General features: G+C 49.8%; 1 protein-coding gene and 1 long non-coding RNA gene across 2 annotated transcripts; both read left to right on the forward strand.

Moving 5' to 3' along the window:
* Positions 1-307: 307 nt before the first annotated feature.
* SNX17 (sorting nexin 17) lies at positions 308-34,383 on the forward strand. The gene is made up of 15 exons (XM_040347978.1): positions 308-1,678; positions 11,001-11,075; positions 11,186-11,303; positions 11,687-11,751; positions 14,314-14,424; positions 17,584-17,674; positions 18,649-18,736; positions 25,468-25,537; positions 27,109-27,201; positions 28,208-28,411; positions 29,577-29,693; positions 29,855-29,932; positions 30,176-30,250; positions 30,370-30,411; positions 33,232-34,383. Exons 1-15 carry the CDS (start codon positions 1,619-1,621, stop codon positions 33,349-33,351), a joined length of 1,407 nt encoding a protein of 468 aa, XP_040203912.1. The 5' UTR covers positions 308-1,618; the 3' UTR covers positions 33,352-34,383.
* A 765-nt stretch (positions 34,384-35,148) lies between these two features.
* Positions 35,149-35,882, forward strand: LOC120935950. The gene is made up of 2 exons (XR_005748567.1): positions 35,149-35,344; positions 35,389-35,882. It is a non-coding gene; the product is annotated as an uncharacterized LOC120935950 (long non-coding RNA).
* Positions 35,883-52,626: the final 16,744 nt, after the last annotated feature.

The following is a 52,626-nucleotide window of genomic DNA, read 5'->3' on the forward strand; positions in this document are numbered from 1 at the left end:
TCCAGAAAAGAGATCATGTTTAGGGGGGAAGGGGGGTAACTAATCTTCAGGCCTTAAATGTGCATTGAAACATGTGTGCAAAACCAGGAACACAGCTGTGTCAGGGAAAGGGTTAATCCATGGAATGTGGGGGATAATGAAGGAGTAGTGGACACCGGGAACGGACCCCCAGCAGAGGACAGACGTGGAAAGAAATGGGCGGGGCCGGGGATCTCACGCTAGAAGAGGATACATTTGGATCCGCCTCTTCTTCCGTTCTAGATGACCGCTGAGCTCCGCGCACGCGCAGTCTCCTTCTATGAGCTGGGGCGATAGTACGCGAGGAATGCGGAGTGATTCCCGCGCATGCGCAGCAGCTAGAGGTGGTTCTGATGTCTTCTCCCCCCTACGGAACGGAGAGACGGGGATGTGTTTTGAGCCCGGACGGTGCGAAGTGCTGCACACTACATCCGACTGGAGGCTGGACGGGGGAGCGGATCGGGGGGCACTGGAGGGCCCGGGGCTGATATTCTGGGGTGTCATGGCTTTAGGGTGTTAGGTTCCCTCTGTCTCTGCTACTGGGAATTGGGGAGTTAGGTGTGCTGGGATCTTGTATTGGGGAGTTAGGTCCCCCCTGTGTCTGGTATTGGGAGGTTAGGTTCCCCAGATATCTAATATTGGGGAGTTAGGTCCCCCCTGTCTGGTATTGGGGGGTTAGGTGCATCTGATATATAATATTGGGGGGTTAGGTTCCCCAGATCCCTCATACCGGGACGTTAGGTTCCCCAGATCCCTCATACCGGGACGTTAGGTTCCCCAGATCCCTAGTACCGGGGCGTTAGGTTCCCCAGATCCCTAGTACCGGGGCATTAGGTTCCCCAGATCCCTAGTACCGGGGCGTTAGGTTCCCCAGATCCCTCGCACCGGGGCGTTAGGTTCCCCAGATCCCTCGTACCGGGGCGTTGGGTTCCCCAGATCCCTAGTACCGGGGCATTAGGTTCCCCAGATCCCTAGTACCGGGACGTTAGGTTCCCCAGATCCCTAGTACCGGGGCGTTAGGTTCCCCAGATCCCTAGTACCGGGGCGTTGGGTTCCCCAGATCCCTAGTACCGGGGCGTTAGGTTCCCCAGATCCCTCGCACCGGGGCGTTAGGTTCCCCAGATCCCTCGTACCGGGGGCGTTAGGTTCCCCAGATCCCTCGTACCGGGGCGTTGGGTTCCCCAGATCCCTAGTACCGGGGCATTAGGTTCCCCAGATCCCTAGTACCGGGACGTTAGGTTCCCCAGATCCCTAGTACCGGGGCGTTAGGTTCCCCAGATCCCTAGTACCGGGGCGTTGGGTTCCCCAGATCCCTAGTACCGGGGCGTTAGGTTCCCCAGATCCCTCGCACCGGGGCGTTAGGTTCCCCAGATCCCTCGTACCGGGGCGTTAGGTTCCCCAGATCCCTCGTACCGGGGCGTTGGGTTCCCCAGATCCCTAGTACCGGGGCATTAGGTTCCCCAGATCCCTAGTACCGGGACGTTAGGTTCCCCAGATCCCTAGTACCGGGGCGTTAGGTTCCCCAGATCCCTAATACTGGGGAGGTAGGGTTCCCCCCAGGGAGTATTAGGGGGTTAGGTGTGTCTGTGTTGCTCTCACCATGCATTTCTCTATTCCTGAGACGGAGACGTGTAACACGGACAACGGTGGACAGTATGTGGTGAGTGTCGCCTGAGGAGGGGATGTGAGAGTTTCCACCATCTGTGTACAGAGGCCAGATCTAACCATGTTGGCTCTCTAGTTGTATGAGAATCATCTTCTCTGTGTGTGAGATGGCCTGCAGCACGCTGTGCGCGGGAGGGCCTGCAGCACGCTGTGCGCGGGAGGGTCTGCAGCACGCTGTGCGCGGGAGGGTCTGCAGCACGCTGTGCGCGGGAGGGTCTGCAGCACGCTGTGCGCGGGAGGGTCTGCAGCACGCTGTGCGCGGGAGGGTCTGCAGCACGCTGTGCGCGGGAGGGCCTGCAGCACGCTGTGCGCGGGAGGGCCTGCAGCACGCTGTGTGTGGGAGGGCCTGCAGCACGCTGTGTGTGGGAGGGCCTGCAGCACGCTGTGTGTGGGAGGGCCTGCAGCACGCTGTGTGTGGGAGGGCCTGCAGAGCCCTGTGTGTGGGAGGGCCTGCAGAGCCCTGTGTGTGGGAGGGCCTGTGCGCGGGAGGGCCTGCAGAGCCCTGTGCGTGAGAGGGCCTGCAGCACGCTGTGTGTGGGAGGGCCTGCAGCACGCTGTGTGTGGGAGGGCCTGCAGCGCCCTGTGTGTGGGAGGGCTTGCAGAGCCCTGTGTGTGGGAGGGCCTGTGCGCGGGAGGGCCTGCAGAGCCCTGTGCGTGAGAGGGCCTGCAGCACGCTGTGTGTGGGAGGGCCTGCAGCGCCCTGTGTGTGGGAGGGCTTGCAGAGCCCTGTGTGTGGGAGGGCTTGCAGAGCCCTGTGTGTGGGAGGGCTTGCAGAGCCCTGTGTGTGGGAGGGCCTGCAGAGTTCTGTGCGCGGGAGGGCCTGCAGAGTTCTGTGCGTGTGGGGGGGGGGGGGCTGCAGAGTACTCCCTAGGGCAGTGATGGCGAACCTTGGCACCCCAGATGTTTTGGAACTACATTTCCCATGATGCTCATGCACTCTTCAGAGTAGCTGAGCATTATGGGAAATGTAGTTCCAAAACATCTGGGGTGCCAAGGTTCGCCATCACTGCCCTAGGGTCTCTACTAAAAAAAATATATATGTTTGGGGGTTCTAAGTAATTTTCTAGCAAAAATTATAATTTAACTTAAAAAAAAAACAACTGTCAGAAAAAGGTTTGGTGTTTAAAGCGGGGGTTCACCCTAAAAAAAATTCTAACATTACATTGAGCCTAGTTGTGAGAATGACATGACCTTTTTTATTTTCTTGCCGTACATACCGTTTTATCTATATTTTCACCGTGGCTTCCGGGTATGTAATCCTGCGGAACTGGGCATTCCTATTCACATGCTAATTGATTGACATGCTTCCCACCGGCGCATACAGCGCGTCACGAGTTGCCGAAAGAAGCCGAACGGCGGTTCGCAGGCGCCGTATAGCGCCGACTCGCCGTTCGGCTTCTTTTCGGCAACTCGTGACGCTCCTTATGCGACGGGGGGAGGTAGTTTTTGTCATCACGTCAATCACCTGCTGGATAGGAACGCCCACTCCCGCGGGATTCACTACCCGGAAGCCAGGGAAGAAAATAGCTGTACGAGGTATGTACAGCAAAAAATAAAAACATACTGTCATTGTCGAGAGTCATGTCAATGTAATGTTAGAAAATGGTTTTTAGGGTGAACCCCCGCTTTAAGTGGTTGACTGTTCCTAAGTTACACACAGAAGTCTATTCCTTTGATGTTAAAGTCACATTGATACAATGCTCAGACTTAACATTCCACCGATAAAGAATGTTCTAAAACTGGGCAGACTTTGACTTTCGAAGGCGGAGAGAAAATTCTCTGCATACCAAAGATCGGGAAACCCTTTGTCAAGATCGTAACGGGGAAAAATATTGCGATACCGATTCTTGACGATTTCATCGTGCAGCTCTACTGTGCGTGGGAGGGCCTTCAGAGCGCTGTGTGTGGGAGGGTCTGCAGCGCGCTGTGCGTGGGAGGGCCTTCAGAGCCCTGTGCGTGAGAGGGCCTGCAGCACGCTGTGTGTGGGAGGGCCTGCAGCACGCTGTGTGTGGGAGGGCCTGCAGCGCCCTGTGTGTGGGAGGGCTTGCAGAGCCCTGTGTGTGGGAGGGCCTGTGCGCGGGAGGGCCTGCAGAGCCCTGTGCGTGAGAGGGCCTGCAGCACGCTGTGTGTGGGAGGGCCTGCAGCGCCCTGTGTGTGGGAGGGCTTGCAGAGCCCTGTGTGTGGGAGGGCTTGCAGAGCCCTGTGTGTGGGAGGGCTTGCAGAGCCCTGTGTGTGGGAGGGCCTGCAGAGTTCTGTGCGCGGGAGGGCCTGCAGAGTTCTGTGCGTGTGGGGGGGGGGGGGGCTGCAGAGTACTCCCTAGGGCAGTGATGGCGAACCTTGGCACCCCAGATGTTTTGGAACTACATTTCCCATGATGCTCATGCACTCTTCAGAGTAGCTGAGCATTATGGGAAATGTAGTTCCAAAACATCTGGGGTGCCAAGGTTCGCCATCACTGCCCTAGGGTCTCTACTAAAAAAAATATATATGTTTGGGGGTTCTAAGTAATTTTCTAGCAAAAATTATAATTTAACTTAAAAAAAAAACAACTGTCAGAAAAAGGTTTGGTGTTTAAAGCGGGGGTTCACCCTAAAAAAAATTCTAACATTACATTGAGCCTAGTTGTGAGAATGACATGACCTTTTTTATTTTCTTGCCGTACATACCGTTTTATCTATATTTTCACCGTGGCTTCCGGGTATGTAATCCTGCGGAACTGGGCATTCCTATTCACATGCTAATTGATTGACATGCTTCCCACCGGCGCATACAGCGCGTCACGAGTTGCCGAAAGAAGCCGAACGGCGGTTCGCAGGCGCCGTATAGCGCCGACTCGCCGTTCGGCTTCTTTTCGGCAACTCGTGACGCTCCTTATGCGACGGGGGGAGGTAGTTTTTGTCATCACGTCAATCACCTGCTGGATAGGAACGCCCACTCCCGCGGGATTCACTACCCGGAAGCCAGGGAAGAAAATAGCTGTACGAGGTATGTACAGCAAAAAATAAAAACATACTGTCATTGTCGAGAGTCATGTCAATGTAATGTTAGAAAATGGTTTTTAGGGTGAACCCCCGCTTTAAGTGGTTGACTGTTCCTAAGTTACACACAGAAGTCTATTCCTTTGATGTTAAAGTCACATTGATACAATGCTCAGACTTAACATTCCACCGATAAAGAATGTTCTAAAACTGGGCAGACTTTGACTTTCGAAGGCGGAGAGAAAATTCTCTGCATACCAAAGATCGGGAAACCCTTTGTCAAGATCGTAACGGGGAAAAATATTGCGATACCGATTCTTGACGATTTCATCGTGCAGCTCTACTGTGCGTGGGAGGGCCTTCAGAGCGCTGTGTGTGGGAGGGTCTGCAGCGCGCTGTGCGTGGGAGGGCCTTCAGAGCGCTGTGCGTGGGAGGGCCTTCAGAGCGCTGTGCGTGGGAGGGTCTGCAGCGCCCTGTGCGTGGGACGGTCTGCAGCGCCCTGTGCATGGAATGGCCGGCAGAGCATGATACGTGAAGGGTCTATAATTTTTTATCATAGGTGTATATTAAATGATAGAGAGTGAGACAGAAAATCAACCCAAAATCCAGAGAAAACATGATACAAATATTATAAATTGAGTTGCAGTTCAGTGAGTAAAATTAAGTACCGTATTTATCGCGGTATAACGCGCTCCCGCGTATACCGCGCACCCCCAAAGTGGCCCGAATTCCTGTGGAAAAAAAGTTTTTTAGTTTTTTTGTACTTACAGTTTTGGTGTCTTGCGCGGCGTTCATCGGCGGCCTCGTCGGGTCCGGCGTTCGTCTGCGGCTTCGGGCGTCCGTCTTCGGCGGGTCCGGCGTCCTCTTCGGCGAGTCCGGCGTCCTCCCCGCTCGTTTCCCGTCACAAGTTTTGTATACTGCGCCGGCATATACCGAGCGCAGTACACTCGTGAATCTTCGGGCAGGCTCGGCAACTGTCACGCTGACGTCCTGTACGTACAGGACGTCGGTGCGAGAGGCGCCGAGACTGCCCGAAGATTCACGAGCGTACTGCGCTCGGTATATGCTGGCGCAGTATTCAAAACTCGTGGCGGGAAAGCGGGTATCGGCGTATATCGCGCACCCACGATTTTGCCCTGATTTTCAGGGCAAAATAGTGCGCGGTATACGCCGATAAATACGGTATTTGATCCCCACCAACCAACAATAATTGTGTCCCCCACAGACTGGCTACAGTAGGGTCTCATGTGGTACACAGATTAGTCCTGTCAATGTAAGAAGGGGCTCCTAATGACGACTCGTAATGTGTATAAAAGACTCCTGTCCACAGAATCTTTCTTCCATTCAATCCTCACCATCATGGGGAAGACCAAAGAGCTGTCATAGGACGTCAGGGAGAAGATTGTAGACCTGCACAAGGCTGGAATGGGCTACAAGACCATCAGCAAGAAGATTGGTGAGAAGGAAATAACTGTTGGAGAGATTATTTGCAAATGGAAAATAATACAAACTAACCATCAATCACCTTACTTCTGGAGCTCCATGCAGGATTTCCCCTCATGGGGTGAGGATGGTCATGAGAAAAGTGAGGGATCGGCCCAGAACTTCACGGGAGGAACTTGTGAAGGATCTCAAGGCAGTTGGGACCAAAGTCACCGAACAAACCATTGGTAACACAATACACCCCGTGGATTGAAATCCTGCAGAGCCCAGAAGGTCCCCCTCACATGTACAGGACCGTCTGAAGTTTGCCAATCAACATCTAAATGATTCAGAGAAGTATTGGGAGAAAGTTCTGTGTTCAGATGAGACCATAATGTAGCTCTTTGGCATTGACTTGCCGTGTTTAGAGGAAGAAAAATGCTGACTATGACCCTCAGAACACCATCCCTACAGTCACACATGGAGGTGGAAACATGATGCTTTGGGGCTGTTTCTCTTCTAAAGGGTACAGGTCCACTTTGCCGCATTGAGGGGCCAATAGACGAGGCCATGTATTGAAAGAAGAGAATCTTCTATGATAAGAACCTTCTTCACTCAACCAGAACACTGAAGATGGGTCATGGATGGGTCTTCCTGTATGACAATGACCCAAAACATTCCGCCAAGGCAACAAAGGAGTGGCCCAAGAAGAAGCACATTAGGGTCATGGAGTGGCCTAGCCGGTCTCCAGATCTTAATCCTATAGAACATTTATGGAGGGAGCTGAAACTTTTTGAGTTGCCAAGCGACAGCCAAGAAACCTTAAAGCGGAGTTCCGGCCACAATTTCACTTTTTAAATATAAATACCCCTGTAATACACAAGCTTAATGTATTCTAGTAAAGTTAGTCTGTAAACTAAGGTCCGTTTTGTTAGGTTGTTACAGCATTTAGACACTTTATAAAATAGAAATTGACTGGGGCCATCTTAAGTGTGGGCATCATGAAGCCAGACTGTATGACTTCCTGGATTTCAGCCTTGCAGATCTCGCACATGCTCAGTGCTGCACAAGCTGTCAGATCAGGTTTCAGCACCTGTGCTGTCCAAGTCACATGATTCTTTGAGACTGGGGAGTGCACAGACTCCTGGAAAGTTACACCCACTACATTCCCAGGAGTCTGTGCGGTGTAGGTTGGGAAGCATTAAGCACCTAGGTGCAGGAAGTGGGAAGATTAACTATTCTGCCTAGCAACAACACTTTGAAGGCATTTAAAAAAAAAAAAAAATTCGTAAAGGACTAATGACATTTTTTTAAAACTACTGATGTAATGTTATATTTATGGGTGGAACCCCACTTTAAGGATTTAGAGAAGATCTGTAAGAGCGGACCAAAGATGTGTGCAAACCTGGTAACCAACTACAAGAAATGTCTGACCTCTGTGATTGCCAAGAAGGGTTTCTCCTCCAAGTACCGTCATGTTTTGCAAAAGGGGATCAAATACTTATTTTACTCGCTGAACTGCAACTCAATTTATAACATTTGTATCGTGTTTTTTTTTGGTTGATATTCTGTCTCTATCATTTAAAATATATGGCCCAGATTCTTAAAGGACTTACGACGGCGCAGCGCCATGTGCGCCGTCGTAAGTCCTAATCTGACCCGTCGTATCTATGCGTCTGATTCTTAGAATCAGTTACGCATAGATATCCATTAGATCCGACAGGCGTAAGTCTCTTACACCGTCGGATCTAAACTGCATTTTTTTTTTTGACCGCTAGGTGGCGCTTCTGTCGAATTCCGCGTCGAGTATGCAAATTGGCTAGATACGCGAATTCCCGAACGTACGCGCGGCCGACGCAGTAAAGTTACGACGTTTACGTTAGGCTTTTCCCGGCGTAAAGTTGCCCCTGCTATATGAGGCTCAGCCAATGTTAAGTATGGCCGTCGTTCCCGCGTCAAAATTTGAAAAAGTTACGTTGTTTGCGTAAGTCGTCTGTGAATGGGGCTGGACGTAATTTACGTTCACGTCGAAACCAATGACGTCCTTGCGGCGTAGTGTGGAGCAATGCACACTGGGAAATTCCACGGACGGCGCATGCGCCATTCCGCAAAAACGTCAATCACGTCGGGTCACAGTAGTTTAACATAAAACACGCCCCCCTGATCCAAATTAGAATTAGGCGGGCTTACGCCGGCCGATTTACGCTACGCCGCCGCAACTTACGGAGCAAGTGCTTTGAGAATACACCACTTGCCCGTGTAAGTTGTGGCGGCGTAACGTAAATCGGATACGTTACGCCGCCGCAGAGATATGCCCATTGTACAAGAATCTGGGCCTATATATATGATAAAACTATAGACCCTTTGTTTCTTTGTAAGTGGCAAACTTTCAAAATCTGCAGGGGATCAAATAATTATTTTTCCCCTCACTGCACAGATTGTGTAAGACGGTCTGCAGATCGCCGAGCGATGTGTACAGAGTGTGTGAGACGGTCTGCAGATCGCCGAGCGATGTGTACAGAGCGTGCGAGACGGTCTGCAGGTCGCCGAACGATGTGTACAGAGCGTGCGAGACGGTCTGCAGATCGCCGAGTGATGTGTACAGAGCGTGCGAGACGGTCTGCAGGTCGCCGAGTGATGTGTACAGAGCGTGCGAGACGGTCTGCAGGTCGCCGAGTGATGTGTACAGAGCGTGCGAGACGGTCTGCAGATCGCCGAGTGATGTGTACAGAGCGTGCGAGACGGTCTGCAGATCGCCGAGTGATGTGTACAGAGCGTGCGAGACGGTCTGCAGGTCGCCGAGTGATGTGTACAGAGCGTGCGAGACGGTCTGCAGATCGCCGAGCGATGTGTACAGAGCGTGCGAGACGGTCTGCAGATCGCCGAGTGATGTGTACAGAGCGTGCGAGACGGTCTGCAGATCGCCGAGCGATGTGTACAGAGCGTGCGAGACGGTCTGCAGATCGCCGAGCGATGTGTACAGAGCGTGCGAGACGGTCTGCAGATCGCCGAGCGATGTGTACAGAGCGCGTGAGACGGTCTGCAGATCGCCGAGCGATGTGTACAGAGCGCGTGAGACGGTCTGCAGATCGCCGAGCGATGTGTACAGAGTGTGTGAGACGGTCTGCAGGTCGCCGAGCGATGTGTACAGAGCGCGTGAGACGGTCTGCAGATCGCCGAGCGATGTGTACAGAGTGTGTGAGACGGTCTGCAGGTCGCCGAGCGATGTGTACAGAGCGCGTGAGACGGTCTGCAGATCGCCGAGCGATGTGTACAGAGTGTGTGAGACAGTCTGCAGAGGTATAGAGAGGATCTGACTGCCATAGAAAACCACAGGAAGTTGGCAGGAAGTGCATCGTGGTGTGAGCGGGGTCAGCGCTCAGGATTTCCCCTCCTGTACTTTGTATCTTCATCCTGTTTATGTGGGATGTATTAGGGGTGTGGGGTATAATGTCAGAGTGCACACCATGGGGGGAGGTTTACCTAAACTGGTGCACAGTAATCAATCGGCTTCTAACTTCATGTTGTTCAATGAAGCTTTGACAATAAAACCTGGAAGCTGATTGGTTACTGTACAGAGCTGCACCAGATTCTGTGTGCTGCAGTTTTAGTGAATCTTCCCCTATGTGTTAGATGATGACACACTGTATCATAAGGGGGTGCGGGGTATAATGTCAGAGTGAGCGTGATGTATTATATGCAGGATGTATGGGGGAGCGAGGTGTAATGTCAGAGTGAGCATGATGTATTGTATGCAGGATGTATCGGGGTGTAATGTCAGAGTGAACATGATGTATTATATGCAGGATGTATGGGGGAACGGGGTATAATGTCAGAGTGAACATGGTGTATTATATGCAGGATGTATCGGGGTGTAATGTCAGAGTGAACATGATGTATTATATGCAGGATGTATGGGGGAACGGGGTATAATGTCAGAGTGAACATGGTGTATTATATGCAGGATGTATCGGGGTGTAATGTCAGAGTGAACATGATGTATTATATGCAGGGTATATAGGGGGTGTGTGTCTTAGGGGTTGACCGATTTTCCGGGGGGCCGATATTCACATTTTATTTTTCTTTAAGTCACAAACCTACTGATATTGGCCTCCCCCTGCCACAAGGGCCATCTTTTTGGGGCCCACTATGTCATCGGCCCAGGTAGAAGAAGCCAGTCAGCCAGCCGCAGCAGGGTGCGAGCCAGTCAGCCAGCCGCAGCAGGGTGCCAGTCAGCCAGCCGCAGCAGGGTGCCAGTCAGCCAGCCGCAGCAGGGTGCCAGTCAGCCAGCCGCAGCAGGGTGCCAGTCAGCCAGCCGCAGCAGGGTGCCAGTCAGCCAGCCGCATCAGGGTGCGAGCCAGTCAGCCAGCCGCATCAGGGTGCGAGCCAGTCAGCCAGCCAGCCGGGTGCGAGCCAATCAGCCAGCAGGGTGCGAGCCAGCCAGTCAGCCAGCAGGGTGCGAGCCAGCCAGTCAGCCAGCAGGGTGCGAGCCAGTCAGCCAGCCGCATCAGGGTGCGAGCCAGTCAGCCAGCCGCATCAGGGTGCGAGCCAGTCAGCCAGCCGCATCAGGGTGCGAGCCAGTCAGCCAGCCGCAGCAGGGTGCGAGCCAGCCAGCCGAAGCAGGGTGCCAGAAAGCCATCCACAGCAGGGTGCGAGCCTGCCAGCCAGCCGTAGCAGGGTGCGAGCCAGTGAGCCAGCCTTAGCAGGGTGCGAGCCAGTCAGCCAGCCGCAGCAGGGTGCCAGTCAGCCAGCCGCAGCAGGGTGCCAGAAAGCCATCCACAGCAGGGTGCGAGCCACCCACCCATCCACAAAAAACTTTAAATGTATAGAATAACTATACATGTATAGAGGGTATTGGGTATAATGTCAGAGTGCACACGATGTATTTATATAACAGGTCTCCTGTTTCTCTTGCAGGCATATAACATTCATGTGAACGGTGTCCTGCACTGCAGAGTGCGCTATAGCCAGCTGTTCGGCCTCCATGAGCAGGTGAGGTGTGGCCAGGTAACAGCAGACGGTGGGAACTTCTACTGGAGTTCTCTGCCCAATTTGCATACTAGACCCCGTCCCTTCTGACCCTCCCCCATGTCTTCTTGCAGTTGCGGAGGGAGTATGGAAACAATGTGGTGCCCATGTTCCCCCCAAAGAAGCTCTTCACCCTGACGCCGGCCGAGGTGGAGCAGAGACGGGAGCAGCTGGAGAAATACATGCAGGCTGGTGAGTGGAGGAGGGGGCAGATTCCAGAGAACGTCCCATCAGAGAAATGTATGTCTTCCCGCGGGAGGTCCCTAGGTCTGCCTGTCACCCTATACCAGTGATGGTGAACCTTGGCACCCCAGATGTTTTGGAACTACATTTCCCATGATGCTCCACTACACTGCAGTGTATTTGAGCATCATGGGAAATGTAGTTCCAAAACATCTGGGGTGCCAAGGTTCACCATCACTACCCTATACCCACCCCCAGATTTGCCCCTCCCACTGTAGCGAATTCTGGATTCGTGGACACTTCTTGGTGTTGAGAGCTGGGCCTGCATTGCTGGGTGGGGCCTGTTTTGCTCAGGGAGGTCTCTGCAGTAACACTTTTTTCTTGTTCTACAGTGCGGCAGGATCCAGTGTTGGGATCCAGCGAGATATTTAACAGCTTCTTACGGCGCTCCCAACAGGTGGGTGATAGAATTGCAGTCTTCGGGGCATGGAATGGGTCCACTGGTTGTGGGATTGGGGTTGTACTGCCTCAGGTTGGTGTGAGGGGCGGGTTGTAAGGTTCGGAGGAGGAGCCCAGCATCAGGCAGGGGAGGAGCAGATAATGTTTGGTTCAAGTGTGGGGAAGGAGTTTACAGGATCGGGTGGAGGATGAGGATCGGGTAGAGGAGGGGTGGAGGATGAGGATCGAGTAGAGGATGAAGATCAGGTACTGAAGGGGTAGAAGTTGAGGATGGAGTTATACAGGACAGCTGGTTTCAGGTGTGGAGGATGAGGATCGGGGAGGGGGTAGGGTGGTGGTAGAGGATGAGGATCGGGTATAGGAGATCAGGTACTGAAGGGGTAGAAGTTGAAAATGGAATTATACATGACAGCTGGTTTCAGGTGGGGAGGATGAGGGTCGTCTGGTGGAGGATGAGGGTCGTCTGGTGGAGGATGAGGGTCGTCTGGTGGAGGATGAGGGTCGTCTGGTGGAGGATGAGGGTCGTCTGGTGGAGGATGAGGGTCGTCTGGTGGAGGATGAGGGTCTTCTGGTGGAGGATGAGGGTCTATTGGTGGAGGATGAGGGTCTATTGGTGGAGGATGAGGGTCTATTGGTGGAGGATGAGGGTCTATTGGTGGAGGATGAGGGTCTATTGGTGGAGGATGAGGGTCTATTGGTGGAGGATGAGGGTCTATTGGTGGAGGATGAGGGTCTATTGGTGGAGGATGAGGGTCTATTGGTGGAGGATGAGGGTCGTCTGGTGGAGGATGAGGGTCGGGTATAGGAGGGACAGAGCCATGAGGATTAGGTAGAGGAGGTGTAAAGGATGAACATCGGGTACAGGAGGGGTACAAGATGAGGATGGAACTATACAGGACAGCTAGTTTCAGGTGTGGGGGAGGAGGCTGAGGATTAAGTAGATGATGGAATGATACAGGACAGTTGGTCCCTTGTGTGGGGAAGGAGGCTGAGGATTGGGTAGGCATGGTGTAGCGAACGGAGATGGTGTTACACCGGACATTTGGTCTCAGGCATGGGGGAGGTGGCTGAGGATTGGGTAGAGGAAGTGTGGGGATAAAGGATGAGGATCCAGAATGTTGAGAGTCTAGAGCATGGGGATCAGATGGGAGGCTAGAGCATGGGGATCAGATGGGAGGCTAGAGCACGGGGATCAGATGGGAGGCTAGAGCACGAGGATCAGATGGGAGGCTAGAGCACGAGGATCAGATGGGAGGCTAGAGCACGAGGATCAGATGGGAGGCTAGAGCACGAGGATCAGATGGGAGGCTAGAGCACGAGGATCAGATGGGAGGCTAGAGCACGAGGATCAGATGGGAGGCTAGAGCACGAGGATCAGATGGGAGGCTAGAGCACGAGGATCAGATGGGAGGCTAGAGCACGAGGATCAGATGGGAGGCTAGAGCACGAGGATCAGATGGGAGGCTAGAGCACGAGGATCAGATGGGAGGCTAGAGCACGAGGATCAGATGGGAGGCTAGAGCACGAGGATCAGATGGGAGGCTAGAGCACGAGGATCAGATGGGAGGCTAGAGCACGAGGATCAGATGGGAGGCTAGAGCACGAGGATCAGATGAAGATCGGGTCGGGGAGACGTAGAGGGTGAAGGTCGGGTCGGGGAGACGTAGAGGGTGAAGGTCGGGGAGACGTAGAGGGTGAAGGTCGGGTCGGGGAGACGTAGAGGGTGTAGGTCGGGTCGAGGAGACGTAGAGGGTGTAGGTCGGGTCGAGGAGACGTAGAGGGTGTAGGTCGGGTCGAGGAGACGTAGAGGGTGTAGGTCGGGTCGAGGAGACGTAGAGGGTGAAGGTCGGGTTGGGTCGACGTAGAGGGTGAAGGTCGGGTCGACGTAGAGGGTGAAGGTCGGGTCGACGTAGAGGGTGAAGGTCGGGTCGACGTAGAGGGTGAAGGTCGGGTCGACGTAGAGGGTGAAGGTCGGGTCGAGGAGACGTAGAGGGTGAAGGTCGGGTCGAGGAGACGTAGAGGGTGAAGGTCGGGTCGAGGAGACGTAGAGGGTGAAGGTCGGGTCGGGGAGACGTAGAGGGTGAAGGCCGGGTCGGGGAGACGTAGAGGGTGAAGGTCGGGGAGACGTAGAGGGTGAAGGTCGAGGAGACGTAGAGGCTGACGAAGGGATAATACAGGAAAGCTGGTTTCAGGTTTTGCAGAGGAGGCTGAGGATCAGGTAGGTGTGGTGTAGAGAACGGAGATGGTGTTGTAGAGCAGTGTTTCTCAACTCCAGTCCTCAAGGCGCACCAACAGGTCTTGTTTTCAGGCTTTCCATTATTTTGCACAGGTGATTTTATCAGTTTCACTGCCTTAGTAATTACCACAGCAGTTTCATCTGAGGGAAATCCTGAAAACATGACCTGTTGGTGCGCCCTGAGGACTGGAGTTGAGAAACACTGTTGTAGAGGATGAGGATTTGTAGAGGACGGCTATTCCCTAGGTAGATAGGTTGGGATATTGGGGAAGAGGGTCCGGGAAAGGTTTAGTAGCTGACTGCAGTCTTGTTTCCCCCACTCAGGAAACTCAGCAGATCCCTACAGAGGAGGTGCAGCTGGAGGTCTTCCTCTCTAACGGGCAGAAGGTGAAAGTGACCATCCTGACCTCCGACCAAACAGAGGATGTGCTGGAGGTGAGGACACAGATAGGGCACTTCATCTGGATAAGGGGGAGGGGGGGTTCTTTCTCGCTCATTAAGAGACACAAGAAGTCATATACTCGTCTTTCATTATGGAGGCCGGAAACCTCCTGACAAGATGCATGGGCCCCCTAAGCACCCAGCAGTCCAGTATTGCTTTGAGGAGAACCTTATTAAAAAGTGATCTGCCCCCCCTCTGTGGATCTGGCTCTGTCCCATCTTAACAAAGTGTCTACCATTCCACTGGAGGATGAACCTGTCTACAAGTATTCCACGCTTAAGCGGCTGGAGGCTCTTTAAAGCCTTGTCTGCTCTGGCAGTTTTTGCTCTACAACCTGTTTCAGCTGTGATCTTCATCAGTCAGACCCGGACCTGATGGCTCTAAGGCATCTGATCACTATAGCAGTTGACCCCGTGGTCATAGAGGCTTTGGGACCTATGTTTCAAAGCCTCCATGGAAATCCTACGACAAAGCTTTTAACAGCACCTGCCGCTTTTGAGAGGCTTTTTTTCCGGCTTTAGGTTCGCTTTGTTTTGGGGGTATTGCAGGTATGAGATATCCCAGGATGCACTGGGAAACCAACAAGCCAAACCCAAAAGACGTCATCGGCGGGCCATTCCGATTCATGTGTATATATTTTGGGAGTGTCTGGTGTGGAGCAGCAGTAAGGTGAGCATGGTCCAGACTGGAGCGGAGCAACAAGCAGACGGCCCACGTGTTGTGCAACATAGTAACTCTAAAGCGGAAGGTGAGCAGTGGTCCCGAGTGAGAGGGACTGAGCAGCAGAGCTGGAGGACTGGCACAGGAGATACTAGCAATGTCACATGAGGTGCGCAGCATAGCGGGAGGTGAGCAGGGACCAGAGGAAGATCCGCAAACCAGACTTACTACTTAGCAGGAGAACAGAAGAGCTGGGGGGTTAATGTTGAATCGGGGATCAGCAGAGCTGGGGGGGTTACTGCTGAGCAGGGGGCTCAGTGGAGCTGGGGGGGTTACTACTGAGCAGGGGGCTCAGCAGAGCTGGGGGGTTACTACTGAGCAGGGGGCTCAGCAGAGCTGGGGGGTTACTACTGAGCAGGGGGCTCAGCAGAGCTGGGGGGTTACTACTAAACAGGGGGCTCAGCAGAACTGGGGGGGTTACTACTGAGTGTGGGCTCAGCAGAGCTGGGGGGGGATACTACTGAGTGTGGGCTCGGCAAAGCTGGGGGGGGGGATACTACTGAGTGTGGGCTCGGCAAAGCTGGGGGGGGGATACTACTGAGTGTGGGCTCAGCAGAGCTGGGGGGGGATACTACTGAGTGTGGGCTCAGCAGAGCTGGGGGGGGATACTACTGAGTGTAGGCTCAGCAGAGCTGGGGGGGGATACTACTGAGTGTGGGCTCAGCAGAGCTGGGGGGGGGGGATACTACTGAGTGTGGGCTCAGCAGAGCTGGGGGGGGGATACTACTGAGTGTGGGCTCAGCAGAGCTGGGGGGGGATACTACTGAGTGTGGGCTCAGCAGAGCTGGGGGGGGGATACTACTGAGTGTGGGCTCAGCAGAGCTGGGGGGGGGGATACTACTGAGTGTGGGCTCAGCAGAGCTGGGGGGGGATACTACTGAGTGTGGGCTCAGCAGAGCTGGGGGGGGATACTACTGAGTGTGGGCTCAGCAGAGCTGGGGGGGGGATACTACTGAGTGTGGGCTCAGCAGAGCTGGGGGGGGGATACTACTGAGTGTGGGCTCAGCAGAGCTGGGGGGGGGATACTACTGAGTGTGGGCTCAGCAGAGCTGGGGGGGGATACTACTGAGGGTGGGCGCAGGAGAGCTGGGGGGGGGATACTACTGAGTGTGGGCTCAGCAGAGCTGGGGGGGGGATACTACTGAGTGTGGGCTCAGCAGAGCTGGGGGGGGGGATACTACTGAGTGTGGGCTCAGCAGAGCTTGGGGGGGTTACTACTGAGTGTGGGCTCAGCAGAGCTGGGGGGGGTTACTACTGAATGGGAATTGGCAGAGCTGGCGGTTACTACTGAGTAGGGGATCAGCAGAGCTGGAGGTTACTGCTGAGTAGGGGATCGGCAGAGCTGGGGGTTAGTACCGAGTGGGAGGATCAGCAGAGCTGGGGATTACTATTGTGTGGGGTTCAAAAAACTGGGATTTATAATTTGAGCGGGGGATTAGAAGAACTGGGGTTTACAACTGGGCGGGGGATCAGCAGAGCTGGGGGCCCGGAGCATTTGATACCAACAAATAACTTTTATTATGATATTAAATATAATTATTATTATTAGAATAAATGTATATAATACTAAATAACATCAGGTGAACAGGCACAGAGAGAGGAGGATTAGCAGAGTTGGGGGTTACTACTGAGCGGTGATCAGAGCAGCTGGAGGTACTAATAAGCATGGGATCTGTTGAACGAGGGTACCAATGACCCAGGGATCTGCTTGGTAAGGGTACTACTGAGCTGGGGTTCTACTGGGCCCCTTTGAAACAAAATAGAAAATTAACACGCACAAAGGGCATTTGCCAAACTTTATTAGAGCTTCAAAAAACAATCACTGAAGCACCAAAAACGCATCAAAAAATCATGTTGAAGCGGTAGACGATTTAATGTCGAAGCGAGTGTAAATAAGCCTTTACTATAGTCTCAGGGCATCCCGATTGTGGAATATCTAGATCAGGGATATGTAATTAGCGGACCTCCAGCTGTTGCAAAACTACAAGTCCCATCATGCCTCTGCCACTGGGTATCATGCATGCAGCTGTCAGAGTCTTGCTATGCCTCATGGGACTTGTAGTTCTGCAACAGCTGGAGGTCCAATAATTGCATATCCCTGATCTAGATGACCTTCTGCTAAAGGAACAGTCGGCACAGGCTTTGGTGGACAATGTAGCCCTGACCACCCAGACCTTGACCAGGTCCTAAACCTTCAGATGTCTGCTCTGGAACTGATTCATCACTTGGAATCCAAGGCGCATCTCAAGACAACATTTTCCTACCCTTCGCCTACATTTTTTATTTTTTTTTGCCAGTGTCCAATTCTTCTGTAGGTGGCAGTATAACCAGACAGTATATGACTTCTCGTGTCCCTCAGTGAACTCCAAAGAAATGGTTTTCATAGAAAGTAGAAAGATCCCATTTTATACTATTTCACCTCCTAATCACAGGCAGTCACCACCAAATTGGATCTTCCGGAGGAGCTGATTGGATACTTCAGCCTGTACCTCATTAAGGATGGAGCAGATGGCTCATTCTCCTGTAAGTCTGTCTATATGTGCATACCGTATGGGAACAATTGTCTGTATCACATGAAAGGGGAGGAGCATGTATTGTGGAGGTCTGTCGGTGGGTGGTTGGGGAGGCCTGCTGGTGGGTGGTTGGAGAGGCCTGCCCCCTGCTGGTAGGTGGTTGAGGAGTCCTGCTGGTGGGTGGTTGGGGAGCCCCCCTCCTTGCTGGTAGGTGGTTGGGGAGCCCCCCTCCTTGCTGGTAGGTGGTTGGGGAGCCCCCCTCCTTGCTGGTAGGTGGTTGGGGAGCCCCCCTCCTTGCTGGTAGGTGGTTGGGGAGCCCCCCTCTGTGCTGGTGGGTGGTTGGGGAGCCCCCCTCTGTGCTGGTGGGTGGTTGGGGAGCCCCCCTCTGTGCTGGTGGGTGGTTGGGGAGCCCCCCCTCTGTGCTGGTGGGTGGTTGGGGAGGCCCGCTCCGTGCTGGTGGGTGGTTGGGGAGGCCCGCTCCGTGCTGGTGGGTGGTTGGGGAGGCCCCGCTCCGTGCTGGTGGGTGGTTTGAGGAGGCCCCCCTCCGTGCTGGTGGGTGGTTTGAGGAGGCCCCCCTCCGTGCTGGTGGGTGGTTCGGGGAGGTCCCCCTCCGTGCTGGTGGGTGGTTCGAGGAGGCCCCCCTCCCTGCTGGTGGGTGGTTCGAGGAGGCCCCCCTCCCTGCTGGTGGGTGGTTCGAGGAGGCCCTCCGTGCCGGTGGGTGGTTCGGGGAGGCCCCCCTCCGTGCCGGTGGGTGGTTCGGGGAGGCCCCCCTCCGTGCCGGTGGGTGGTTCGGGGAGGCCCCCCTCCTTGCTGGTGAGTGGTTCAGGAAAGCCCCCCCCCCCTCCGTGCCCGTGGGTGGTAGGGAAGGCCTGCGCCCTGCCAGTGAAATTCCTGTGTCCTGCTAGTGAGATGTGGGGAAGCCCAAGGTGGGGGAGGCCTTCTCTTTGTCACTCTGATTTTCACAGAATTGTCCTCCCTCTGCAGTTGTCCGGAAGCTTCAGGAGTTTGAACTACCATACGTTTCAGTTACCAGTCTCCACAGCAGAGAATACAAGATTATTCTTCGGAAAAGGTAAATTCCTCTGATCACTTCTTAGAATTCATGTCATCTGCTAACACATAATAACCATAGATGGAAAGATGATCGACCAACCCTCTGCTGTACATCTATAGACTGATCTAAACCTGCCACCACAGGGACAAATGAAATCTGTTTTCCCTGTTCGGTATGTTCGCAGTGACCTCTCAACACAATGTTTTGGATTTGTGTTGGTGTTGAAAAGTTTTCCTGTGTAATGATTGAGATTTATGGTGTCAATGATGTTTATTTCAGTCTCTGAATATTCTGCTCGTGGAGATGTTAGGGCTGGAACTCTGTTCCTTCTTATCAAGTGATACAGCTTTCAGTTTCCTTGTAGTTGATTGTGATGTTAGTATTGGTCTCTGGATCTTCCTGTCTGGTGGTGATGTTGGGGGTGGATCTCCAAACCTCATGAGATGTTAAAGCTGTCAGGTTTCTTGTATTTGAAAGTGATGTAGGTCTCTGGATCTTTTGGTCTGGTGATGTTAGGGGTGGATCTCTAAACCTTCTCCTGAGATGATACAGCTCTCAGGTTTCTTGTAGTTGGTAGTGATGTTAGGGGTGGATCTCTGAACCTTCTCCTGAGATGATACAGCTCTTAGTTTTTTTGTAGTTGGTAGTTATGTAGGTGTTTGGATCTTCTGCTTTGGTGATGTTAGGGATGGATCTCTAAACCTTCTCCTGAGATGATACAGCTCTCAGGTTTCTTGTAGTTGATAGTGATGTAGGTCTCTGGATCTTCCTGTCTGGTGGTGATGTTAGGGATGGATCTCCGAACCTTCTCCTGAGATGATACAGCTTAGTCTCTAATTTCTTGTAGTTGGTAGTGATGTTAGGGGTGGATCTCTGAACCTTCTCCTGAGATGATACAGCTCTTAGGTTTTTTGTAGTTGGTCGTAAATGTAGGTCTTTGGATCTTCTGCTTTGGTGATGTTAGGGATGGATCTCTAAACCTTCTCCTGAGATGATACAGCTTAGTCTCTAATTTCTTGTAGTTGGTACACTACCAACTACAAGATCTAGAGATTTAGAGATGGATCTCCGAACCTTCTCCTGAGATGATACAGCTTAGTCTCTAATTTCTTGTAGTTGGTAGTGATGTTAGGGGTGGATCTCTGGACCTTCTCCTGAGATGATACAGCTCTTAGGTTTTTTGTAGTTGGTCGTAAATGTAGGTCTTTGGCTCTTCTGCTTTGGTGATGTTGGGGATGGATCTCTAAACCTTCTCCTGAGCTGATACAGCTTAGTCTCGGGTTTCTTGTAGTTGATAGTGATGTTAGGGATGGATCTCTAAACCTTCTCCTGAGATGATACAGCTCTCAGGTTTTTTTGTAGTTGATAGTGATGTAGGTCTCTGGATCTTCCTGTCTGGTGGTGATGTTAGGGATGGATCTCCGAACCTTCTCCTCAGATGATACAGCTTAGTCTCGGGTTTCTTGTAGTTGATAGTGATGTTAGGGATGGATCTCTAAGCCTTCTCCTGAGATAATACAGCTCTCAGGTTTCTTGTAGTTGATAGTGATGTAGGTCTCTGGATCTTCCTGTCTGGTGGGGATGTTAGGGATGGATCTCCGAACCTTCTCCTCAGATGATACAGCTTAGTCTCTAATTTCTTGTAGTTGGTAGTGATGTTAGGGGTGGATCTCTGGACCTTCTCCTGAGATGATACAGCTCTTAGGTTTTTTGTAGTTGGTAGTAATGTAGGTCTTTGGCTCTTCTGCTTTGGTGATGTTGGGGATGGATCTCTAAACCTTCTCCTGAGCTGATACAGCTTAGTCTCGGGTTTCTTGTAGTTGATAGTGATGTTAGGGATGGATCTCTAAACCTTCTCCTGAGATGATACAGCTCTCAGGTTTTTTTGTAGTTGATAGTGATGTAGGTCTCTGGATCTTCCTGTCTGGTGGTGATGTTAGGGATGGATCTCCGAACCTTCTCCTCAGATGATACAGCTTAGTCTCGGGTTTCTTGTAGTTGGTAGTGATGTTAGGGATGGATCTCTGAACCTTCTCCTGAGATGATACAGCTCTTAGTTTTTTTTGTAGTTGGTAGTAATGTAGGTCTTTGGATCTTCTGCTTTGGTGATGTTAGGGATGGATCTCTAAACCTTCTCCTGAGATGATACAGCTCTCAGGTTTCTTGTAGTTGATAGTGATGTAGGTCTCTGGATCTTCCTGTCTGGTGGTGATGTTAGGGATGGATCTCCGAACCTTCTCCTCAGATGATACAGCTTAGTCTCTAATTTCTTGTAGTTGGTAGTGATGTTAGGGGTGGATCTCTGGACCTTCTCCTGAGATGATACAGCTCTTAGGTTTTTTGTAGTTGGTAGTAATGTAGGTCTTTGGCTCTTCTGCTTTGGTGATGTTGGGGATGGATCTCTAAACCTTCTCCTCAGATGATACAGCTTAGTCTCGGGTTTCTTGTAGTTGATAGTGATGTTAGGGATGGATCTCTAAACCTTCTCCTGAGATGATACAGCTCTCAGGTTTTTTTGTAGTTGATAGTGATGTAGGTCTCTGGATCTTCCTGTCTGGTGGTGATGTTAGGGATGGATCTCCGAACCTTCTCCTCAGATGATACAGCTTAGTCTCGGGTTTCTTGTAGTTGATAGTGATGTTAGGGATGGATCTCTAAGCCTTCTCCTGAGATAATACAGCTCTCAGGTTTCTTGTAGTTGATAGTGATGTAGGTCTCTGGATCTTCCTGTCTGGTGGTGATGTTAGGGATGGATCTCCGAACCTTCTCCTCAGATGATACAGCTTAGTCTCTAATTTCTTGTAGTTGGTAGTGATGTTAGGGGTGGATCTCTGGACCTTCTCCTGAGATGATACAGCTCTTAGGTTTTTTGTAGTTGGTAGTAATGTAGGTCTTTGGCTCTTCTGCTTTGGTGATGTTGGGGATGGATCTCTAAACCTTCTCCTGAGCTGATACAGCTTAGTCTCGGGTTTCTTGTAGTTGATAGTGATGTTAGGGATGGATCTCTAAACCTTCTCCTGAGATGATACAGCTCTCAGGTTTTTTTGTAGTTGATAGTGATGTAGGTCTCTGGATCTTCCTGTCTGGTGGTGATGTTAGGGATGGATCTCCGAACCTTCTCCTCAGATGATACAGCTTAGTCTCGGGTTTCTTGTAGTTGGTAGTGATGTTAGGGATGGATCTCTGAACCTTCTCCTGAGATGATACAGCTCTTAGTTTTTTTTGTAGTTGGTAGTAATGTAGGTCTTTGGATCTTCTGCTTTGGTGATGTTAGGGATGGATCTCTAAACCTTCTCCTGAGATGATACAGCTCTCAGGTTTCTTGTAGTTGATAGTGATGTAGGTCTCTGGATCTTCCTGTCTGGTGGTGATGTTAGGGATGGATCTCCGAACCTTCTCCTCAGATGATACAGCTCTCAGGTTTTTTTGTAGTTGATAGTGATGTAGGTCTCTGGATCTTCCTGTCTGGTGGTGATGTTAGGGATGGATCTCCGAACCTTCTCCTCAGATGATACAGCTTAGTCTCGGGTTTCTTGTAGTTGGTAGTGATGTTAGGGATGGATCTCTGAACCTTCTCCTGAGATGATACAGCTCTCAGGTTTCTTGTAGTTGATAGTGATGTAGGTCTCTGGATCTTCCTGTCTGGTGGTGATGTTAGGGATGGATCTCCGAACCTTCTCCTCAGATGATACAGCTTAGTCTCTAATTTCTTGTAGTTGGTAGTGATGTTAGGGGTGGATCTCTGGACCTTCTCCTGAGATGATACAGCTCTTAGGTTTTTTGTAGTTGGTAGTAATGTAGGTCTTTGGCTCTTCTGCTTTGGTGATGTTAGGGATGGATCTCTAAACCTTCTCCTGAGATGATACAGCTCTCAGGTTTCTTGTAGTTGATAGTGATGTAGGTCTCTGGATCTTCCTGTCTGGTGGTGATGTTAGGGATGGATCTCCGAACCTTCTCCTCAGATGATACAGCTCTCAGGTTTTTTTGTAGTTGATAGTGATGTAGGTCTCTGGATCTTCCTGTCTGGTGGTGATGTTAGGGATGGATCTCCGAACCTTCTCCTCAGATGATACAGCTTAGTCTCGGGTTTCTTGTAGTTGGTAGTGATGTTAGGGATGGATCTCTGAACCTTCTCCTGAGATGATACAGCTCTCAGGTTTCTTGTAGTTGATAGTGATGTAGGTCTCTGGATCTTCCTGTCTGGTGGTGATGTTAGGGATGGATCTCCGAACCTTCTCCTGAGATGATACAGCTTAGTCTCTAATTTCTTGTAGTTGGTAGTGATGTTAGGGGTGGATCTCTGGACCTTCTCCTGAGATGATACAGCTCTTAGGTTTTTTTGTAGTTGGGAGTAATGTAGGTCTTTGGCTCTTCTGCTTTGGTGATGTTAGGGATGGATCTCTAAACCTTCTCCTGAGCTGATACAGCTTAGTCTCGGGTTTCTTGTAGTTGATGGTGATGTTAGGGATGGATCTCTAAACCTTCTCCTGAGATGATACAGCTCTCAGGTTTCTTGTAGTTGATAGTGATGTAGGTCTCTGGATCTTCCTGTCTGGTGGTGATGTTAGGGATGGATCTCCGAACCTTCTCCTCAGATGATACAGCTTAGTCTCTAATTTCTTGTAGTTGGTAGTGATGTTAGGGGTGGATCTCTGGACCTTCTCCTGAGATGATACAGCTCTTAGGTTTTTTGTAGTTGGTAGTAATGTAGGTCTTTGGCTCTTCTGCTTTGGTGATGTTGGGGATGGATCTCTAAACCTTCTCCTGAGCTGATACAGCTTAGTCTCGGGTTTCTTGTAGTTGATAGTGATGTTAGGGATGGATCTCTAAACCTTCTCCTGAGATGATACAGCTCTCAGGTTTTTTTGTAGTTGATAGTGATGTAGGTCTCTGGATCTTCCTGTCTGGTGGTGATGTTAGGGATGGATCTCCGAACCTTCTCCTCAGATGATACAGCTTAGTCTCGGGTTTCTTGTAGTTGGTAGTGATGTTGGGGATGGATCTCTGAACCTTCTCCTGAGATGATACAGCTCTTAGTTTTTTTGTAGTTGGTAGTAATGTAGGTCTTTGGATCTTCTGCTTTGGTGATGTTAGGGATGGATCTCTAAACCTTCTCCTGAGATGATACAGCTCTCAGGTTTCTTGTAGTTGATAGTGATGTAGGTCTCTGGATCTTCCTGTCTGGTGGTGATGTTAGGGATGGATCTCCGAACCTTCTCCTCAGATGATACAGCTTAGTCTCTAATTTCTTGTAGTTGGTAGTGATGTTAGGGGTGGATCTCTGGACCTTCTCCTGAGATGATACAGCTCTTAGGTTTTTTGTAGTTGGTAGTAATGTAGGTCTTTGGCTCTTCTGCTTTGGTGATGTTGGGGATGGATCTCTAAACCTTCTCCTGAGCTGATACAGCTTAGTCTCGGGTTTCTTGTAGTTGATAGTGATGTTAGGGATGGATCTCTAAACCTTCTCCTGGATGATACAGCTCTCAGGTTTTTTTGTAGTTGATAGTGATGTAGGTCTCTGGATCTTCCTGTCTGGTGGTGATGTTAGGGATGGATCTCCGAACCTTCTCCTCAGATGATACAGCTTAGTCTCGGGTTTCTTGTAGTTGATAGTGATATTAGGGATGAATCTCTAAACCTTCTCCTGAGATGATACAGCTCTCAGGTTTTTTTGTAGTTGATAGTGATGTAGGTCTCTGGATCTTCCTGTCTGGTGGTGATGTTAGGGATGGATCTCCGAACCTTCTCCTCAGTTGATACAGCTTAGTCTCGGGTTTCTTGTAGTTGGTAGTGATGTTAGGGATGGATCTCTGAACCTTCTCCTGAGATGATACAGCTCTTAGTTTTTTTGTAGTTGGTAGTAATGTAGGTCTTTGGATCTTCTGCTTTGGTGATGTTAGGGATGGATCTCTGAACCTTCTCCTGAGATGATACAGCTCTTAGGTTTTTTGTAGTTGGTAGTAATGTAGGTCTTTGGCTCTTCTGCTTTGGTGATGTTGGGGATGGATCTCTAAACCTTCTCCTGAGCTGATACAGCTTAGTCTCGGGTTTCTTGTAGTTGATAGTGATGTTAGGGATGGATCTCTAAACCTTCTCCTGGATGATACAGCTCTCAGGTTTTTTTGTAGTTGATAGTGATGTAGGTCTCTGGATCTTCCTGTCTGGTGGTGATGTTAGGGATGGATCTCCGAACCTTCTCCTCAGATGATACAGCTTAGTCTCGGGTTTCTTGTAGTTGATAGTGATATTAGGGATGGATCTCTAAACCTTCTCCTGAGATGATACAGCTCTCAGGTTTTTTTGTAGTTGATAGTGATGTAGGTCTCTGGATCTTCCTGTCTGGTGGTGATGTTAGGGATAGATCTCCGAACCTTCTCCTCAGATGATACAGCTTAGTCTCGGGTTTCTTGTAGTTGGTAGTCATGTTAGGGATGGATCTCTGAACCTTCTCCTGAGATGATACAGCTCTTAGTTTTCTTGTAGTTGGTAGTAATGTAGGTCTTTGGTGATGTTAGGGATGGATCTCTGAACCTTCTCCTCTCAGGTTTCTTGTAGTTGATAGTGATGTAGGTCTCTGGATTTTCATGTCTGGTGGTGATGTTGGGAATGGGTCTCCAAACCATTTCCTCCTGTAAATACTTAATGTTTGTACAGCCCTAATCCCCCTCATATGATGATTGTCTGAGCTGTTTGGATCCATAGATCTGTCATATACTGGTAATTTCTCATGTTGAGTTTTTCTCCCATAGTTACTGGGATTCCTCATATGATGAGGATGTCATGGAAAGCAGAGTGGGCCTGAATCTCTTGTACGCTCAGGTATGTCGTCTCTGATGATTTCTGGAATAAAACTTGAGTCCTACAGCATATGAAGGACACACATTACCTAGGGCATGGGTGCTCAACCTGTGGCCCTCCAGCTGTTGCGAAACTACAAGTCCCATCATGCCTCTGCCTTTGGAAGTCATGTTTGTAACTGTCAGCCTTGCAATGCCTCATGGGGCCTGTAGTTACACAACAGCTGGAGGGCCAAAGGTTGAGCACCCATGGCCTAGGGAGTTAAGATTAGTGGCCGCACTGGGGTCCACATGTCTACGGAGTTAGGATTAGAGGCAGCTAGGGGTACACCGTGTCTGGGGGATTTGGATTAGTGGCAGCACTGGGGTACACCGTGCCTAGGAAGTTAAGAATTGTAGCAGTACTGGGTAAACATTGACTAGGGAGTTAGGATAAGTGGCAGTACTGGGTACCCCATGTTTAGGGAGTTGGGATTAGAGGCAGTTCTGGGTACTCATTGTCTAAGGAGTTAGGAGATGGCTCTGAATACAGATTGTCTAGGGCAGCGGTCTCCAAACTGCAGCCCTTTGCTTGCCCTTATCTGGCCTTTGGGGCACAATTCTCTCCACCGATGCCAGCAAAAGTGCATAATTCCTGTCACTGATGCCAGCAATGGGGCACGAATCCTTCCACTGACACAAACGACGGAGCACATTTCCTTCTATTGATACCAATGACCCTATTCTTCCCACTGACACTAACAATGTGGCAGAATTCCTTCCATTGACACCAACAATGGGGCACTATTTCTCCAACTGACACCATTGGCAATTGGGCACTATTCCTCCCACTGACACCATCAAATGGACACAAATCCTCCCACTGACACAAACATTGGAGCACGTTTCCTTCCATTGATGCCAACGATGGGCCACTATTCCTCCCACTGACACCAGAGGGGGCACAATTCCTTCCATTGATGCCAATGATTTCTCCAACTGACACCAACAATGGCAGTGGGGCACTATTCCTCCCACTGACACAAACGTTGAAGCAGAATTCCTTCCATTGACTCCAACAAAAGGGCAAAATTCCTCCCGCGGACACCGACATTGGGGCACTATTCCTGCCACTGACCTCAATGATGGTGCACTGGTTTCCCACTGACACCAAAGATAAGGCATTTTTTATTCTCACTGGATGCTAGAACATTTTCTACTCCCACAGGCCCTAGTCCAGCCCTCTCTAAAGTCTGAAGGACAGTAAACTGACCCTTTGTTAGAAAGTTTGGAAACCCCTGGTCAAGGGCAATAAGAATGCTAGCAGTACACACTATTTGTTGAGTTAGGATTGGTGTCATTACTGGGGTATATGTTGTCTAGAGTGTTAGGTGGCAGTGATCAGTTACAGATAAACAGGTGACCGATTGGCCACAGTTGTGTCTCAGGTTTATTTTCACCTACAAATCACGGTATGGGAAACGAGATGACCATGGCAGAGAAGAGATTGGCTGTAGACCGGCAGCACTGCTTAGCCTTGGGGCCAGGTTCTGAGGTGTGGGGTTCTCTGTTTGTTCCAGTTATATTATTGTTGCATTTCTCTGATTTTATCAGACGGTCAGCGATATTGAGCGCGGCTGGATACAGGTGAACAAAGAGCAACATCGACAGCTGAAATCTCTGCAGGAGAAAGTCTCCAAGAAGGAGGTATGTTCCAGAGGGTCATGTTACACCTATAGGGGGGTGTACACTTTTCCACTGTGTGATGGGGCTTTTATGTCCATGAGGGGAGGTGGTGAACTGTTGAAAGTGGCCAGTGGGTCACCGTGTGGCTTCCATCTGCTTCTCCCTCCCGCGGCTTTCAGCTGCTTTTTGAAATCTATACAGGGAGATCGGTGCTTGTAACTCGCCACACCGATCACCCCTGACTGTCCCCCGTGTCCTCCTCCTTTGTGCTACTAAGGTCCCCCTCCATGTCTCCTCCGTGTCCCCCATCGGGGCCGTCCCCCGGTGTCCCCCATCGGGGTCGTCCCTTGGGTCCTCCAGTCCCCCCTGCCCCAGGATGGAGAGCGGAGCAAAGAGCCGGAAAATCTGTCATTTACTGGCTCCTTCCTTTTCTGAATGCACAGTCGGTAATCAAACTGTGTTTACGATGCTTCAGTTTATGAATGGAGAGGAGACGCTATCTCCTCTCCATTCATCTTTAGTGCAGCTGAGGCTGCAGAGACAGCAACTGTGGAATCTGTGTCCTCGGTCATTTTCCCTGTCTCAAAGGGGAGATGTCAGGGGTCTGTTTAGACCCCTAATGTCTCATGTAAGCCCCCCCCAACAGGGTTGATTTAAAACAAAAAAAGGAACAATTTACAGTAAAATTTTAAAAATAACTGAAATAAAAAAAACTGACACTGTCCAGCAACCCTAGGCAAAACCATTCATCATGTTGAGATAGGCCAGTGGGTTATAGTATATTATTATGTGACCTCCAGCTTTATGGTCCAAACCATTCATCATCTTGAGATTGGCCATGACCTCCAGTTGCATGGTCCAAACCATTCAACATACTGCGATTGGCCAGTGGGAGGCCTCCCAGCAGTATGGTCCAAACCTTTCACCACACTGGGATTTCCCAGTGATTTGTGTGTGTGTGTGTGTGTGTTATCTTGCCATTTAATATTTTCTGACCAGGCTGCCCTCTCCCTCCTTCTTGGCACAGTTCATCCAGTTGGCACAGACATTGAAGTACTACGGGTATCTGAAGTTTGAGCCCTGTATCACCGACTTCCCGGAAAAGGGTTGCCACGTGATCGTGAGTGCCGGAAACAATGAACTCAACTTTCAAGTGAAACTCCCCAACGAGCAGATGAAGGAAGGCAGCTTCAAAGTCACCCGCATGCGTTGTTGGCGTGTCACCTCCTCGGTACGTCACTGACCTGCTGTGCCAATCGACTGACCTGCTTCTATTTTGTGTCTACAACCGTGATGGAAGAGGATAAGGTCCTCCACTCACATAGAGGGGTTGCATGACTCTTTTATACTTCCATATAATGTAGGAAATTATTAAACGCAACAGATTAAACAGAAACGCTTAGGGTAATAATGGGACTTCTTGTTCTACAATGACCATATAGGGTAATAACAGGGCTTCCTGTTCTACAACGACCAAGTAGGGTAATAACAGAAGGACTTCCTGTTCTACAACGACCAACTAGGGTAATAATGGGACTTCTGTTCTACGACGACCAAGTAGGGCAATAACGGGATTTCCTGTTCTACGACGACCAAGTAGGGTAATAACGGGACTTCCTGTTCTACGACAACCATGTAGGTTAATAATGTGACTTCTTGTTCTACAATGACCCAGTAGGGTAATAACGGGATTTCCTGTTCTACGACGACCAAGTAGGGTAATAACGGGACTTCCTGTTCTACAATGGCCATATAGGGTAATAGCGGGTCTTCCTGTTCTACGACAGCCATGTAGGGTAATGGGACTTCCTGTTCTATGATGATCAAGCAGGGTAATAACAGGACTTTCTGTTTTTACAACGGCCATGTAGGGTAATAACTGGACTTCATGTTCCACGACGACCAAGTAGGGCAATAACAGGACTTCCTGTTCTACGATGACCAAGTAGGGTAATAGCGGGACTTCCTGTTCTACGATGACCAAGTAGGGTAATAGCGGGACTTCCTGTTGTACGACGACCAAGTAGGGTAATAGCGGGACTTCCTGTTCTACGACGACCAAGTAGGGTAATAGCGGGACTTCCTGTTGTACGACGACCAAGTAGGGCAATAACAGGACTTCCTGTTCTACGACAACCAAGTAGGGTAATAACGGGACTTCATGTTCCACGACGACCAAGTAGGGCAATAACGGGACTTCCTGTTCTATGGCAACCATATGTTTTAAGATGACCATATATGGTAATAACAAGATTTCCTATTCCACGATGAGCATGTCTGGTCATAACTGAACTTCCTTACAATACGGAAATAACAAAAAGCTCAGGGTGTGTGACCTCTTATCGGCCTATAGCAGGAGATAATTTCCAATAATATGATGTTCCATCGGCATCCAGGTCCCCTTCAGCAATGGCACCGGAAGCCCCAACAAGACAGAGGCCCGTCTGGAACTGGCCTTCGAGTACTTGATGAGCAAAGACCGGCTACAGTGGATCACCATCTCCAGTCCGCAGGTGAGATCCCCACCCTGAACTGGGTAAGGGGAAGGAGTGCTATGGGGACAGTGATGGTTCCTATCCAACATAGGGTATGGTGGTGTCCCTCTTATATAGGGGATCCCCTGTATGTGATTGTATAGGGGTCCAGTAAATGAGATCATTTCTTTCCTTCTTAGGCTATAATGATGAGTATCTGCCTACAGTCAATGGTGGATGAGCTGATGGTAAAGAAATCTGGAGGCACCATTAAGAAGGTAAAGTGAGGGAACAAGATTAAGAGGAGGGGGGGGGGGGGTGTACTGTGTTTTGCTTGGATGGAAGGCTATGTACGGGGGGGTGGGGGTATTGGAGTGTTCTCCAATGTACAGTGTATACAGGGTGGAGTATTAATATGTGTACATAGGAGGATGGCTGGGGGTGTACACACTTTACTGTGTATAGGTGTTGATGTGCTCTGCACTGTGTATTATATCGGACTTTGTTCTCACCATTGGTAGATGGCTCGGAAGAGGCAGTCGTGTTTGGTGCGGCGGGTAGACAGTCAGCAGGCAGTGAAGTCTCCCCCTCTCCTGGTAAGTGTGTGTGTGTATATATATATATATATATATATATATATTATATAATCACATCTTTATATCTGTCTTCTGTCATCTCCTCCGTCCCTCTCCTGAACGTCTCTCCTCTTCCCCAGGACTCTCCGGATTCGAGTCGGGAGCCCATTGCCAAGTTATCGGTGAGTTTGTGTTCATTGTTACTAGGAATGCAGGGCAGAGAGGAGTGAACGGTCCTGGCATAATCCCTGGTAATATAGGGCCAGATTCACGAATAATTGCGGCGTTGTAACGTAACCCGTTTACGTTACACCGCCGCAAGTTTTCAGTGTAAGTGCCTGATCCTCAAAGCACTTACCTGGAAGCTTGCGGCGGTGTAGCGTAAAGTCGTCCGGCGCAAGCCCGCCCAATTCAAATGGGGCGGGCACCATTTAAATTAGGCGCGCTCCCGCGCCGGACGTTCTGCGCATGCTCCGTTCGCAATTTTCCTGACGTGCTTTGCGCGAACTTACGGCGGCCCGACGTGTTTGTGAATCGCGACGTGCGTAACGTACTTACGCCGGGGAAAAAAAAATCAAAAGCGACGCGGGAACGACGGCCATACTTTAACATGGTGGAGTAATTTTACACCATGTTAATAGCAAACCTAACTTTGCGACGGGAAAAAAAAGACTTGCGCCGACGTAACGACGGGAAAAACCTTTGTGGATCGCCGTAAATCCTCATTTGCATACCCGATGCTGGAATACGACGCGAACTCCCCCCAGCGGCGGCCGCGGTATTGCATCCTAAGATCCGACGGTGTAAGTCAATTACACCTGTCGGATCTTAGGGCTATCTATGCGGAACTGATTCTATGAATCAGCCGCATAGATGCGACAGGAGATACGACGGTGTATCAGGAGATACGCCGTCGTATCTGTTCTGTGAATCTGGCCCATAGTGCTGGCTCAGGGCACGTAGGCTGGAGGAAGTTGGGTAAGGACATGCGCGGAGAGCAATGGCCTCCACCGCCGGGCACCCAACTCACACATGCAGCCAGCTCCCTCTGCAGCAGGGCTGAGCACTGCTGAAAGAACCGAGCCCGAAGGTATCGGAGCATTTACACGAGTACCGATACTCGTGCAAATGCTTAGTATCGCACCGATGCAACCCTAATCGTTACATATAGTTGAGCCTCCACCTCAGACTCTGATAAAAGAGAGCAATAGGTGGCCCTTTTGCCAACACTATTCTCCATTTCTCTGCTCAGCTCCCCTTCTTCCCATAAAACAACACTCCAGTGTGGCAGTACTCAGTTTGGTAAGCCAGCCAATCAGGTCCTAGTCTGTCTGACTTTCATATCTCTTTGGTGGGCCACTCTGTGGTTCCCTCTGCGCTCCAGGTCTTAAATGGAGAACCCATATATGGACCCTCTGAACTCAAGGACCCCTATGGAAATTCTGTCAGAAGTCCCTTTGAGATTCAGGTTTCTATAGCAGACCCATCTGGAGTCTTGCTGAATTCCAGATCTGTATAGAGGACCTGTTTGGGGTGCCTCTTAACTCTAGGTCTTCATGGAGGACTTATCTGTGGTCCTTCTGAGCTTTAAGTTTCCATGGTGGCCCAGTCTATGGTCTCCCTGAACTCCAGGTTTCCACGGCAGATTCCTCTGTGGTCTCCCTGAACTCTAGGTTTCCACGGCAGATTCCTCTGTGGTCTCCCTGAACTCCAGCTTTCCACGGCAGATTCCTCTGTGGTCTCCCTGAACTCCAGGTTTCCACGGCAGATTCCTCTGTGGTCTCCCTGAACTCCAGCTTTCCACGGCAGATTCCTCTGTGGTCTCCCTGAACTCCAGGTTTCCACGGCAGATTCCTCTGTGGTCTCCCTGAACTCCAGGTTACCCTGGCAGATTCCTCTGTGGTCTCCCTGAACTCCAGGTTTCTACGGCAGATTCCTCTGTGGTCTCCCTGAACTCCAGGTTTCCACGGCAGATTCCTCTGTGGTCTCCCTGAACTCCAGGTTTCCACGGCAGATTCCTCTGTGGTCTCCCTGAACTCCAGGTTTCCACGGCAGATTCCTCTGTGGTCTCCCTGAACTCCAGGTTTCCACGGCAGATTCCTCTCCCTGAACTCCAGGATTCCAGGGCAGATTCCTTTGTTGTCCTACTGAATCCAGATCTGTATAGAGGGCCCATATGAGGTCCTTCTGAACTCAAGATCTTCATGGCGGACTTGCCTGTGGCCCCACCAAGCGTTGGCTGTCAATGGCGAACCCGTCTATGGTTTTGCTATATAGGGTCCCTCTGAACTCCAGGTCTTCATGAAGGACCTATCTATGGTCCTTCTGAGGTTTAGAATTTTATGGTGGATCAGTCTATGGTGTCTCTGCACTCCAGGTTTCTACTGCAAATTCTGCAGTGCTCCAGGTTTTACCAGTGACCCGTCCGTGGTCTCCCTGAGCTTTAGCTTCCATGGGAAATATGTCTTAATGTCCATCTAAGCTGTAATGTTGGCCTTCCTTCCTCAAAATTGCCTCTGCTGTGTCAGTAGAGGTATTACAGGACCATGATGCCTTAAATGGCCACATTACTCTTCAAGGGCCCCACCCCTGCAGATCTTGCTCTTATGTTTGTCTACCCTTCCCAAAATAAGGTCCGTTCTTTCAGTAGAGGTATGACGGGGGCTCTTCACTCTGTTGGCCCCTCCCCTGCAGATCTCTCTTTTATGTTTGTTTTTCCTTCCCAGAATAAGCTCCGTCTTTTCAGTAGAGATATGATAGGGGCTCTTTACTCTGTTAGCCCCTCCCCTGCAGATCTGTCTTTTTATGTTTGCGTTCCCTCCCCAGAATTAGCTGTTTTGTCAGTACTGAGTCTTAGCACCTCCCCTGCAGATCTGTCTGTTATGTTTGTCTTCTCTCACCCAGAATAAGCTGAGTTATGTCAGTAGATGTATGACAGGGGACTGTTCACGCTCCTAGCCCCTCCCCTGCAGATTTGTAATGTGTGTGTTTTCTCTCTGCAGAGTAAGCTCAGCTCGGTCAGCCTCCGAGGAATCAGTAATTCCACCTCTACCAACGACATGAGTGCAGAGGACTTCCATGGGAACTACGCCTTCGAGGGCATCGGAGATGATGACTTGTGAGGTGCCCAGGGGGGCCTCTTGCTGTCTTCCCTCCTGGGATTTGTGTCATCTTCATCCCACTCTCCAGCCAATGCCTTGCTCGGGAGCCACGTAGATGGCATTGTGCTCAGCACCAGCAGAAGGGAAGATGGCTATTCCTGGCTCCCGCCGCCAACACTATTATTCATACAGCGCTCTGCTTGCACTTATAATTCCAAGATTTGCACAGATTGGGGGGCTGCTAGGCATCCTGCCCCCCCCATCCCTCCCCTGAGCATCTGCTGCTCATCAATGATTGGTGGATTGTAATGTTCTGTTTTTGAAGGCTCTCCAAGGGGTTCTCGTGTCCCTTGTCCTCAATCGCTCAGCACTTTCCAGGGCCACCCAAGGACCAAATTAACCCATTCTATGCCCCTCTCCTGGGAAAGGATGATGCTGGTTTCCTCCATCGAGTGTGAGATGTTCCAGAAGGTTCCAGACTACAGCGAAGGCATCAACAGACCCCGTACGATTGGTGGGAAAGGATTGGTCTTAGGACAGATATCTGGACTGTGTAGCAGTGTGAGGCCACTTGTACCGGGTGAAGTAGGGTGGCATGGAGCTCCCGCTGGACTTGCCACGCCCCTTTCCAAAGAACAGGTTCCAATGATTATACACAAGGGGGAGGTACTTAAAGTGAAATTTGCTTTTACATGTCCAATCGTATATCAGAGATGCATCTTGGAACTAAGTTTGATGTTTCAGACAAACTTCCCCACTGCACTCCTAGAGCATGACTCTTGCCAAAACTTTCATTTTGTATGGAGTGGAGGAGGGTTAAAAATGTTCGTGACCTCCTCCCATTATTCTGACACGCCTCACCTGGACAGGAAGTGAGGGGGAATCTCTCTTCATCCTGACAGTAAAACTGATTCTTCCTCCCTCCATTAGAAGGTTAATTGTAGGGCTTCTTGTGGCTCCATTGGGGGATTTCCTTTCAATTTCTGTTGTGATACCTGGACAGGAAGCAGTGGGAATGTGCTCCGTTTCCTTTTATTATATTGTACATGGACAGGAAGGCGTTGGAGTTTACTCATTTACTGTTATGCCTGGACAGGAAGCAGTGGGGTTTTCCTAATTGCCTGTTCTAACACCTGGATAGGAACTTCCTCATATTCTGTCCTGTCTGATACATGGACAGGAAGAGGTTGGGAACTTCCTCATTTCCTGCCCTGTCCGATACATGGACAGGAAGAGGTGGGAACTTCCTCATGGACAGGAAGAGGTGGGAACTTCCTCATGCTGTCTGATACATGGACAGGAAGAGGTGGGAGCTTCCTCATTTCCTGTCCTATACATGGACAGGAAGAGGTTGGAACTTCCTCATTTCCTGCCCTGTCCGATACATGGACAGGAAGAGGTGGGAACTTCCTCATGGACAGGAAGAGGTGGGAACTTCCTCATGCTGTCTGATACATGGACAGGAAGAGGTGGGAGCTTCCTCATTTCCTGTCCTATACATGGACAGGAAGAGGTTGGAACTTCCTCATTTTATGTCCTGTCCGATACATGGACAGGAAGAGGTGGGAACTTCCTCATGCTGTCTGATACATGGACAGGAAGAGGTGGGAGCTTCCTCATTTCCTGTCCTATACATGGACAGGAAGAGGTGGGAACTTCCTCATTTTATGTCCTGTCCGATACATGGACAGGAATAGGTGGGAACTTCCTCATGCTGTCTGATACATGGACAGGAAGAGGTGGGAACTTCCTCATTTTCTGTCCTGTCCGATACATGGACAGGAAAAGGTGGGAACTTCCTCATGCTGTCTGATAGATGGACAGGAAGAGGGGGGGAACTTCCTAATTTCCTGTCCTATACATGGACAGGAAGAGGGGGGGAACTTCCTAATTTCCTGTCCTATACATGGACAGGAAGAGGGGGGGAACTTCCTCATTTCCTGTCCTATACATGGACAGGAAGAGGTGGGAACTTCCTCATTCCCTGTCCTGTCTGATACATGGACAGGAAGAGGTGGGAGCTTCCTCATTTCCTGTCCTATACATGGACAGGAAGAGGTGGGAACTTCCTCATTCCCTGTCCTGTCTGATACATGGACAGGAAGAGGTGGGAGCTTCCGCATTTCCTGTCCTATACATGGACAGGAAGAGGTGGGAACTTCCTCATTTCCTGTCCTGTCTGATACATGGACAGGAAGAGGGGGGGGGACTTCCTCATTTCCTGTCCTATACATGGACAGGAAGAGGGGGGGAACTTCCTCATTTCCTGTCCTATACATGGACAGGAAGAGGTGGGAACTTCCTCATTCCCTGTCCTGTCTGATACATGGACAGGAAGAGGTGGGAGCTTCCTCATTTCCTGTCCTATACATGGACAGGAAGAGGTGGGAACTTCCTCATTTCCTGTCCTGTCTGATACATGGACAGGAAGAGGTGGGAGCTTCCTCATTTCCTGTCCTGTCTGATACATGGACAGGAAGAGGTGGGAGCTTCCTCATTTCCTGTCCTATACATGGACAGGAAGAGGTGGGAACTTCCTCATTTCCTGTCCTGTCTGATACATGGACAGGAAGAGGTGGGAACTTCCTCATTTCCTCTCCTGTCTGATACATGGACAGGAAGAGGTGGGAGCTTCCTCATTTCCTTGTCCGATACATGGACAGGAAGGGGTGGGAATTTACTTTACGATCTTGTTTTTCTCCTGGACAGGAAGTGGTAGGATTTTGGAATTTCCTGGGCTTTACCTCTTGACAGGAAGCAGTGGGATTTTTGTAATTTCCTCTTCTGTCTGATACCTGAAGAGGAAGAGGTGGGAAGTTCCTAATTTCCTGTCCTCCTGACACCTGGACAGGAAGTCGTGGGATTTTCCTAGTTTCTGGTTCTGTCTGACTCTTGGACAGGAAGGAGTGAAATTTTACTTATTTATAACCTTGTTTGACTCCTGGACAGAAAGCTTTGGGATCTTCCTCATTTCCTGTTCTGACACCTGGACGGGAAGTAGGGTTGCCACCTCATCCCTTTAAATCCGAACACATATGAATTACACAGGTTCTGAGGCTGATTTAATGCAGATAATGCACCAAGTGAGTTTGATTACCACCTTAATCAGCCGCAGAACCTGTGTAATTAATATGTGTTCGGGTTTAAAGGGATGAGGTGGCAACCCTAACGGGAAGTGGTGGTATTTCTCTAGTTTCCTGTTCTGTCTGGCACCTAACCAGGAAGCATTGGGATTTTCCCCATTTCCTGTTCTGGCACCATGACAGGAAGGGGTGGGATTTTACTTATTTCCTGTCTTGACTCCTGTATAAGAAGTGGTGGGATTTTCCTTGGCTCCTGCTCTGACTGGGCACCTAAACATGAAAGACTAGCATTTACGTTGTGTTCTGTCTAACACCCATCCAAGAGACAGGAAGTGCAAATTAATGCCTGAAATGGGGACACAGCAATTTAGGTTGGGAGTCTTTAAACCTTTCCCACCCAAAGGATAATTTACCAAAAATAACGCTAGGTCTTATTTTTGGGGTAGGGCTTATTTTCGGGGAAACAGGGTAGGGTGGATTTGGGTCCTGAGTAAGTTGCCTCCATAGACTTCCTGCCTGATACCCATAACCCTCCTCTTCTTACCATACACAGCCTCATACAGATTGTGCAATGTTCCCAGAGGCCATAGACCATAGGTCTTCAAACGACGGCCCTCCAGTTGTTCGGCAACTACAATTCCCATCATGCCTAGTCATGTCTGTGAATGTCAGTGTGTTACAATGGTTAATGGGATGTGTAGCTCCACAACAGCTGGAGGGCCGTAGTTTGAGGATCCCTGCCATAGACGTTCAGATCTTTCACCCAGTCTCTATAGCAGTGATGGTGAACCAAGTTGGCACCCCAGAGATCTTTCAGCATCCTGGTCAGCATTTGAGCAGCCGTCACGTCCAGTGCTAGGAAATGCTTCCTAGGGTGGAGATGGGAAGTACTCCTCTCCCTAACCCCAAAATGTATAAAACTTCAATGAAATGCATCAGTGGCCACCAAAGTCTCTACACCCCCATATAGCAAGCTGGTGTCGCCTGCATTTAAACTGCAACTATTTAACACGGAGCGGGGGAAGGGTTAAACCTTTTTTTTGTCCCAAACTGGGTGAATTCCTCTCACTTCCCGTCCACAACAAACGGGAAGTGAACAAAAAATCTCTTCCAAGAGTTGAGGGTTGCCACCAGGGTAATAGTTCCCAGTGGGAGGTTTCCCCTCACTTTCTGTTCAGGAGACACAACAGGAAGTGAGCAGAACCCCACCACTGACAGTTGTCACTGGTGCAGAAGTTTTGGGAGATTGCTGCCCCCCCCCCCCCCCCCCCCCGACTTCCAGTCCAGATCACAACAGGAAGTGAGCAGAACCCCACCACTGACAGTTGTCACTGGTGCAGAAGTTTTGGGAGATTGCCCCCCCCCCCCCCCCCGACTTCCAGTCCAGATCACAACAGGAAGTGAGCAGAACCCCACCACTGACAGTTGTCACTGGTGCAGAAGTTTTGGGAGATTGCCCCACCCCCCCGACTTCCAGTCCAGATCACAACAGGAAGTAAGAAAATTCTCTCAGTGAGTGGGACCCCCGCCACTGAATGTTGGCAATGGAGCAGAGGTCTTCATTGCAAGATCCTCCCCTCAATTCCTGTCCAGACCCAATAGGAAGTGAGAGAGAGTGCCGTGAGTATGAGGGGGTTGGGCTTTAGAGCCCGTGTCACCTTGACCTGAATGTGCCAATTTCGCCTGCCAATCTGATTGTAATATGTGTGACCAGCAGCTCTGCCCCAACCTCGTCCACTCGCTGCCTTTCAGGAGCTAACACTGTGGAGGTCAACGGAAAGACCCCCCTTCCCCTCGTGTCTCCAGTTATCCCCCCAGATGGAGTACTAACACTGCAGAGGGTCAGAGGACTGGCCCCACACCATGGCCCAGATTCACAAAGCACTTACGCCGACGTAAGTGCAAATGTGCTCCGTCGTATCTGTGCGCCAGACCCACAAACAGATATGCGTCTAAAACCAGACTACACCCCGCCGACGTAGCTTGCTTAACGCCGGCGTAGGGTGGGCGCACATTTAGGCTGGGCGCATGGTGCCGCTCCCATTGATTAGCCATTCAAACATGCAAATGAGGGAAATACGGCGATTCACGAACCTGCGTGCGCCCCGACGCATGCCATGCGCGGTGCGCGTAAGTTGTACGTCTGGCGTAAAGTTATTCCCCCATAAAGGAGGTGCAACCCGGCAGCAGACATGGAAAGGTCTGCACCAGGGAACACAATCCGGCGTATTTTACGTTGGACGTGTGTCTGGCTGGGCGTAGGTTACGTTCACGCCGTAGTTTAGGCATTTGTTCCGACATGGTTGTGAGCATGCGCAGGGGAATGCGTCCACGGCGCATGCGCAGTTCGTGATACCTATTTGCCTGGCGCTTGGACCATCATTTGCATGGGGTCACGCCTCATTTGCATGGGTCACGCCCACTCCCACCTACGCCGGCTTACGCCTTCGAATCCCACGCCAGCGTTAGGAGCACTGGCTTGCAGAATTGATTGCTTGCCTCTCTGCGCTGCGTACATTGTTTACTCTACGGCGGCATAAGGTGCGCCCACTCTCTGTGAATCTGGGCCCAAATGTCTCCAGGTATCTGCCAGACAGGGAATTGACTAACACTGCGGGACTCGGAGGAAAGACCCACCTCCCCCCCCCCCCTCGTGTTTCCAGTTAGTACCCCAACTGGGAGGTAACACTGCTGCGTCAGAGGAGAGACCTACCATCCCTCAAGTCTCTAGTTATTTTCCAGATGGGGAACTAATACTGCTGGGGGTCAGACCCACTTCTCTCATGTCTGTTCAAAGGAGAGACCCACCTCCCCTCATGTCTCCAATCTCTCAGATGGGGAAATAACACTGCAGAGGGTCACTGGACAGACCCACCTCCCCCCTCGTGTTTCCAGTTAGTACCCCAACTGGGAGATAACACTGCAGCGTCAGAGGAGAGACCTACCATCCCTCAAGTCTCTAGTTATTTTCCAGATGGGGAACTAATACTGCTGGGGGTCAGACCCACCTCCCCTCATGTCTCCAATCTCCCAGATGGGGAAAATAACACTGCAGAGGGTCAGTGGACAGACCCACCTCCCCCGATGTCTCCCAAATGGGGAACACTGGGGGGGGGGGGGGGTCAGAGGACCTACCTCCTCCTTGTGTCTCATTGGAAGAAAGACCCGGACCCCACCCAACCATCTCCAATCTCTCAAAATCCCCCAATATTCCCATTTTCCTTCTGATTGCCAAATAAGTATTAGCAAAAGATGTGTATATATATATAAATATATAAGATACTCTAAATGATTTTCTATCAGTAGTCGGAGCGTCCCGCCTGTGCACCGATCTGTCCTACCGTTTCACTCGCTTCTACTTAGAAATTGCTGTTTACAGATTAAGCTGATTGACTCTCTTGCAGTAATATGAAATCTGTTTACATTAAATGGAATCACAGCCGAGTCCTTGTCTCTTTTATTATCGCAATGCTGCATTAAAGTGGACCTGTCACAATAAAAATAAAAACTGTCACTACAGTAATGAATGCATGACATGCCATAATACACAGCAACAGGATGCTTTTTTTTTTAGAGAGAGAGAAACTCCACATTTTATCATTTAAAAAGCCATACTTGAGCTCCAGTCGGTGACTTTGCCTAGGCTGGGATGATGTCATCAGTCTGCTGCAGACAGGAGGAAGCAATTCCGCAGTCTCCTCCCCCAGTAATCAGATTGAAACATTGTAACTTTGTCGCAAGGCGGAGGCTGTAATGCCGCATACAGACGGTCGTTTTTTGTGATGAAAAAAAACGACGTTTTAAATCATGAAATAAAACGACGTTTTTGAAACATCATTTTCAAAAACGATGTTGCCTACACACCATCGTTTTTTCACAATGCTCTAGCAAAGTGAGGTTACGTTTCACCACGTTTTTTCCATTGAAGCTCGCTTCATAACTAGCTTCTGGGCATGCGCGGGTTTAAAAACGTCGTTTTATACGTCGTTTTTTGCTACACACGGTCAATTTCTGTGAAACAAAAACGACGTTTTGAAAAACGACACAAAAAATTCGAGCATGTTCGAATTTTTTTTTGGTCGTTTTTTTGAAGACATAAAACGACGTTTTGCCCCACACACGATCATTTTAAATGACGTTTTTTTCATCACAAAAAACGACCGTCTGTACGCGGCATAAGAGTCGGTTCACACTAGGGCGACACGACTTCCAGCGCGACTTTGAGAGGCGACTCCCGACGCGACTTGAGCATGAACCACAGGGCGATTTACAACACGACTTGAAGTCGTCTCCAGGACAGGAGGCTTTCCAGTGGCCAATCAAACAACAATCAGCTCTGGGGGTGGGAGAGGTTTGCCTGAGAAATGTATGTTATCTTCCTGGAAAGTCGCTTCAGTTAACCACTTCCAGACCGCTGTACGACTATATACGGCCTAACTTTAAAGATACATATCTCGGTAACGGCAGCAGCTGCTGCCACAACCGAGGTATCTATCTTTACTGTCAGCGGTTCTGGTAACGATAACGGCGGTCTCCGCGGCGGATGCGCCGCGAGATCGCCGTTATCGGTGGCGGGAGAGGGGCCCCCCCCTCCCGCCGCTCTCCCGCGCCCTCCGCCGCTTACCGGAGCCGTCGGTAGCGGCGGAGGAGATCGGGACCGTTCGGCAGCTGAGCGGGGACGAGACTGAAGGAAAAATCTCCTTCGCCCGTCCCCATAGCTCGGCTGGGCGGAAGTGACGTCAAAACGTCAGTCCCGCCCAGCCTCTTAAAGAAACATTTTTTTTTTTTGTCATTTGAAAAAATGACATTTTCCAATTTTTTCTCATTTTAGTCTAAATATAAGATCTGAGGTCTTTTTGACCCCAGATCTCATATTTAAGAGGACCTGTCATGCTTTTTTCTATTACAGGGGATGTTTACATTCCTTGTAATAGGAATAAAAGTGATCTTTTTTTTTTTTTTTTTTTTTTCCAGTGTAAAAAATAATAAAATAAATAAAAATAAATAAGAAAAAAAAAATATTTTTTTAAAGCGCCCCGTCCCGACAAGCTCGTGCGCAGAAGCGAACGCATATGAAAACTGTGTTCAAACGACACAAGTGAGGTATCGCCGCGATCGTTAGAGCGAGAGCAATAATTATAGCCCTAGGCCTACTCTGTAACTCAAAAAATGCAACCTATAGAATTTTTTAAACGTCGCCTATCGAGATTTTTAAGGGTAAAAGTTTGACGCCATGCCACGAGCGGGCGCAATTTGTAAGCGTGACATGTTGGGTACCATTTTACTCGGCGTAACATTATCTTTCACAATATATAATAAAATTGGGCCAAATTTATTGCTGTCTTATTTTTTAATTCAAAAAAGTGATTTTTTTCCAAAAGAAGTGCGCTTGTAGGACCGCTGCGCAAATATGGTGTGACAAAAAGTATTGCAATGATCGCCATTTTATTCTCTAGGGTATTAGAAAAAAAAAATATATAATGTTTGTGGGTTTTAAGTAATTTTCTAGCAAAAAAAAATGTTTTAGTCTTGTAAACGCCAAATCTGAAAAACACCCAAAGTAGAGAAGTGGTTAAGACAGTGATCTCTGTTAAAGTGGTTGTAAACCCTTAAAATAAAAAAAAACGCAAGACAAAGGTATATTGAGCTAGTATATGTATTACTTGACTTAGATCGAAGCCCCCACAGCCATCCCCGACCCTAACCCCCACCCCGGACATCTCTTCCGGAGCTTGCTTTCGGGTATCGCAGCTCCAGGACTGTAATTGGCCGGAGCCGCGATAACGTCACCGGTAACGGCATAGCTAACTGAAGCAGCGGCACGACGTGCCATTGCTTCAGTGCCAATCACTTTGGCACATGCAGGCACAGGGGAAGTTTTCCAAAGGGTAGCGGTAAAGGGCTGAAAATGTTCTGCCGTGTGTATTAGGGCTGCAACGGATCACAGGTGATCCGAACAGGTCACCCCCTTCAGATCGGCACACACTGTGATCCGCAGTTTGCTGCGGCTCTGGAGCTAGGCCGAAGCCGCGGCCTTTCCTAACGTTATGGCCGCGGCTTCGGCCTACCTCCGGAGCCGCGGCAATAACATAAGACCCCTTTCACACTGGGGCGTTTTTCGGGCGTTTTTTAGGCGCTTTGGCGTTTAAAAAAAGCCTGTAAAGCGCCTGAAAGAAGCCTCATCTGCAATCCCAATGTGAAAGCCCAAGTGCTTTCAGAGGCCTTTCACACTGCCAGCGCCCGAAAAACGCTGGTAAAGCGCTGCTAAGACCCCTTTCACACTGAGGCGCTTTTCAGGCGCTTTGGCGTTAAAAAAAGCTTCCTCAATGGGAAGGGGGCTTTAGGAGCGGTGTATTAACCGCTCCTAAAGCGCTGCAAAGAAGCTGCATGCAGGACTTTTTTTGACGCCATGCCAGCTCAGCGCCTCAGTGTGAAAGCACTCAGGCTTTCACATTGGGATTGCAGATGCAGCTTCTTTCAGGCGCTTTTTTTTAACGCTAAGACCACTTTCACACTGGGGTGTTTTTCAGGCGCTTTAGTGTGAAAGCACTCAAGCTTTCACATTGGGATTGCAGATGCAGCTTCTTTCAGGCGTTTTACAGGCGCTTTTTTTAACGCTAAAGCGCTTGAAAAATGCCCCAGTGTGAAAGGGCCCTTAGGAAAGGCCGCGGCTTCGGCCTAGCTCCGGAGCCGCGGCAATAACATTAGGAAAGGTCGCGGCTTCGGCCTAGCTCCGGGGCCGTGGTCCTCCTCTGTTTACACCCACAGAGGAGGAGGAGCCCGTACTCGGACACACCGCTGGAAGTGACTCTGTACTACCTGAGGGGGGGGGCTGTCTTACCTGAGGGGGGGCTGTCTTACCTGAGGGGGGGGCTGTCTTACCTGAGGGGGGGGCTGTCTTGCCTAAGGGGGGGCTGTCTTGCCTGAGGGTGGGGGCTGTCTTGCCTGAGGGTATGTGGATATTACAGTGGGGGGATGTGGACATTACAGTGGGGGAGAATTTTTTTTTTTGCCGATCCGAAAAATGATCCGATCCGTGACTCCTGATCCGAGGAACGATCCGAACCGTGAGTTTTTTGATCCGTTGCACCCCTAGTGTGTATTCAGAACAAGTTTACGGCCAACGCCCTTTGGACCAAAATCCACGGAAAAGTCAGATGGAAGTCCGATCGTGTGTATGAGGCGTTAGAGGTAATAAATACCTGGAAGGGTTAGACTGACACATTAATCAGCAAGCCACACTTATCATGAATATATCTGATGACCGGTCCGTTCATCACTGTGGTGATGGGTGGAGGGCTTGTGGGCTCTGACAGTAAATAGAGAACTCAAGGGGTTAGGAGCTCTTTTTAGGAAAGGTCACATACCCAATAACCCATAGCACTGGCATCTTTTATGGGAGCTCAAGTGTGCCTTTAAGTGAACTTGTCCGCAACTCTGTCTCATTTCCAGGAACGCTACTTACGCTCTGCTATGGTGATACGACTGTTTCATTCAGGCCTAAACCTTGCATGCTTTTCAATGGGTACAACAAGAGGGCATCTCTAGCCAAAAAAGGCCTTCCTTACTGGATAGAGGTATGGTAGTGGCCTCGTCCTAGCCTAAATCCTGCCTGTGAGCCCCCCTATCCAATAAGAGGATAAAGAAAGGCCTTCCATACTCGATAGACGTATGGTAGTGGCCTCCAAGCCTAAACCCTGTCTGCGAGCCCCCTATCCAATCAAGAGGGCCTCTCTGCCCAAAAAAGCCTTCCTTACTGGATTGAGGTATGGTAGTGGCCTCGTCCTAGCCTAAATCCAGCCTGTGAGCCCCCCTATCCAATAAGAGGAGAGGGAAAGGCCTTCCATACTCGATAGAGAGAAGGTAGTGGCCTCCAAGCCTAAACCCTGCCTGTGAGCCCTCCTATCCTTTAAGAGGATAAGGAAATGCCTTCTTTACTCGATAGATGTATGCTAGTGGCCTCCAAGCCTAAACCCTGCCTGCGAGCCCCCTATCCAATCAATAGGGCCTCTCCGGCCAAAAAAGCCTTCCTTACTGGATTGAGGTATGGTAGTGAGGCCATACTGTGGTTTCAGTGTTGTACGTCATCAGTGAGAAGAGGAATACTGCCCCATCATTTGTATCAGAGGCATTGGGAAAGCATTGGTGTTCACTGGTCACTTACCTTCGTAAACGTTTCATGTCTTGTGCTACTCCTCAGCTGAGCAGATGATGTCATGGCTATGTGCGCACCATCAAGCAGGCGATGACTCCTCTCAACAAAGGTACAAACTCTGTTTTCTGCTTCCATTTTGCCTGAAGCGATGCAGACAGGTGACATAGGGGGTTACGGGTACATTAGAGGTGGTGCATACACCACATCAGCAGTTTTAGAGGTTCCCTCACAATACTTTGTGCTTGCCTATTCATTTTGCCTGAACAGCCATCTCACGGTGGGTGCCTAAAGGCCAATAAAAGGCCAGATTGGGCTCTAGGGCTAGAGTATAGGCCAGTGATGGTGAACCTTGGCACCCCAGATGTTTTCGAACTACATTTCCCATGATGCTCTTGCACTCTGCAGTGTAGTGGAGCATCATGGGAAATGTAGTTCCAAAACATCTGGGGTGCCAAGGTTCGCCATCATTGGTATAGGCCTTTACACACGATCGGATTATCCAATGGGAATTGTGTGATAACAGGCTGTTGTCGGAAAATTCGACCATTTGTACGCTCCATCGGACAATTGTTGTCGGATTTTCCGCGGACAAATGTGGGATGGCATGCTTTAAAATTGTCCGCCAACAAATGTGTGTGTGTCGGATTATCCAATCGTGTGTACACAAGTCCTTTGGACAAAACTCCAAACATGCATGCTCGGAAACAATGCTCACTATAACACATTAGCAGAAGTTGCCCGAAGGGTGGCGCTAAAGAGCTGAAAAACTGTGTTTGGCTGACAATTCTTTGCCGTTTGTATGCAATACAAGTTCCTGGCCAACGCCCCTCAGACAAAAGTCCTACGCTTTGTCCGATGAAAATCCGATCGTGTGTACCAGGCTTATGAAGAGCATGGCGATATACCAAACAGTATGTTACCAGAAGAAGTGATCGAGGGACAATACTATACCAGCGTCACATTTTATAAGGTTTTATTTACTTCGGCATCTCTTGCCTGACAATGCAGGCGTTGCTTATTTTTAACCACTAATGCTTTCTTCCATTGATGGATTCTCATATATTAACCACTTAAGGACCGCCTCCTGTAAATATACGTCAACCGAATGGCACGGCTGGGCAGATGTACGTACCGGTACGTCCTGTACATCTACCCAGCCGCGGGTCGCGGGCGCGCGCCCGCGACCCGGTCTGAAGCTCCGGGACCGCGGACCCGATCGCCGCTGGGGTCCCCGGAGCTGAAGAACGGGGAGAGCCGTATGTAAACATGGCTTCCCCGTGCTTCACAGTGGCGGCTGCATCAATCGTGTCATCCCTTTTATAGGGGGACACAATCGATGACGTCAGTCCTACAGCCACACCCCCCTACAGTTGTAAACACACACTAGGTGAGGCATAACTCCTTCAGCGCCCCCCTGTGGTTAACTCCCAAACTGCAACTGTCATTTTCACAATAAACAATGCAATTTAAATGCATTTTTTGCTGTAAAAATGACAATGGTTCCAAAAATGTGTAAAAATTGTCCGAAGTGTGCGCCATAATGTCGCAGTCATGAAAAAAAAATCGCTGATCGCCGCCATTAGTAGGAAAAAAAATACTAATTAATAAAAATGCAATAAAACTATCCCCTATTTTGTAAACGCTATAAATTTTGCGCAAACCAACCAATAAACGCTTATTGCGATTTTTTTAACCAAAAATAGGTAGAAGAATACGTATCGGCCTAAACTGAGGAAACATTTTTTTTTTTTATATTTTTTTGGGGGATATTTATTATAGCAAAAAGTAAAAAATATTGTATTTTTTTCAAAATTGTCGCTCTATTTTTGTTTATAGCGCAAAAAAAAAAAAAACGCAGAGGTGATCAAATACCACCAAAAGAAAGCTCTATTTGTGGGAAAAAAAGGACGCCAATTTTGTTTGAGAGCCAAGTCGCACGACCGCACAATTGTCAGTTAAAGCGACGCAGTGCCGAATCGCAAAAAGGGGCCTGGTCCTTTACCTGCATTTTGGTCCGGGGCTTAAGTGGTTAACAGGATGTTTGTAAATGTGAGTCCTGGGTGGCACAAAGGGGTGATTTTACCTCTGACAAGTTATTTGCAGATGGTTCTGCCATTTTTTCTGCTTTTACCTGATTGTTATCATCGCTTAAGGTCTCACTTTGCATGGTTTTCCTCCTCCATGTTTTTACCTTTTAGCAACCTATTTATCAGACCCCACCCCCGAGGTTCCTGATCCAGCTGTTAATTGTGATCTGCGTACCCCATCTAAGCCTCAGGCTTTGTAAGGGGGGGGGGGGGGCAGCGATCAAGTGTTTCCACCTCTAAGGTTAAGCCAGAGTTACCTGTTCAATGGTGGTTATCATACCAACTCCACAGATATTTCATGAACCCCTAAAAATACTTTTATGCAGTTCTTCCCAAATTGAGTGGCTATTGTAGCTCAGACTTATGCCGCGTACTTACGATCGGATTTTCTGTCGGAAGAAGCTTGGATGTTTTTTTTCGACGGAATTCCGCTCAAGCTAGGCTTGCATACACACGGTCACACAAAAGTTCTCTGAACTTTCGACCGTCAAGAACGCAGTGACGTACAACACTACGACGAGCAAATGAAGTCCAATGCTTCCGAGCATGCGTTGCATTGTTTCCGAGCATGCGTCGACATTTTATGCGTCGGAATTGCTACAGACGATGAGATTTTCTGTCGGAAAAATTAAGAACCTGCTCTCAATCTTTTGCTGGCGGAAATTCCGACAACAAAAGTCCGATGGAGCATACACACGGTCAAAATTTCCAACTAAAACAACTCACATGAGACTTTTGCTGGTGGAATTTTACGTCTGTGTGTACGGGGCATTAAAGGTCATCATAGCTGTCCCTCCCCCTGCCAATGCTTTTCTCACTCAGAGCAAGGTTTCAGGTCCTTTAATACCAACCTCCGCAAAGGTGCCTACTCACCTCCACCTACCTCCCCTGTTCAGCTGCCTGGAGCATGTGATAGAACTGGTGACTGGATGGGCAATGCCACATGGGGAAGGCCAATAACTGTGTAAGCTCCAACTTGAGTTTGTTCCACAGAGGGAGGAATAATGTGAACCTGCTTCTCTGTTTTGCCTACATAAACCACAGGTTCTCTTAATGTTTTTGGTCAATACAGAGGGGTACTCTCCTGCTGTCAGAATACACCGATCAGCAATGCAGCCGATTGAGAAGCTATGGGAGGGCGCTGGGTATGTGATGGAGCCATGTGTCAGGGAGATGTATATGAGAGATGTGTGTGATGGAGCCATGTATGAGGGAGAAGAATGTGATGGAGTGATCCCATGTGAGAGAGGTGTGTGAGGAAGCTGCATTTGAGGAAGATGCGTGTGAGAGAACTGTGCATGCAAGGTAGTCACATGTGAGGGAACCATCCATGTAAGGCAGATGTGTGTGAGGAAACCGTGCATGTAAGGTAGTCGAGCGTGAAGGAACCGTGCATGTAAGATAGTCGAATGTGAAGGTACCATGCATGTAAGGTAGTCGCATGTGACGGATTTGGGTGTGTGTGATGGAGTCACATGTGAGGGAGCTGCATATGTGGAAGGTTTGTCTGTAGGAGTCGTATGTGAGGGAGAGGTGCGTGAGAAAGCTGCATGTGAGAAAGGTGCAAAAGATGCGTGTGATGGAGCTTCATGTGGAGCAGATGTGTGTAGGACAGATGTACTGGATGTGAGGAAGAGAAGTGGGATGGAGCCGTGTATGAGGAAGGTGTGTGTGGAGGAGTCACATGTGAGGGACAAGAACGTGAGAGTGATGTGTGTGAGAGAGAGACACATTTATTTGTGAGGTAGATGTTCTGGATGGAGCCACTTTAAAGGAACCGCATGTGAAAGGGGTGTGTAAGGACATATGTGAGGAAGATGTTTGTGAGGTAGATGTGCTTGGTGGAGCCACTTTGAAGGAAGCGTGCATGTAAGATAGTCGAGTGTGAGGGAACCATGCATGTAAGAGAGTTATGTGTGAGGAAACCGTGCATGTAAGATAGTCGAGTGTGAGGGAACTGTGTATGTAAGATAGTCGACTGTGAAGGAACCGTGCAAGGTAGTCGCATGTGAGGGAACTGTGCATGCAAGGTAGTCGCGTGTGAGGGAACTGTGCATGCAAGGTAGTCGCGTGTGAAGGAACTGTGCATGTAAGGTAGTCACATGTGAAGGAACCGTGCATGTAAGGGAGATGTGTGCGAGAGAACCGTGCATGTAAGATAGTTATGTGTGAGGGAAGCGTGCATGCAAGATAGTTACGTGTGAGGGAACCGTGCATGTAAGATCGTCGCATGTGAGGAAACCGTGCATGTAAGCTAGTCATGTGTAAGGGGACTGTGCACGTAAGGTAGTCACATGTGAGGGAACCGTGCATGTAAGGGAGATGTGTGCGAGGGAACCGTGCATGTAAGGTAGTCGCATGTGACGGATTTGGGTGTGTGTGAGATGGAGTCACATGTGAGGGAGCTGCATATGAGGAAGGTTTGTCTGTAGGAGTCGTATGTGAGGGAGAGGTGCGTGAGAAAGCTGCATGTGAGAAGGGTGTAAGAGGTGTGTGTGATGGAGCTTCATGTGGAACAGATGTGTGTAGGACAGATGTACTGGATGTGAGGAAGAGAAGTGGGATGGAGCCGTGTATGAGGAAGGTGTGTGTGGAGAAGTCACATGTGAGGGACAAGAACGTGAGCGTGATGTGTGTGTGAGAGAGCCACATTTATTTGTGAGGTAGATATTCTCGATGGAGCCACTTTGAAGGAACTGCATGTGAAAGGGGTGTGTGAGGGAGCTATATGTGAGGAAGATGTTTGTGAGGTAGATGTGCTTGGTGGAGCCACTTTGAAGGAAGCGTGCATGTAAGATAGGGTGACCAGACATCCCCAGTTTCAGGGGACAGTCCCCTGATTGAGGCCACTGTCCCCGGACCAAGTCTGTCCCTGGTTTTGTCCCCAGATTGGATTTAATAGGGGACAGGGGCAATTTCAAAGACAGTCAGTGCAGAATTAAAATAAAAAAATTAGAATTACACACCCCAGCTCTGCCGTGCCTACTAGCATAGGGGGGGTGTATTTTTCCCATTATCTGTGCCCCCTTCCGATGATCATGTGCTGGTCGGAGTGGAGGGAATATTTCTTCAGTTTCGGGCGCATGCCCATTCGGCTTCGCTTGCATGTTCTTCTGCCTTGGCTCAAATCCTGGCCAGCCACCTGCCTATCTCCTTGCCTTCCTTAGCAGAGTCATCTTCCTCCGCTCCCCATCCAGAAGTAGCCGGGGGCCCAAAGAGTAAGACTTGAGAGGCTGTGAGTCGGACGGCAACGGGCAGAGAGTCGCTGATTGTTGCCATTACTAGTAAAGAAAAAATATGTCCCTGGATTTCATTTTCAAAATCTGGTCACCTTAATGTAAGATAGTCGAGTGTGAGGGAACCGTGCATGTAAGATAGTTACGCGTGAGGAAACCGTGCATGCAAGATGGTCGAATGTGAGGGAACTGTGTATGTAAGATAGTCGAGTGTGAGGAAACCGTGCATGCAAGATGGTCGAATGTGAGGGAACTGTGTATGTAAGATAGTCGAGTGTGAGGAAACCGTGCATGCAAGGTAGTCGCTTGTGAGGGAACTGTGCATGTAAGGTAATCGCGTGTGAAGGAACTGTGCATGTAAGGTAGTCACATGTGAGGGAACCGTGCATGTAAGGTAGTCACATGTGAGGGAACCGTGCATGTAAGATAGTTACGTGTGAGGTAACCGTGCATGTAAGATCGTCGCATGTGAGGGAACCGTGCATGTAAGCTAGTCACGTGTGAGGGAACTGTGCATGTAAGGTAGTCACATGTGAGGGAACCGTGCATGTAAGGAAGATGTGTTTCCAAGGAACCGTGCATGTAAGTTAGTCACATGTGAGGGAACCGTGCATGTAAGGGAGATGTGTGCGAGGGAACGGTGCATGTAAGGGAGATGTGTGCGAGGGAACCGTGCATGTAAGGGAGATGTGTGCGAGGGAACCGTGCATGCAAGTTAGTCACATGTCAGGGAACCGTGCATGTAAGGGAAATGTATGCGAGGGAACCGTGCATGTAAGGGAGATGTGTGCGAGGGAACCGTGCATGTAAGGGAGATGTGTGCGAGGGAACCGTGCATGTAAGGTAGTCGCATGTGAGGGAACCGTGCATGCAAGGGAGATGTGTGCGAGGGAACCGTGCATGTAAGGTAGTCACATGTCAGGGAACCGTGCATGTAAGGGAGATGTGTGCGAGGGAACTGTGCATGTAAGGTAGTCGCATGTGAGGGAACCGTGCATGTAAGGAAGATGTGTGCGAGGGAACCGTGCATGTAAGGGAGATGTGTGCGAGGGAACCGTGCATGTAAGGGAGATGTGTGCGAGGGAACCGTGCATGTAAGTTAGTCACATGTCAGGGAACCGTGCATGTAAGGGAGATGTGTGCGAGGGAACGGTGCATGTAAGGGAGATGTGTGCGAGGGAACCGTGCATGTAAGGGAGATGTGTGCGAGGGAACCGTGCATGTAAGTTAGTCACATGTCAGGGAACCGTGCATGTAAGGGAGATGTGTGCGAGGGAACTGTGCATGTAAGGTAGTCGCATGTGAGGGAACCGTGCATGCAAGGGAGATGTGTGCGAGGGAACCGTGCATGTAAGGTAGTCACATGTCAGGGAACCGTGCATGTAAGGGAGATGTGTGCGAGGGAACTGTGCATGTAAGGTAGTCGCATGTGAGGGAACCGTGCATGTAAGGAAGATGTGTGCGAGGGAACCGTGCATGTAAGGGAGATGTGTGCGAGGGAACCGTGCATGTAAGGTAGTCGCATGTGACGGATTTGGGTGTGTGTGAGATGGAGTCACATGTGAGGGAGCTGCATATGTGGAAGGTTTGTCTGTAGGAGTCGTATGTGAGGGAGAGGTGCGTGAGAAAGCTGCATGTGAGAAGGGTGTAAGAGGTGTGTGTGATGGAGCTTCATGTGGAGCAGATGTGTGTAGGGCAGATGTACTGTATGTGAGGAAGAGAAGTGGGATGAAGCCGTGTATGAGGAAGGTATGTGTGGAGGAGTCACATGTGAGGGACAAGAACGTGAGAGTGATGTGTGTGAGAGAGCCACATTTATTTGTGAGGTAGATATTCTCGATGGAGCCACTTTGAAGGAACCGCATGTGAAAGGGATGTGTGAGGAAGATGTTTGTGAGGTAGATGTGCTTTATGGAGCCACTTTGAAGGAACCGCATGTGAAAGGGATATGTGAGGAAGATGTTTGTGAGGTAGATGTGCTTGGTGGAGCCACTTTGAAGGAACCGCATGTGAAAGGGGTGTGTGAGGAAGATGTTTGTGAGGTAGATGTGCTTGGTGGAGCCACTTTGAAGGAACCGCATGTGAAAGGGATGTCTGAGAAAGATGTTTGTGAGGGAACCATGCATATAATGGAGTCAACTGTGAGGGAGAAGTGTGTGAGAGAGCCACATGTGATGGAACTTCATGCGAAAGAGTGGCTTGTGAGGGAAATGTGTGCGAGGGAGCCAGATGAGTGTGACAGAGACACGTGTGTGGGTGATGTTTGCAAGGTGTTTTATGGAGGGGCATATAAGGAAGGTGTGTGTGGAGGAGTTGCGTGTGTAAAGGAGCCAGGTTTGTGCGACAAAGCAGTGTGTAAGGGAGTTGCGTGTACAGTAGCTGTGTGTGAGGAAGCTGCATATGAGGGTTATGTGTGGGAGGGAGCCACATGTGAGGAAGCCGAGTGTAATGGAGCCGCATTAAAGGAACTGCAAGTGAGAGAGGTGTGTGAGGGGCTGAATGTGAGGAAGATGTGTTAAAGAGGTGTGTGTGAGGGAGAAAGGTGCGAGACATGTGATGGAACTTCATGTAAGAGAGGAGGACATGAGTGAGGGAAGATGTGTGGGAGAGCGACGCTTGTGATGGAGATGTGTGTGATGGAGCCATGAGTGAGGGAAGATGTGTGGGAGAGCGACGCTTGTGATGGAGATGTGTGTGATGGAGCCATGAGTGAGGGAAGATGTGTGGGAGAGCGA

Source organism: Rana temporaria, chromosome 4 (genome assembly GCF_905171775.1).
Source record: "Rana temporaria chromosome 4, aRanTem1.1, whole genome shotgun sequence".
NCBI classification, from domain to species: domain Eukaryota; kingdom Metazoa; phylum Chordata; class Amphibia; order Anura; family Ranidae; genus Rana; species Rana temporaria.

Excerpts from the sequence above, each read along its gene's own strand:
- SNX17 (XM_040347978.1), top strand. The coding sequence starts at position 1,619 with ATGCATTTCTCTATTCCTGAGACGGAGACGTGTAACACGGACAACGGT. Across the intron at positions 11,076-11,185 it reads TGTTCGGCCTCCATGAGCAG|TTGCGGAGGGAGTATGGAAA; the intron begins GTGAGGTGTGGC and ends GTCTTCTTGCAG. Across the intron at positions 25,538-27,108 it reads TGAATCTCTTGTACGCTCAG|ACGGTCAGCGATATTGAGCG; the intron begins GTATGTCGTCTC and ends TGATTTTATCAG.